Below are 69,936 nucleotides of genomic sequence, written 5' to 3' on the forward strand. Positions count from 1 at the left end.
GGCTAAAGCCTTCCTCCATGGCTAGGTCCAGAAGGCTGATCTCATCAAGCATTGACTCCTCCAGCAAACTGGTGAAAGGATCAGGCAACACAGGGGTGGAGGTGATGTTATTGGTACTGTTCAGAGGTGGTGGGAGAAAGAGTCCAGTAAGGTTTGTGGCTCCAAAGGTAGTGTTGACATTGGAGGAGTTGCTGGAGGCCAGGTTAAGCATGGTGGGCTGTGAAGTGCTGGTAGTATCCAGCTGTGGGTTAAAGAGGGTGGGGAAGTCCTGGCTGCAGCTAGGAAGGGAGGCCTGGTGAAGGCTGACATCTTGGTTGATGAGATTGGAGCGAGAAAGTCCAAAGCTTGTAGTAGAGCCTGACTCGGCCACGGTGCTAGTATTACTAGCACTGCTCGTGTTGGAACCGAGGACGGAGTTCTCTGAGTTGTTAACTTCCATTTCCTGCAAAGATTTTAAATTAGTGCAAGGCCAAATTGTAACCGTGAGACCCTATGGAACCAGGAGAGGGTTAGGTTAAAGCGCATACCTGTAGCTCCATGATGGCCATGATGTCTTGCCACTGTTGCTCCAGATCCAACTGGGGCTCAGGGTGGGGCAACGGGGGAGGAAGAGGAAGCCCCTGGGACGTGGATGGAGCTTCTTCATTGGAGACTGCCACAGTAGTCACAACTGGGGCAGGAAACTGATCAAACAGGACAGACATGAACCTTGAATTCAAGGCCATTCAAATGATTGACATTTTGCCAGAATAGAGAAGAAAAGCAACAACGGAAAAACCTCTCCTAAATGTCAATGAGATCTTGTTTTTGAAGTCGGCTATTCACCTCAGACTCTTCTCCAAATGGGAAGGTGGCTTCTAGGAGCCGCAGGCATTCTTGCAGGGACAGGGAGGTCTGAGTGCCAAGGCCTGGGAGCTGGGGGAAGGAGACAGCACAGTACATGGGTCACCGGGCAAGACAATAAACATTCAACTAAGATGGAACAAATCCATTTTAGATTCCGTGCTCAGTAAGAATTTCCATGGCCAAGTAGATTGTGTGTTTAGCCCACTTACATTTAGTCATTTAGCAGACGCTCTTATCCAGAGCGACTTAAAGTAAGTACAGGGACATTCCCCCGAGGCAAGTAGGGTGAAGTGCCTTGCCCAAGGACACAACGCCATTTGGCATGGCCGGGAACCGAACCGGCAACATTCTGATTACTAGCCCAATTCCCTAACCGCTCAGCCACCTGACTCCTTGATTTAGTTGGGGGCCAATACAAATACGTACTTGTTCTGGTATGCTCTCCCCTGTCTCTCCATCCACAGGTGGGGCATCTTGAAGGTTTACTCCATTCCTCCAGCTCTCTTGTAGCTCCGCCCCTTCCTCCTTCTCCGCAGGGCTGGGCTTCTCCTCCTCCTCACTGTCCTTCTGGCGGCTGCTGTAGTTAAACACTTCTCTTCCTGCCCCAAGGTCAATGTCCTGTCGCCACAGGATGTCAATCAAATCAATGTCCTGTAAAAGCAGGAGACAGCAGATCACAGGGATGTTTGGTTAATTTATAAAAGTAGCAATGTTATGCAAACATGGCAACGTATCTAGCATGGTGTTATGTCAGCAAGTGAAAGACTCAGATCATTATATGGCCTGAACAATGACTTAGTGTGCCACATAAGAGCAGTAGTCCTATGACCATCGGGTGAACGAATGCTTTATTTCAACATGTAATGATTTAATCACCCATGTCCATCTGCATCATCAATTAGAACTACACATTTCTGACTAAACCAAGCAGCCTACCTCAACCAGTGCATTTTCACTCACACAGTAAAATTATATTCTACATCACTAAACCTAAGTTCAAGTATTATTCTAATGCAAGCACCGTGCCTAAGCTTGCGCTTGTTTTAAACAAGGCAGATATCAAGGCTCCAAATACCTCTTTGGTGAGGTCATCGTTGCTGTCCCTGTTGCCCTGCTGCTGGCTGTCCTCGGGGGCCACAGCTCCTTGGCTGTCTGCTCCACTAAGGTTGTAAGTTGACTCAGGCGCTCCGCCACCACCTCTCATGGCCGGGGCTTCAGGGTTGTTCACGTCCTCTAGGCCGGCCCCATTGTCTAGGGTGATGCTGGGGCTGGACTGGCTGGCGGCAGACACCACAGTCTCAGGGTCACGGTGCACCAGCCAGGTACTCAGCTCAGTGCTGGGCACCGACAGACGATCTAGCGAGCGCACCTGATTCAGCAGACGGCGGGTGGTAAAGAACTGGTCGAGGTCCACACTCTTGGGATGGATGCCATAGCCGTCCAGCGTGTTGCGGAGGTTGTGGAACTGTGTCTGGGTGTAGGCTGAGCTGGGGCCCAGGATGATCTCTCTCAGTGGGGGCAGCTGATTGCTCAGGTAGGTATCCACGTCCACCCGCACCCCAATGAGACTCAGAAGGATGGTGAACTGAATCAGGCCCTCTGTGAAGTACTTTTTCAGGTAAAGCATTTCTTTACAAAGGAAAAAGTTGAAAGTAAAAAATAAAATAAAAACGGGACTCACTACAGCACAGGACTCAACACTTAATGTAAACTGTGATAAGAAAAATTAAAAGTCAAAAAAAATTCTATAGGAGGATGAGGGACAGATCTTTTCAAGTGTTTAACTTGCTAGGTGTTATCTAGTTTGGACACGAGTCCAATATCAATCAAAAAGCAAATGTGGTCCCCAGTCTTCCTTTTCAGTATGTCCTCCCATACCTACAAGGATGAACAAAGAAGATCAACATTTCCTTAGTCATAAAACTGCAACGGCTAACCTCAAACAGATTGACTGAAAAATTTAGCTCTTCCAATTATAAAAAAAAACAAGAAAGCTTTGCACAAATATTTACATGAATACAATTCAACATACATTTCCCAACACAGTAATCTAACGACCACCCCGACTGAGCTAGCAATCTAGAAAGCTAGTAGACTACTGTACATGTACAGTACCTAGCTAGCCAACTGACCTGAAGATGGGCGTCAGTCACTGATGTAACGTTAACTATGTTTGTTGTAACTGTTCGATAACGAGTTAGTCGGATTTTAAATAAATCACACCATCCAGTGCAAGATCTTTTTCGAAAGGAGACTCTTGTGAAGGTGAACGAGGCGAGGGAGTCTCGGGATCTCCAGCTGTGCTAGTGCTACAGTACTAGCTTGCTAGAAATCGTTGTACCATGTCCATCTATCTTAGGGAAGTGGCCTATATCCCTACCTCAAAGTATTGTGTTGAGTATAGCTCCATTGACAAACCGGCATAACTATAAATGGTGATTGTGTCTTATAACTAGCTAAAACATCAGTGGCTGGCTACCGGTATTTTGACGCCCACTGCCAGTGTGTGTTGACAGCGTTCACTTCCGCTCTCGGCTTACAGCAAACTCCCTAGCAACAAGTGGTGCAAAGGTGATTGATAGAATGACGAGCCACTCGCAGCCCTACGATAAGACTATATTACGGGATTCTCATACATTCTGGCCAATGGACAAGAGGGATGTTTAGACCACAGCAACAGGGGAGGGGTTAGCTAAAATACTATCCAGCTAGCTACAATATTATACGTTTTAATGGATTTCGTACACACTGTCATTTTAACGTAACGTTGGGGTTATAACTATCAAAAGCACATTATGCAGACTAGCCATATCAGGCAAATGCAACATCAGATGACTTTGACTGATGGCACAACACAAACACCAGCTCCAGGCTAACTTTGCTATTCTACTGCTACCGATACTGTACCCTGCGAAAAGCCTGTATTTTATACTTACGCGTGAGGTTTTTATTAATGTATCTGTGTGCCCACAAGTCGACCACCTTCTGTAATCATTAGTGAATTCCAGTAGGTTTATCTAAATGTCTTTATAGAATTACCCAATGACATTATCCACCCTCTTTCCTTATTGAATGGCCCACCATGACTTGCAAAATTCCCAACTTGCTAGCTGGAAAGCTACCTACCTAGCAGCGACGCATCTGACACCAAAACACGCTTTCTTACAGAGCATGCGTAGAACATTCTAGGGCGCACTGAAAAAAACAAAAATATCAATGCCGATGCATTTATATTGTAAAAGTCGCAGACTGTGTTTTAATTTACTAGAATATATCGGTGTTAAGAGATTTCAAATATAATTTCATATAAAAAATGCTACAAATAAAATTTTATATGATCAAAATACATACAACAAAGTTGATTAGAATTGTTTACATAAACAAATGTTCCTGTAAGTATTACACAAATATCACAGATTTAAACAGACTGATAAAACTGTCTATTGGGGGGGGGGTAAGTTTCAAGGTAATTTCTAGGGAAACCTTGTATTTTCCCAAAACTCAGTTGAAACACACCTGTTAACTAAAACTTTTATTTTCACACTGAGTGGATGGTTACAGTAAGTGATCTATAAGGGTCCACATGGCTAAATGTTGACTCCCATTAGGTTTACAGGCCGGTCGTTGTAGCGCTTTGAAATGTCCGCTTCAATCTGCAAAGCACACCACAATTGACACAAGTCACAATCCTGTTGTCTATCACTCACAACATATTCCTAAACATTTTAATAGTTCTTATGTACACCCAATCCCATGCCAATTCAACCAACGTCCTGTAAAAGCAGTAGACTCTCAAAAAACCAAAGGTCAAAGGCCACCCTACCAGTTTCTGTAGTTCCTTGGTGCGGGCTGACAGCAAGTCAATGCGGGGTTCCAGTTTAGCCTGCTCCTCCAGGGCTGCTTGCCTCTTCTCAGCCAGTGTGGCCCGTTTCAAGACCAGGATATCAGCCTGTTTAAGCTTCTGCCTCAATACCTCCGAAACTCGTTCCACATACCTTACACACACACACACACACACAAATCAAGTAAGTACTAAATGGCATTGGGGACTGTTAAAGGGGTTGGTTAGCAGAATGAAATGAAGCAGCCTCTAATGCCAATTTATTGTCTTCCATTTATCATGACTACATACCGCGGAGAGGCCTGGATCATGAAGAGGTGCTGCATTCGCAGGGTGGTCAGCCGAGCCAGCAGGTGGCGCACCTCTGCCAGCATCTCCTGGACATGCGTGCGGGTCTGCTCCTGTATGACTGAGGGGGCAATCTGGAACTGGCTCATAGCCACCACATCTGCCTCTTCTCCCATCTCACTTAATCGCTGGGTTAAGAAGACTTCCAGCTGTCAAAACACAAGTTTTATTACCTATAGAATAATGACAACAATACGACAAATCACAATAAACGATAACACTCATATATTATTTTTTTCATGAGCCAGTATTTGCAGACTACAATGCATACTGGACTGCACAGCTGAAAGACTAACTAAATGTATCCAGAGTTTATATACAACACAACATTTTACATTACCTCCATTAGCTCATCTATGAACTGACTGCGGGTCTGAGAAGTCTCTAGTATAGACAAGGCATCACCTCCTCGGGCCACACCCTCAGGGCCTTAACCAGAGACCACCGTTACTAAAGCCAATTACTTTCTTTCCAGTCTATATACTTTTGGATGTTAGGAACCAGCAATACTCACAGTCAGTGCCTGTGTCAACAATTTCTATCTCTATTGGGGCAGTTTCACTTCCTCCCCAATCGATGCCATCACCACCTGTGTCCTAAATGGAAAACAGCTGAACTATAGAGAATACACATTTCCACAGGCGATGTTTACAGCCCCAGGCAGAAATGAAAAACACTAATAATATGACTTCCTCTTAACACTTCTTACCTCAGAGGCAGGTTCCAAGCTAATGCCCCAGTCCACTCCATCCTCAACAGTGACACCAAAACTACCATCCTGTGCTTCTGTCCCTGTTCCACTGCCCAGGTTACCCCAGTCAATCTTAAAAAGACAAATTCCAGCAAACATATTTCATACACACACATCTTTGTCTCTATAAAACACCTCGTCAATGTGACTGTGACACGACAGTGAAAATGATATGCACCAACCATCTCTTCTGTGACTGTATCTGGCGGTGCTTCCTCCATGACAGGCCTCTCGATAACTGTCGGGGACATTCCCGTCCTCCACTCATAGAACGTTGTGTTACCTTTCTGCTGGACATACCTCAGCATGGAGAGGACTTCCTCAGACCTGAGGAGAGGGAATCGACTCTAACCAGGTAATACTTTAGGTATTCAAGTATTCTCCAGCAGAGAGTACAAACATCTCCATTCGAATATCACAGTAAATTATTAAAAATATATATATATCTTGAGCAGATGGGAATGTGATTATGTACACACCATTCACAGACAAAGTTTGTGAAGGCTGTGTAAAGCAGAATTTGCTCCTCAAGCTTTGCTGCGTCCTTCCCCACTTCCCCAAGAATCACTGGGAGATCTTTCACTAGAGCCTGCAGCTCTCTGGCAACGTTCTCCCCCTGGGAGAGAGGAAGAGACACACGAGGCAGAGGCTATCGTGTTAGTTGCAGCACAATGGGCACAGCTAGATCAAGAATCTCAAAAAGTTGCAAGCACGTTGCAATTGTGTACATGCGCTTTCGCTATAACTAGTTAGGTCCGTTAGTATATTTTGTGTGTATTCACCGTGATGCCGTACTGTTTGCAGGCAGAATAAAATCGTTCCCTTAGGTCAGCAGCACCACTCTGACACTCCATCTCTCTTCGGCTGAGATCCTGCTGCAACTGCTGGGCCTTGGCCACCTGCTTCCTCAGCGCAGGGCCCTCATAGCTCACACTGCGACTCAACAAGCTGGCCACCTCCGCTGGATCACACACACAACAGGGAACGGAATCAGTACTGCAGGCGGAAGGCTGCCATGACCAGAGTTCCTCTGACTGACTATTGCACTGTAATCCCAGTCTTGTGTATTAGAAAGGTAGGAAGGCCTTTGTTCAAGCCGATCACGTACAGACCCAGTGCAATTAACTGATTCATCTTGTTATCTAATCCAGTGGCATGTGTGAGTTTCTGGGCTGATTTGAAAGCCTGCTTCCAAAGTGCTTCTCAGGAATTAAGGAATTAATTGAGTGGAAACACAGTTCAGTCTAACTTACCTAAGTAAGCATTGTCTGCCTCATAGAGTGATATAATTTCCTGCCAGTCCTGCAACAATAAAGCAGTACATTTAGATATTTAGCACACACTCATCCAGAGGGACTTACAGTAAGTACAGGGACATTCCCCCGAGGCAAGTAGGGTGAAGTGCCTTGCCCAAGGACGCAACTTCATTTTGCACGGCCAGGAATCAAACCGGCAACCTTATGATTAATAGGCCGATTCCCTAACCGCTCAGTCATCTGACCCCCAGGTGGGTAACAGTAACAAGATAGCAGATACACATTTTTATGTGGAACAGCACTGGTCAGCACATTTGTGTGAGACATGGTATCCTCTCACCTTCATCCTTTGAGATGAATATCTACCGAAGATGTTCTTGGAGGAAGCCTCTGTTCCTCTCAGTATTTCCACTATCCTCAAACAGTGGAAGTAGTGGATGTCTGCAAAAACAATGAGCCAACACACTCAATCTGCAACTATCATGTACTTCATTGTAGCAGAAGCATCGGAGCATGGCGCCAGTAGAGCTTCTTAATCACAAAGTAATAAATGAACATGTAGTACAGAACCACAAGAGCAGTCTAAGGAGTGAGGGACATACAGGAGCCTGACAGCAGCTGTTTGATCTCCTCGTTTTCTGGCATGTCCTGGATGGAAGCGTTGATCTTCTCCCGGATCGACATCACTGCACTCTGCCATTTCAGACTGCAGTGTCGTCTGTCCACTAACCAGTCTGCAAACATAACAGGGTTGAACAATGATGAGGTAAAACTGTATTAATATCAGTAACTACCCTCATGTGTGGTACATAAGTGCATGACGATTGCAGAACCTTACCTACAAGTTTGCTGGTCTGTACATCAATTGGGAGGGTTTTTACATTCTGTGGAAGGCATTGCATTACGTTAACCTTTAATATGCCATATAATATGGTGAAGATTGACGATAAGTTCGTTTATTCACCAAAGCTAGCTAGCTACGTAGATAAATAAATAAAAAACGTGGAATTGACAATGCACAAAGGAGCTGAGCTGCTTTGAGCTGCTTCTCATAACTTCATTGGGCTTCATAATCATTGCAACGTTGTTAAACAGAATCGCTAAGACTACAGTTTATCTAACGTTAGTAGCACTAACCAACTCGGCGTCTGACAGCAGTTGTTTTACAAGCACTACAAATATATCAACAAGTCGGCATTTGTTAGGAAGACATCGGACATCATGTCATACCTCCATTGCCTCTTTAACGGTAAAATAATAGCAGAATTTCTTTATGTTATCATAGATAAATCATAGACACATTTACACACTTCCCGTCCAAAGTAGTATTTACAGGACAGTAGAATCCTGGTCGAATCGACACGTTAGAGGTAAGGCAACCAATAGAGAAACATCATGTTGCTATTCCTCTCGGACTGAAATATATTTAAACCAATAAGAATCTACCATACTGAAGCTTGTTTCTACGTTGTGAGTGTGGATTCGCATTCCACCATCAGAGGGCAGTCCCCTCAAAATCATGAACTGCTTCCAGAACCATGGGATGGATCTTCTTCTGCCCAATGCCACCCAGAGCCATAGAAAAAAAATTATATGGCTCTGATGCCACCTATTTGCATTTTATAAACCCAGTAGACTATACATAGGCTAATTATTTTATTTTATACGGTTATTACGTTTTGTCACCGACTACATTTGGTAAATGATTATACATACAAGACATTACTTCAAATGTTTTGCTTTGCACCTTATTAGGCTTAGGTATTATTGATGAAGTCAAGATTCCAACCCACCCATCCAATTCCATAATCCATTCTAAGCATTAGACCACAAAAAAGTAAATTACTATTTTAAAAGGTGACCCAAGATGTGGACCAATCCTGGATTTGAATGTTATTCTGATTTCCAAATCAGACATGGAAATTTACCCCTGTTTGTAATTCGACCTCTACATTCAAATTACCTATCTGAACACCTTCCTTCTACAGATGACCTTTCAAGAGAAGCTTCAGAACTCCCGGCAAGTTACCATTCGGCCCACACCTTTGTCACAGGATAGGCCTTCACAAATCCTGTTCATTGGTTTGTTTTCACTTTGCAATTATTCGTTTGAACTTTGTACCTCTAAAGTTGATAAAACAGTACTTTAACAGGATAGTCATCTTGTAGTGGATTGGCAGGTTGACAACAGGACTTCAGTCTCTCTTGAAATCACATGGCCTTTACGTGTACTTATACATGGAGTTGGGCGGTCGGTAGGTGTGTTTTATAAGGGTGTGTGTTAGTGTGAGCAAGAGGGTGAAAGAGACGCCAATAGGCAGAGAGAGAGAGAGAGAGAGAGAGAGTGAGAGAGAGAGAGAGAGAGAGAGAGAGAGGGAGAGGGAGAGGGAGAGAGAGAGCGAGAGAGAGAGAGAGAGAGAGAGTGAGTGAGTGAGTGAGTGAGAGAGCAAGAGAGAGAGAGAGAGAGAGAGAGAGAGAGAGAGAGAGAGAGTGAGTGAGTGAGTGAGTGAGTGAGTGAGTGAGAGAACTGCTGCACCTGTGGCATAACAGTGGAATGTCAGCACAATGAAAGACTTCTGAAAAAGGTTAGACAAGGAGTGATAAAGAAAAAGCAAAGGCAACCACGATTAATGCACCTAAGCTCCGATATGGCTGGATATTTTAAGATCTGAAATTGCCCTGCTCTCCAAGATACTGACCACAACTTCATCAAATAGGTGAGCATGAAAAATCTCTATGTCTGAGCATAAGGAAGCTTGTACGGTCTTTCAAACTAACTTTTTATGTTTTTTAAAATGATCATTTCATTTACCCACTATTAATTTTTGGAGTGAAACAGTTTCAATACTGTTGTTGTTGTCTTTAATGTGTGGTTGTTTAAATAGTTAGCTGTAAATGTTCCTTAAGATGGACATTCTGTATAAGCACATGAATGTATGTGTTGCAATTGTTTCTATTTGTAGACCTGTGGATAGATGGTCCAAGGTAAATATAAAACTTTGTATGTGTGTGTTTATAAACAGTAGAATCCCCAAGAGATAGTGAGCAGAATCTGAGCTTAGACATTCTGTTACTCAATACAGCAGCTGAAGGTCTTGTACAAAACTACGTTTAGTGAAAACTTTGTCTGGGACAAAGGTCCTCCACAATCACAAACGTCAAAAGAAACAAGCGTGAAACAATGCATTGAATAGACTGGAAGACCCCATCAGTACATCCCAACCCTACTGTAGGTAATAACCTGAAAGTGTTGTCAGGTGTCTGGCAGTGAAGCTGAAACCTAAGTCTGTTACAACATCCAGCTCAATAATCAAGAAAGGGCAGAGCAGGCACTCGTGGATTCTTCTGTCCCTCATGCCTTGTATCATTGAAAGGCTCTGTAATGCTTAGTTAGTGTTTTTCCAGTGTTTATTGTGAGCACAGTGTTCCGTCTCTGTGAACTATGAGGCTTTGCGGGACTTCTTGCTCAACCACACAAAACAGAACACAAAGTTACTTATTAAGAGTTATGGAGGAGGCTTCCATAACTCGAGTCAAACGATCTCCTCAGTACCAAGTACATGTAGTAACATTCTGTTAAATGACAGTAAATCTAATTTTGAAAGTAATCCTTGATAAAACCCTTCAAATATTGCAGTTCCCTATATCCCAAAATAAGTCTTAATTCATACATCCTTCTAACAATATCACATGTATACAAGCCAGAATATGTGAGGAGTAAAGCTTATGAACTGAAACATGAGTGGTAACTCTTTTAGGGAACACAAAACCATATAAGCTCATATTGGAGTGCAAGTGTATCGATTTCCGGGTGTCCGTACACAAACAGGTCAGAAATAAATGTAATTAAAGTTGGAGAAGCAGAAAGAGTAAAGTACACTGACCATTATGTAAGATATCTGCCATGGTGACAATTTCTTTCAGGACATTATTACATAAGTACCTCAGAGATAAATATAGCATTTCAGTATGAAGTGACTTATCATTTGTTTCCTATGCCAAACACTAAACCACTACAATGTCAGGTGCCTTCAGATTAGGATTTGAAATGTGATTCAACGGTCAAGCAAGGATATGGGCATGGATGCTGGATGGATAATGGTGCAAAATTCACTTACCACCTTACAGTGAGTTTTGTGTTGTTTCTTGTAGTCAACACAATACATGGATCTCAAGATTGTATAAAATAAACAAAGTACGAAGACACCATCATGATGGATTTTAATTGTGAAGCCAGATCAGATAAGCGCGGTGAATCAAAGATTCATAGAAGGAGTATCCACAGAGCCCACCCCTCATGTGGATATACAACTTTATTTTTCAACTATGATGAACCACAGGTGGTGGTTGTAACTGTGACAGGACACATATCAGGCCTCAAAACAGGGTTCAGATAAATGGTCATCTAGCTCATTTACATTTGTCGGACCCCGCAAGTGATCCTGGAAAATCGCATGTTAAATATTTTCTTTGACATCTTTTTGATTATCTGCATTGTTGGGAATGAGCACAGTTCCTATGCTGGCAGTAGAAATGAATGTTCAGAAACAAATTAAAGCTTAACTGGGCACTGTTAATGCAATCTATGTGCATTTATGTATTGATTCAGCTCCCATTGACTGAAATCTCATATGTAACCTATTGTAGACATCCCAAGGAATGGAATCAGTTTTACAGTGCTATGTGACTAAACTCATGTATAGCATTTGTTCTGAACAAATTACGCTGCCCCTGCTGTAAGGAAACAGCTTGCATTCTCATTAGCTGGAAGGCTTTTTTTGAGTTGATATCAGATCACATGGGAGTGACATGGGACACTACTCAGATGCTAATTAATTTATAATCTAAGAGCCTGTATCAGATTTCCTTCTCAATTACTCCTCCTAATCACCTAGATGTAACTGAGATAACAGAAAGCTATCAACTATTGCTGCATGAACCTTGGCGCAAACCACTACAAATACTGTTAAAACTGTGCACTTCTAGTACTTGATTGCTTGCTCCAGTTCTTGTAAGCGCTGTTGTAATCACTACTTGTATGCTTTGGATGAAAGAGTTTGCTAAATGAATAAAAATAACAAAAGAAAATTAAGCAGTAAACACTCAAAGACCAAAGGGAGCTGTGCTAAATATAAAAGACGTGGAAAAAAAATTTGTTCTGGAAACACAATGTAGTTGGTGTTTAGCAATGCAAGCATGGCTATGAGTTATGTGTTATGTGATGCCAGTCTTGTCATCCCAGTCTGCTTGTGTTATTTGACCTCACTGCAGTGAAATTATTTAGCACCACTGTATATTTGAATAGACAGCCACATTGATATGCATCCTATAACTTGTGGTGCATCTTCAAACACACACAAGACTGTTCAGAAACATCAAACACACCTCCTCAGTGCCCAACACTGTCTGGGGTGCATAATATGTACCACAGTGACATTAACAATATGACTGTATCCATGCTTCCCCCCAGGTCTGCCACTAGTCTCTGCGTGTGCCATGGCTGACCCCAGCTGGTGGAGACTGACCTTTACACGCAAGAAGAAGTCAGAGGCCAAGGTCCTATATGAGATCCCAGCAGAGTACGGCAGCAACACTGGGAACAAGGAGCACTCCGGCAATCCTCCTTGCTCAGACCCTATGGACAGCCAGTTCAATGCACGTCTGGAGAAAATAGTGGATAAGTCTGCGACCAAAGGACGGCATGTCAAAGTGTCTCACTCCGGTCGCTTCAAGGAGAAGAAGAAGATCCGTGCCGCGTTGGCCGAGAACCCCGACCTGTTCCCCCAGCATGACCTCAGTGATGAGAACCATATGGCGGAGAAATAAAAATTTAAAACACTTTCACACTAATATACACTTAAGATTTTAACATTTACATACACAGGCAAGCAAGACCCACAACACACACACACAGCCATATTGGCATTCAATATAAACAGAAAAAAGGCACATTATGGCACATTTATGCTGTAACTTTGTAGTTGGTGCCGAAAATGGCTGCCTAGGTAGGCTCTCCTGCCAAAGTAAATTCCTTGTCTGTGCAAACTTTCATGGCGAATAAAAACCCATTCTGATTCTGACATAGTAACCACTGAAATCTTCCTCACACACCTATACAAACAAGTTATCAATTGAGCACCATTGTATAACTTAGTATATTCCACCTTCAGTCAACCTTTTATGAAAATGTGACTTCTGATGAGAAGACATTTGTTAGGCTATAAAGATGTGTGGATAATCAATCCACGGAAGATATTTTTTGTTTATATTCTTCCAGAAAATTTGTATGCATTTAATTCACATAACATGGATTGATGTTGGTTTTAGGAGTTGTTTTTAATAAATGTGAATGATGTCTTGAATCTTAACTCCACTCCTTGCCTATACATCTAAGTGGTGGTGACATAGGAATGTATAAGCAGAGCTCTGGGTAAAGCATTTCACTTGTTGCTTCATTGTGTGTCTGCTGGCAAGACTGAGGTAAGTGAGTCAGTCAGACAGACACATGAGGGTGAATAGATAGATGTTCAGATGTGACAGCAAAAACATGCATGTCAATTTTAACCAAAACTGCACTGTACAATGCAGATATTTAAAGACAAAAAAATATTTTGAAAAGTTCATCTGTGACTGACATCTGCTGGACAGAAAATGTACTGTACCCTTTGGTAACAAATTTAATTTTATATTTGTATAACACAGTCGAGAAAAATAAGAATTATTCTTACACAATAATCACATAGTAGACTAAACAAAAGCATTCACACCACACACAAACAGGATAAACTTGGCACAAACATTACGTTTTATCCATATCCAGGCTGCTGGGTCCTTATATATATCTAAGACTGAAACAACACAGTAGCATCTAGAAATGCACTCCTCCTTCATTTCTATAACTAATACCAATGTTAAAATAGGGGACTTAACTCGCCAGACAATGTACTTTTCATCAAGTATCACAGCAAAGTTCCTGGAGGTTGTCGGAAATGCTTAATCAGTGAATAACCGGTGAGCTGTCAATCATTACCCAACATCCTGCCAGAGAGACTTTGCACTACAAGTCAAGTATACAACACAGCATTTTCCAATTTCTACAACCTTGCATCAAAAGTAAGTACTGAATAGCAAGTTGTTACTTCAGTCAAGCCACATGTCATCCTCCCCTGAACTAACATAAGTATGGAAGCAAATCAGTGACATGTTTTGAATTTTAAAAGGCATTGAATACTTAATATAGAAATTTAAACACCACCGAATTTGTTGTTTTTTAATTCACCTCTTTGAAATAAATTCATATTTCTGGTCGAATTTTATCAATTCAAAACATTATGTCACTGATTTGCTTCTGTAAGCTCTGCCATTAATTTGATTGAACAAGCATCCTTTTAACATTTACACATGGTTTGTTTATATAGACATCCTTAAACATCTTGTCAATCATCAACACACACGCCGTTACTGTTAAGGTGATGACAATGAAAGTGACAGTTTGATAATTCTCAGTCAAGTGGAACTATGCCAGGCCCAATCTCCAGCCTGCTCAGCCATCCAAACTCCCCGATGCAGCGGCCCCTCTCAGGGGGACAGCCGCTGGTACACCCAGCCTCCCTCTGCTGGATGCTGGAACTCCTTCAGGTCAGCCTCTCCATTTTTGGGCTGTGTAAAGACGATGCGATCATGTAGTCTGTTGGTCTGACCCTGCCAGAACTCCATCAAGTCGGGCTTGACAATGTAGCCGCCCCTGAGAGGAGGATGGGAACAGAATAATATAGGTTTCAATTTTATGTTTTGCCAATAAAATAAACACTTCACTTTCAATCTGACCACACCGACGATGTAATACTAACCAATAATCAGGCATAGGGACTTCTGTATCCTTGTACTTTTCCTCTAGTTCAGAATTTTTCTGTCTCAGGTACTGCAAGATTAAACCACAGCAGTTACTGAAAGTGTAATGGACTGTAAGAAATGAGTGAGTAATGTCAGAAAACATAGGTACATGCTTTTCCTACATAGAAAATGTAGGGTAGGACAAGCCAACAAATCTAATCATCTAATCTCGTTTTTTGTGACAACACGAGGAGACATGATGACTGATGCTTACATTTCTATCAGGCACCACCGTGCTCTGCCTGCTTACAACTGCCCCGATCTGGCTGCTCTTGGGACGGGAGTGGAAGTAGTCACAGGAACTCTGGTAGGGGATTCGCTCCACCTTGCCCTCAATACGGATCTACACACACATGATGAGTTAACTCCAGTATAGGCACCTCATCACATGAAGAGCTGAACAGAGGTATTGTACTAAATCTTACTTATAGTAAGGGCACACCTGTCTGTTTAGAGGCTCCCAGTAGAAGACCAGACAAGCATAAGGGTTGCTCTCCTATGGAATAGAAATCAAATTAATTATGATATGGATTAGCATTCCATGTAGAAACATGATTCTCACTTGAATAATAAATGACCGGTTGTATGTTGTGTCAAAAGCTGTGCAAACTCCAGGACATATAAGGTATCCATTTCAATCGATAGCAACAGTTGACTTCCTCTTACAAGCAGCCAATACAGTGGCTGTAATGGAAGAATACTGACCAGCTCTCCACCTTTTCGGCTTTCATAGTTAGAAAAAAAACGGAAGCCTTCATGGCTGTATCCTTTTAGCAGGACCATACGGGCTGAAGGGCGTCCATCTCTTGGTGGAGAAACAGAAAGAATGAAACAAAAGAATGCCAACGAGCAGTGTGTCTGAGATTGGCAATGGGTTGGAGTCCTACTTACTTATTAGCTGTGGCAATACACATTGCATTGGCTTCTAGAACTTCAGGACACTTTGTGGCTTGATCGAACCAATCCCCAAACTGCTTGATAGGGTCCAGTGATGCTAGCTGGTCCTCCTCAAAGCACTGTGGGCCAAGTATATGAAACAATAGCATTTAATTTCACAATGCACTGAAAGGCAAGTTGCCTTTTGGCATTCAGTACTCCATTCACGCATTGTGATGCTGTGTATATATTGTAGCTATGTGATTTAATATTGGATAGCATAATGTAGGCTACTGAATATTTTTATCATACCTCACAAGGTCATTTGGTAAGTTGAGATGCTGATTTTGCATCGTATACAATGTAAAACAGGCACTAGTAGACCTACATCGTGCAAACTGCAAATCCCTGATTGACTAAAAGCAGGCCTTCCTTAAATAAATTACCCATGAGTTTACGTGAGGTGAACCTGCCCGTTAACATGGCAGAGGAGCTTCCAAACTTTGCATTCTTACCTCATCGTCTCCTTTGTATTTTTTCCGCATGTCACTGAGATCCATAGCTGTTGTAGTGCTTGACGATTTTGTGCAATGGGGTCGTTGAAATCTCTTTCGAGGACAAACAGTCAAAGAAGAATGACAGTGAAGATGACTTCGTATTATATTCTTCAACACACTGCAACTGAGAATGCGCCTCATGCTTGTAAAATAACGCTGGAACTGTCATTACGCAGTATCTTACGTAAAATATTACGAAAGACTTTTGCAGTTTTGTAACAGCATAATAAGACAAACAATTAAATGTTTCTACGATTCACATTGCTCTTGTACTTAAAAAATGAACAACAAATTACAATCCTAATAGAGCAAATCCACATTCAGCAGAAAAATATTGATAAAGATGACGTCGGTGATTTTCGATTACATCTTTCGATGATCACCTACACATGCCTTGTTGTATTACTTCCTGTCAAAATGGCAGCGACCTTGTGTGGCAAGTTACTGCAGAGCCGGGGTAACATTTATGTGTTTATTAAACCAATATTGTTATTTATTTGTTAGATTATAAGTAAAGGTGCTGTAGTAGATGGATCACATGCTCGTACTTGGACGCTTCTATTTGTAATTGTGTTCAGATTGCGTTTTCTTGACAGCAGTAGGCAAGGGACATGAGTAAGCTAGGTAGCTAGCTTGCTATCTAGTCAACGGTCGGGCGACGGTGATTTCTTTTGACTGTTTTAACTTTAATCTCTACGTCTGAAACAGGAGACTATTTTGCCATTTAGGGGTGTGGTATCTTATCTTGGAATAATATCAGCCATACCAAATACTATCTATTCATCTGTGCAACGGATGCATACACAATAGCATTGCTAAGGTTTTTGTTATTGTACTTCTTTTATCCTCCAGTACGGCTGCCCCTGACACATAGTGTCCGCCATATGGCCAAGGCAGTCACGCGACACAGGAAGCCTATGCACATTATCAAGCAGAAGCTGTTGGCCCTCACAGAGTACATTCCCCCTAAACCACAAGCTCCCCCAGGGGCATTGACACCACGCGCCAGACCAGTTCAGGAGGTAAGAAGCTTGGAGGCCGGTGATGAATGACATGGTATAATGAGCGATAACTTTTTATTGACTGTCTTGTGGGCTCAGCTGCATGCAAAAGTTATCTTTTAAAGAACAATATGATGAACCTATTCCAGATTTATTCAGACTTTCAATACTTTTTTTTCATCAGGAGAGTGCCCTAGCGTTGATATTGAAGAGGGATGTGAAGACCATGTTCCAAGAGTGTAAGATGATTGCTGTCATACAAGACAACGCTACAAATACAGAAGATATGCTTCTTCTCAAAAAGAGGCTCCACAAGCATGGGATCGCCATCAAATTCATACCTAACCAGGTAAAGAGGTGCCCAGGTTCAAATTCCTCAATTGTATTACTGTTCCGTACTGTTTCAGCACTGACTAGTTTTGGTGTGTTTCACTACAGGTGATGAAGTCTTTTCTCCCAGGAAGCCCTTACAGTAATCTGATGCCACTATTTATTGGTCAGACTGTTTTATTTGTCAGTAAAGAGCCCAAGGTGAAGGAGATGCTTGTCTCTCTAAGGAGCAGTCCACAGATGGTATTGTTAGGTGTGTGTATCTCTCACTATTGTAAAATTAAACCCACTAATGCTATTCCCTGAAGGAACATGTTTTTATTCAAAATCAAGTTCTAACTCTCACCATTCCATTTTACAAACTAACATTCTGTGTTCTATCTCCTCTCCTAATTGCAGGGGCCTGTGTCGACAACACGTTGCTGTCACCACAAGGTTTGCTGATTTACTCCAAGCTGCCTTCAGTGACAGTCATCCAGGGAGAGTTGGTGAGTGGCCTGACCATGCTGACCTCTCAGACGGCCTCCCTGCTACAGCGGCACCCCACCCATCTGTCAGCCCTGCTCCAGCAGTACCTCAAACAGCAGAGTCCAGAAGCAGGTGCAGAGGACACTGCTGTGGAAAGCAGCACCACGAAGGCAGAGGAAGAGACATAGGACATGTGACCCCTATGGGGAGGAAGTTACAGGGGCTGCTGGGGAGGAAAGCAGGAGTGTGATGTCTGGAAGATTCTGGTCTTCTGGTCTCCTGTGTGACATGCAGAGCTTCTGCTTGGGTATGGACAGCTCTACTTGGACTTGTGGAGAAAAAAGAGGAAAAAAACACCTACCAAGTGCAGTTTGTTCATAAATAAACTGTATTGGATATTTTGTTTATTATCTTAACTTAAATGTTGTTGTACGTAACTGTCATAATGGACATAAAAGAAAAATAAATATTCTGTCATGTCTGTTGCTTTGCTGTCATAGGCCTACTCTTGTTTGACCTTCTGCTCTGTTTGGGATTCAGTTTCATATTTTAGGAAAATAAGTAGAAATAGACTTGTATAAAGTAGTGATGCAAAATAGTCATGACAACTAGTGTAGCCCAAATAAACACAAGTGGTTTTAGAGAGCCTGATAAATACTAATCTTGGGATTACAGTATGGTAATCTAGGTCAGTTAGTCTATTACCATTGCTATTCTAGGACTTCGAGTCAAGTCATTCTCTTCATTTTTGTAAATCAATAGGTTTGAAAAACAGTGTGTAGTTTTTCTTTAATTTAGTGCACAAATGACACGAAGCAACCCACAAAAAAGTGCCCACGTCATAATTTCAGCATGTTTTAACGATAGAATAAGTGTATTCTAAATGTATAGCCTATTTAGCTATAGAGTAAAAATCAGTCTTGAATCTGTTAACTGAAAAGATGTAGTATGTATAGATTGACGCACTCTCAGACACGTTTTTAACATGTCTGGAGACACTCATGGTGAGCACATGTAATTCCGATTTAATGCGGATAATGCCCACACCACATTGCGCAGCGGCACAGCTCTCCTCGGATTTACAGGGTACGCATTTGAATCGTTGAAAGACAACCGTGCAGACAAGATAAACAAATTATAGAAACACTTTTTCTTGTTCACCGTCGGATTTATCGTAGTAAACCACACCGGTTTACTGATATGTTGAACTTTTTAAATGGCAAAAAGCGTTTCTTGGACATATCACAGAGGATATGATTATCAAACTATGACAGGACATGAACTTCAGGTAGACAATCTTTCTTTTAATGCATGTAAGTGAATACCCATGATAAAATTAATGGGTGAAATAAATTGGTTGCATTCATTTAGATTCAATAACGTATGATGATTGTATGATGCACTGAGCTCAAATTGAAACAACACACTTGCATGTTTTGCTAAACATAGTTGCAACTACAACTATATGTTTTAATGCCACATTCATCTGTAAATTTGGTACTATAAATGGCTTTGTTTAGAATCTAAGTCAAGGTGTTTGGGGACAGTGATTCATAATGGGCTTTAGATAAGAACCTACAAGTCCTCGTAACCATGGGACCTGTAAAGCGTACATGCGATTGCGCCACCAATCAACAATAATAACAAGTATTTACATCAATTGTGCAGGTCTGGCTTCTTTTCATTAATTGTTTGGTTTCTCATATCACGTCTATAATATCTTGTCATCGGTTGCTATTATTTATATAATCAGGACAATTGAGACTCCTCGTACTGATACTGTCTCCATGTCAGACCATCACTGCAGAAGACGAATGATAGTGGTGATGAGTTGGGGTGAGACCCAAGGGCACGGAGGTTTCTCAAATAAGTACTGAACATTGTAATTATGTGTCATTCTGTATCTACCGGGATATGGTTTATTAAGTCTGGTATGTTTGTTCAAGCTTCCTTCATGAACATCTATTTAAGTTGACTGCCAATGTTCAGTAGGCTTAACAGAGACAATGCCATTGTAAGGGTAAGTTTTAAAACTGTTACAGAGCTTGGACAACTGGACATAGCTTGGTATCCTCTTTACCATGAAATACATTCTCAAGGTGTGGCAAAAATTTCAGATTAGTTTATGCAACCTTTGTTGGCAGCAACAGTTAATTCTGAATGAAGAAGAGAGGTTAACCATCGGTAGTGATCCCTTACCAAGAGTAAGGGATCTCTCTCTGAGGAGGGTAAAAAATATCTACAACACATTGGAACATAAATAATATGCTCATACCGAGATGCATGAACTCATTTTTAGCCATAGGTTGGTTTTAGCGTCCATAATATGTCCTTAATATGTCCACAATACTAGTTTAGTGAGGTTCTCTTTGAGGATTGAAAGATAGATTTATTTGGTTTAGGTCCCTATAAACTATAAAACATGATATTCATATAATTCCTCAATGTGTACAGTAGCCTTTGTCCTATGGTTTACTATAAGCTCATAGCACTTTGTTGCTGGAGCTTCTGTGTTCTATGCCTTGTGATCTTGCAGCTCTATGTTCAAGTGGCAGGCTGCTAAAAAAAGTCCCTGGAAAGCCAATTAGTCCCAGGCTGGTAATCCTCTCCTCTTAGAACCATCCTGGAATAAGTGACAGACTCTGTTCTGATTTGTACATGTCCCCGTTGTTTGTTAAACTGTTGTGGTACAAATATGTAGGCCAAGATCTAACAACAATACCATACTTGTTGTCTGGTACAAACAAAACCTATGGCAACATAAGACTTATTGATATCACTGTAGCCAGACATTTTGAATTTGATATGATATATCTTGCTTTAGAGATAGGGTGAGAAGCTCGGTCATCCGGGAGGGGCCCAGAGTAGAACCGCTGCTCCTCCGCGTCGAGAGGGGCCAGTTGAGGTGGCTCGGGCATCTGATAAGGATGCCTCCTGGACGCCTCCCTGGTGAGGTGTTCTGGGCACGTCCCACTGGGAAGAGGCCCCGGGGAAGACCCAGGACACACTGGAGGGATTATGTCTCTCGGCTGGCCTGGGAACGCCTCGGGGTCCCCCAGGAAGAGCTGGTGGAAGTGGCCGGGGAGAGGGAAGTCTGGGCCTCCCTGCTTAGGTTGCTGCCCCCGCGACCCGACCCCCGGAAAAGCGGCAGATGATGGATGGATGGATATCTTGCTTTATTAATTGTAACAAATATTTAATGGAAGAATGCCCACAAATGTATACAGCTGATTGTGTGGCTGTAGATTGACAGTGTTCTAGTTCCACACTTTAGATCCAAGTAGGAACAGTTTGTAACTAATAACCCAATTTAGTGTCCCTAATTTAGATCCCTCAATGCACTAAAGGTCCACAACAGCAGAATGTTTGGTCTCTCTTGAAGTTTTATATTGAGCAGCTGTCACATAGAGAATGTAAAGATAACAGATTTATTTCATTAAGGACTTACTCTGAAAGCCAAAAAAGGGAATCTGGAAAAGAGATTGTTTTACAGCATATCATCAAAACTTTCCTGGGGGAGTTTCCCTGGAATAATGTTTGGCTTGTCAAAGCTCCCCATGTTTCTGAGGAAAAGATCCAATCTAATCAACCAGGGTCTGGTAGTTGAGATGCCTGGTGAGGACAAGATCGCTCTCAGAGCTCAGGGCTCACCTCGGGTTATTAGGTAACCCGATTTGGATGAGCTCTTTCAAGTCCATTGCTCTGCTTAGGTTAGTACTTTCCCTCTGGTTTTACGGCCATGGGTCTGTCTCTTTGAGGTGACTGAGAGAAAACAGTATGATCCTATTTCCTTAGCTATAATTGACTGTAGCCCAATAATCGCTACCATCATTCTGCCGGAAGTAACCCTCTTGTTGGAATAGGAATTTTCTGGATCTGAGATTTCGGAGGTTTGGATAATTCATCTCAAGCTATCTTTTTAACCTTGTTCCTTTTTGTTGCTCTTTTCCAGATTCACATCAACCTGACATGAAAGGGAGGGCATAGGAGATCACGGTCTTGTCGAGAAAACCACCAATAACAAGTGTCAGGGAAGTGGTCTTTCCAATTCAAAATGGATCCCTACGGGTCCCCCCTCAATCGTAGCCAATCAGTGACGAGTGGCTTGGAGAAGTCCTCTCCCGCATGGAACAAACCCACTCACTCCCGCAGTAGCAGCACTGCCTCCTCCCGCCACTCCCGCCTGATCAGCCAGGTGAGCCAAGTCGCCCGTTTTACACCTCAATAATATGATCGTTTTTTATCACCGCCAAGTGTTGATCATGGTGCTTTCTGGCCCTTAGAATGCCAAAGACTGGGAGGTGATGGATGATCTTCAGCTGGAGATGATAGTGGTTAGCGAGAGCATGCAGGACATGACGACTCCTGGTATCTGTGAGGGCTACCTCCTCAAGAGAAGGAAGTGGCCACTCAAAGGCTGGCACAAGGTCAGAGAACATCCACCTAATTTCTGAATGTGCTGTGTCGTGGTTCAGTATTTGGGAACTAAGCCTAAGGGCACCAAAACCAACACATTGTATGCACTACATGTATGTCACTTTAGGTCAAAGCATCTGTTAAATGAATAAAATGTAACAATGTCACTGGAAGCTAAACGTCAATCTGGCTTTGGTTTCAGAGATACTTTGTGTTGGAAGGGGGCATTCTACGATACTCCAGAACCCAGCAAGAAGTAAGTGTGCTGTCCTCACACAGCAAAGCACTATGCCCTATTTTTGATTGGAAAATGGTGTTGATAATTGAAAACTCTTTCCACAGATCTTAAGGGGAAGAGTCCAGGGCTCGTTAGATGTCAGCCTTGCAGTTATGTCGATAAACAAGAAGTCAAATCGTATCGACTTGGATGCCGGAGATATTCTTTACCACATGAAGGTACAACCTCATTTCACATTTGAATTTTTGACGACCCGTTTCACATTCTCTGTTCAAAAGTGTTGATTGGGGGTGCCCCTGTGAATCACTGGGTAGAACACACACCTTAGGCTCAGGCCTGTCACTATCCAATAAAGAGTAAAACTGCCCCCCAATTTTTTTTTAAAGGTTCAGGCTTGATTCACCAGCTTCATGCATCCTTTTTCTTTCGCCCAGGTAAAGAGCCACGAGCTCTTCTACATCTGGGTGACCAAGCTGAGCGCCCACCGCATGTTCAAGAAGAACGAGGCGGCTCACGTTAACAACGGCTTCCTGCAGGCCCTGTCTCTGGGCACCTCTGGAGATGTTCAACGGAACGGAGACACGGTGAGCAATCTTTTATAGCTAACCCGATGGATATCTGTGAATCAAGCCTGCATGTTTATCAACATTACTCTATCGTAATGAACGTCCATTGTCTTGACATTGTCTTGTATTAACGTGTGGGATTGTCTCGGTGCCAGTCTGTGTACCCACACTACCAGAGCACGGCTGGGTCATACACGGGAGAGGCAGCTGCTCCGTCAGAGGGGCTGCCGTCCGCCAACCCCGGAGTCAACGGCAAGGTGTCTGCCTGGCTGCAGCAAAGCCACGACACAGAAAGTTGTGCTCAAGGTACAACACGAACACGCTATGTATCAAAGAACGAATCGATTTATCTACCATGAATCTGCTTCTTCATGAGTCAAATGTGTGGCTACGTTTCTGGGAAAAGGGTGGTTTTACAAGAACAGATGCAAAGTGTTAGAACTAGTCGATCCTATGCCTAGTTTATCATGGCTTGTTGGCATGGCGAGGGCATTAATGTTGTTCTGTGTGTCCCAGAGCTGAACAACTGTCAGCTGGACCTGTCTGAGCTGAACCGTCTGGTCCAGAGGCTGCACCTTCTGGAGGGCACTCAGGCGCTCAACAACGGAGACCTACAGCGCATCATCAGCATGCAGGTTGGATCCCTCCCAACATATCATTTGATATGGACACATATACTGTAGATTGAAAAAGAAAATTTTGGGGGGGCTATGCCGCAGTGACTGATATTGAGGGGTTTTTTTTAACCCAGAACCTCTCACTTGAGAAGCCCAAGAAGAGCAAGTCGAAGATGTGGGGTAACTCGCGAACGCTGTCGAGAGTGGAGGCCCTGGGGATGGTACGAACGGTCTGTAACCTTAAATGACTTTTCATTTTTAGAGGCTTTTCATGCTAGTTGTGTTTTGGGCAGTAGAGCCAAATAGTTGGGCTTTCGGTATTGACTCATTGAAACGTTCATAACTTTTCCATAGAAACCTGAAATTGAAATAAATGCATTTCACGTGTGTATCCATGACCAGCCTGGTATCAGTAGATTGTGTTGGGTTTGAGCGTTAAACAGCCCCCATTCCTCCAGTAACTTTTAGGCTTCTTTTTAATCCAAAGCCTTTTCGTGGGATTACTAAATCGGTGAGTCAACACTAGACAGAACATGGAACAACTTGACCTCCTTAAGCTCTTCCATGTTGTTCAGTCACATAAAGGGTCAAGTAAACACACAGAACGACTGGGGACAGATCCAGTTTATAAGGCAAACAATTTGTTTCTATATCCCATTACATACGTCCTTTTAAACTGAAGCTTTTTCAGGTTTAGTGAAGTGATCATTGTTCAAAGAAAGATTTGTCAGTGTGACTGAAACGTCAAAGTATTTGACAACCTAGGCTTGGCATGTGCACTCTGAATCCCCATTGCTGCAGTAAGCTTTGAGAGCTTCTCACTAGTGTGTAGAACTAAACAACAGCAAACTGTTCACCATTTTAGCAATCACCAAATCACACAAACAAATGACAAAAACAGAGTGGTTATGGTTGATTCTATGGTTAAACCTTCATCCGTCCTCCATGGTGTAGCTCTCCTCTAGTCACCTGGGAAGTTCCTCCCACCTGGGCGCCTCCGTTCCCTCCATCCCTGACTACGTCTTCTCCCAGCTGGCCCCGCCCACTGTCACTTCCCCCGAGGGCAAGAAGATCCAGCAGGACATCTGCGCTGTGTCCCAACGAGGTCAGAGTCACTGACACACACACACACTCACACACACACACACACAAACACACACACAAACACACACTCACACACACACCCACACACACACACTGACACACTGAAACACACACACACACACTCACACACTGACACACTGACACACTGACACACTCACACACTGACACACTGACACACACACTCACACACTGACACACACACTCACACACTGACACACTGACACACTCACACACACATGTCCTAACCTTCTTCCGTCTCTAATACTCCTTTTCTCTTCACCTCAGTTCATGCCTCCCTCAAGTCAGTGTATGAGGCCCTGGCTCAGGAACGCCAGAGACTGCAGGAAACCTGGGGGGTCCCTGACAACAACCAGCCCACCACTCTGGTCGAGGTGAGTCTAACGTCTGAGAAATGGGTTAGCTAACTCCCTCTCTCTTTCTGTTACCCTCCCTGTCATTTTCTCTTTCTCTTTTAATATTTTTTTATCGCTTTCCCCCGTTTCACCCCCCCCTCCCCCCCTCACTCTCACTTTCACTTTCACTCTCTCTCTCTCTCTCTCTCTCCAGGGAAGGGGCTCTTCCCACCGTCCTCCCTCTGTGGCTGACTCCACGGCGGAGTATTTCGATGCCAGTGATGACGTCTTGTGTGGAAGCTCCTCAGAGTTGTCTGACGAGTCTGGCCTGAGCGACGGCACCACCAGCAACTCTGAACCTGAGGAGGGACATGGTGTGTAGACACACACACATAAACACACACACACACATATGTCATGTTTGCAGTGCAAGATAGCTATAATGCTTACCACTGTCTATCAATAGCTACAGCCACCCGGAAATATCGTGCCAGCATCTCCAAAGCTCCCAACAGCTTTTTCCCAAAGAGCACGGGCCGCCGTACAACCTTGGCTGCCCACTGCCCCGACAATAGCCATGTGGGCTTGATGGCCATCCTCTACAACAACATCGGCAAGGACCTATCCCGAGTGTCCATGCCAGCTGCCCTCAACGAGCCCATTAACCTGCTTCAGAGACTCTGTGAGGAGCTGGAGTACACTGAGCTTCTGGACACTGCCAACAACACCCAGGACCCATACCAGAGGATGGTGAGGCTTTGTTCCTATTGTATTGCATTTGGTGATTATTTCTTTCTTTTTCACAAGACAGAGTAAAAAGGAATTTCTTTTATTCTGAAATACAGACTTTTAAAGCCGCCACATAAACCACAGTCTGTGCCCCATCTGGTTTGAGATAGGATCTGTGAAGGTGAATGTGAATATTCTCTTTGTGCGCAGGTTTACATCGCTGCCTTTGCCATATCTGGCTATGCAACCGCTCACCACCGTAACCGCTACAAGCCCTTCAATCCGGTCCTGGGGGAGACCTACGAGTGTCATAGGGAGGACAAGGGTTTCCGCTACATCAGTGAGCAGGTAAGACAAACTTCCCTGTAGCCACTCAGCAGTGCTGTGCAGTGAACTGGTCAGACTAGAGGTCTGTTGTCTTTGATACTGTGGATGAATCCCCTTTTTTTCCTGTCTTCCCCCAGGTCTGCCACCATCCCCCCATCTCGGCTTGTCATGCTGATTCTGATCATTTTAGCTTCTGGCAAGGTCAGGTGGTTTTCATGTTGAATAAATATTGTAAGTCTGGAAGTTTTGATTTGAGTATTCCTGTGATGAAAGGGAAGTGTCAACTTGGTTCTGGTATGTTTTAACAGTTAAACATGATGTCAGAGTACAGTCCAACACAGACATGTCTCCCTGTCTTGTACAGATCAGAGATGGAAGAACAAATTCTGGGGGAAATCCCTTGAGATCATGCCAACAGGAATGGTGAATCTTACCCTCCCAAAGTGAGTGCCCACACTCCAAAGCTCCCTTCTCCTTCCATATCTTTAAAGTTTGGTTTTCAAATCTCTTACTGCTTTACCTCTAACTATTGGATCAGATTTGGGGACCATTATGAGTGGAATAAAGTGGTTACCTGCATCCACAATGTCCTGAGCCAGCAACGTTACCTCGAGCACTATGGAGAGGTCACCATCCGCAACCTCAAAAGCTCTGCATGCACCTGCAAGATCACCTTTGTCAAGGTGAGCACCCGCCAACGCAGCTAAAAGCAACAAGATTCTAGATTATACACAGAGACATAACACCTTGAGATCTCATTGCCTTTTAAAACATTAAAAATAGGTAATGGCTAACTATGGAAGCATATCAGTGACATAACACCACCAAATCTTTTTCTTTTGAATTCACCTCTTTAAAATTGAAATATATTTAAAAAATAATAACATATTGGCTCGATTGCCTTACCTATCCTTGGTATCCCGAATGTTACAATAATAATTTTTTGGGATCCACATTTTTCAGATATTTTTTGCCTCAATTTATTTTGGCTTGAATTCTTTAGGGCTGAATTAAATGTAAAAAATTGGCCTTGAATTTTGGAGATCTGAACTTCTATGGAAGCAAATCAGTGACATGTTTTGAAATGTCAATTTTTTTCGACTTGGAGCTCAAAAGATTTGGGCAAAACAAATGTGAGCAAAATTATTCAAGCCTAAAACTTCAACTTGACTGCTTTTGTTTGTGTTTTAGTCCCGCTACTGGGGCTCAGAGACAAACAAGAACGAGGTTCAGGGGACCGTCCTTGACCAAAGTGGAAGTGTCATCCACCGGTTTGGTGGTCTGTGGCATGAAGGCATCTTCTGTGACACCTTACCCACTCCACAGTGTATCTGGAAGCCAAGTGAGTATCAAATTATTTAGGACAGTCTCCAATGAGTACTGATGTGCTAGTACTATTGGGATGGTTGAGTGCTCAGGTCACCATGGTGCGTTGCTCATTGGTGTTTTTTCCCTCTGTTCCCCTCCAGATCCCCAACCCAAGGACTCCATCCTGTACTATGGTTTCTCCGCTTTTGCCTTGGAGCTCAATGAGCTCAGCCCAGACCTCAAGCCCCTCCTGCCCCCCACAGACACTCGTCTGCGTCCTGACCAAAGGTGAGTGGCGCCCCCTATGGGCAGAGGAGGGGTCATCGTAGGACAACCACCTATCATAGAGATGTAGCTCATGGCTGTATGTCTTTGTCTATGTTATTGGATGATAAGGATCTTTTTATAGCTTGTTTTGTTTTCCCCTTTGGCCATAGAATGCTGGAGGAGGGACTAGTGGATGAGTCAGACAAAAAGAAAGATGAGGTGGAGGAAACCCAGAGGGAACGCAGGAAACAACAGGCCAAGAAGGGGGAGCACCAACCCCGATTTTTCAAGTAAGTTTCAGGCCCTCTTGTTCTTATCACACATTACAACATACACCGTAAATCAATAGCAAACTGTATGACATCTTGTACGTTAAATGCCTACATTTCTTACTGCAACCTCTCAAAAATGTCTCTCAGATATTCAGAAATGTTGATTGTGATCTAAGTAGACAAAGTTTTACAGACAACATTTAGCTGTTTCGTTATTTTATTGGTTGTTTTCTTATCCTCAGGCCAGCCACAGATTCTTCTGGGAGGGATGTGTGGCTGACCAACGGAACTTACTGGAAGCTCAGAGAGAATCCAGGCTTTGAGAAGATTCCGAACATGGATCTGTGGTGACTTCCGCAGACCGTAGCCCTGGCCTGACAGCATGGCAGAAAAGACACGATACATGGCGGACATTTTGAAAGCATGAATGAACTGCCCTGGAAGGCTCACAGAGTAGGGATGTTGCTGATGTGTTTAACCTTCCTGCCATGTCCTCCACCAAGCTCCCATGACTGGCTCATGGGAAGCAGCATACTAGCAATCCAGACAGACTATTAATCCCAGTAAAGGATTTCTCGCAGTCGTAGTCCAACCTGTTCTGTCAAATAAAACACAAAAAGTCAAATGACTGGTAGGTTTTCTAATTATATCTGTAAAAATATGTTGTCGCTACATGAGCAATTCTATTTCTTATTGTTTGTGTACTTTTGTGTACATGTCAGAGGTAAGCAATGTGAGGTCTCTACTGACCAAGACTAGAAACGACCTCTGCTGGAAGCTATGATTGTTAAGTGTTATTTATGCTGAAATGCTGTATATTCACCCTTGTCTCTTCTACATACTGTATGAGGGCATCTTTTAGAAACCAAATTGTGTTTTATTTTTTGATTCATGCTACTAGGCAATGCTAATATATTATTATTAGCAGGATAAGTGGTTGAAAGTACAGTACTGGTTGTATTCATGTACATGGGTCAAAAGCATAAAGATGCTTTTGATTGATGATTCTAAGTATGGTTGAATTATGGATGAATTATAATGAAGTTAGACATCACAGTGAAAATGTTCATATTATTTCAGTCTTGAGGTTAATAGTTAACAATCATTTAAATAATAATAATTAAAAAAATATATAATTAATATTGAACAGAAATATAAAACCAAACAATCGTGATTTAAGATGATTTAACTTTAATTCATGAATAAAAAAAACAACAGTACAATACACAAGTATACCTTTAATAAATAAATGTTATCCCTCAAAAGTGTTTGCTATTCAAGTCTTTATTACATTAGAATAAATCAAATACATATATATTTCATACAATAGTTAGCATCTCCACAGCATTCCTGAATCATCGCAGTTTAAAACCATTCTCTACACTCAAGACTGATTTGACTGATTTCATGATTAATTTTACACTTTCCAAAATATGCAGGAACAGGGTGTTTCACAGATTGTAGGGCCCAGAGACAGTGCACAGAGAACATCAATGAACATGCTTCGTCATCCGATACCATCGAATCAGACCCAACTCCCCCTTTCATCTCATCATGATCGTGAACTTCTGTGGATGTACCACAACTAACTGCTAAAAAAGTAAAAGATGGCTGTACACTCGAATCCCAGGGATTACTATTCACATATGCCTCCTCAAAAAATGAGTGTGGGTTATGGAGTGTGATACACATGGACTTGCATTGTTATTTTTTGGTTTGAGGTGTTTTCAATGATTTGGGGGAGATGTCCACTAGGGGGCGCCTGCCTGAGGCATCCTCGCTGGTGCTCTCATGGGGAACACTTCCACTAGACAGTCCCTTCAGCGCAGGGTCATAGGCGGAAATCCCAGGGGGGACAGAGGGGACACGACCCGCCCATCCTGGGAAAAATATGGTTGGTCCCCCCCAATTAATCACTGTAAACATAAATATGTAATTTCAATAATATTAATAATACACAATGAAAGCGCTTTGCTGATTATGGACACAATGGCGCTTTTTGTGCTATGTGTTACAGCAGTAATTTTGGTATCCCCCTCAGGAATTGCTCTTGAGAAAATGTCATATAATTGTCCCTTCCAAAGTTGATAGTAGATTTTCGCCACTGCTTCAACCAGACAGTCCTTTCAGCGCAGGGTCAGTGCCAGACACATACTTCAGTCATGGGACATTAGGTGGACAGCATTAAGCATCAGAACATTTCAGAGGCTCACGTTTTTGCAAATGCCTATGTAATGTCATCTCATGAAATAAAAATACAAAACTCCCTTAATTGCACTTAAAAATCTCTTCACAAACAACTGTTTACTTATTAAGATAAATTAAAAAGCATTATTTACTTTTCTGTCTGTTTTGAATGGTAAAAATACAATATTTTGATTATTTAACAATTACTTTTTTATGGCCTCAATGCAACATCTCCATTCAGTCTCCAGTTTAAGATAAACAGCTCCATACTAAATAATTAACATATACTTTAAATAGGCTTTAACATTTTTCTTTCTCAAATATTATTATTATTATTTTTTTAGGCAAATAATTGCAAAATACAGTATAAGCACATGTATGCCTTACTGAACTATGATCAGGTCATAACCAAGTCAAGAGTCCTTTTGCTTATTAACATAACAAATGACTAAATGTAACATCTATTGCTCCAATGTTTGACAGCAAAACAGTGATCACTGTGTCCATCTCTCATTTAAAAAGACACCTTTATTGCTGCTAAGTCCAACGAAGAAGGCTACAATTTCTATTGAGATTTTGTCATAAAAGTTGAATAAAAAACACCATGATGAGGTAAAAATAAAAACATTGTTTTCTGGTAGGGTGTTTCTATACAACTGCATTTTTCAGTTGAAAGGTCAATTGCAACTACCGATTTAGCGAGATATAAAATGTAAAAGGATAGAATTGACAATTCTCCCTCCATTAATGACCTACCTGTACCAGTCATAATCTAATTGTGGTGATGAAACATAAAACTGTCAATTGTCATTTTACATTAGTTGTAATTTGACCCCTGCCACCCATATAGAGGATTGTATTGCTATAAGATTGCTCTGAGTGTCTCCGTGGAAACATATATCTTAGCAAGCAGCTCTAGCTGTAGACACAGACTTGCTCATGTTATTTTTTGTCAAAAGTGTTTTGGTCACTCTTCAGTGGGAGTAGATGTGTTCGATGTGAAACACGTAGCGCTGACTCATACTTCCTTAATGACTCATCAGAACCTTCCTGTGGCTTTACTCATTCATATACACATTGTTCATCGTGGCACTGGATATGTAGCCCATAAAGTGTTGACTGTCTAGACTACTGTCTAATCCTGCCTTCCCTTGGCTGCACGTATGTTACATGGACAAGTAGATAGCCTTGCACTCACCATCGGAGAGACACAGATTCAGAGTCCTCTGAATGAGGGATCGTAGCCCCCAGAGATGTCGGAGGTCATTACCACCCAGTGAGGGTTGGGGCTCTGATCAGCCCCGACTACTGACTTGTTCACCTGTCACCTCAACAAGAAGCTGTGCCTGTGTCACCACATGATGGACCTCACGTCTGGGGGAGGGGTTGGGGGGAGGGGACATTCTGGCTGCTCGACCTATATTCTTGAACCGGGTCGTGGGACTGACAATAACCTGCCGGTCTGCCTCTCGCTTTGGCCAATGACTTGGTAGAGGAAGACGTGGGCATGAACCCGTGCTTGAGGAGGGATTAACACCGGCTCTTGTGACTATGGTCCTGCTAAGCTTTCTTAATCTCTGGCACCAGACACTCTTGGCCCCTGCGCTGCGTTTGTTTGTATTTAGACCTCACCAGGGGGAGCTCTAGTTCAGTTGAAACATGACGGATTAGACAGCAATTAGTCAGCTCTGCTGCAGTAATCACATCTCAAATCCTTGACAACCCTATACACCGGTGATACAGCATTGTGATTGTGTTTGTGTGTGTGTGCGGCAGGATGTTAGAGGCGGTGTGTGTGGGAGTGTGTGACGGGGGAGGATCGGACAGTCCCTTTAGGGGTCTGTCAGCAAGCAGGTGTGCAGACTTGTTTTTTAAATCCAAGTGTTAAAAGGGCTTAAGTCACAGGCCAAGTCTCCAGGGCAGTCTCTCCTGACAGTCAAATCACCTTGGCTATCTGGCCTGCACAAACTTGTGACCTTCAAACTGTCTTACAGACTCAACCAACACCATTTAAATTGGCTTTATTAGGTCTTCTTCTATTTCAGTCTTCCTTTAGAACTGAAGAACCGGCCTGTTCTAGCTTGTGCTATTGTGAAGAAAAAAAAGAAAATTGATGTCAAAGTTCAATCTTATTCTGGCTCTCCTTCTTAGAGATTGGATTGCTGCAGCCAATGGGGCTTCAGTACAGCACTAACTCGGGACCTCATTGGACAGTCTGAGACACGTTGGCAGGTGGGAAGTACCACAGCACAAGTTGGGTGGGAAAGGACACTAGGAAAGGGTATTTTATCTGGGTGGGGCAGGTGAGAAAGTCAGTGAGCGTAGAAGCCGTAGTAACCTGCATCACTGCTGCTGTCCTTCTCAGACACCTCTGCACTGCGAGTGGGCGGGGAGTTCTCTGTGCTGGATGCGTAGGGTGAAACCCGTCTCTTCTTGCTCTCCGCCACTCCCTCGAACAAGCCTGAGTCGGCCGAGTCTACCGATTTGACTGAGGGGGGTTCCATCCATGTGTCCTCCACCCCTGCCTCCTTGGGCTTGTCCTGCAGCTGGGATGGGCGGAGCTGCTCCAGGAGAGACGGGGGGTGGAGCCTGGGGTTCCCTGGGGAGGTAGAGGAGGAGGAGGAGGAGGAGACAGGCCTGAACCAGCCTAGACTGGGGCCAGGTTTACTGGGATGGGGGTGGTTCAGGTACTGGGGGGAGGGTCGGCTAGTGGTCCAGCCTGCAGAGGTGGCCCCCGAGACAGACATGCTGGCGAAGGGGTGGTCTGGGTAGTAACCCAGGGCATGGTGTGCAGAGGTCTGCAGGGGGAACGGTTTGTAGAAGCTGTTGCTGGAGAAATCGCCCTCGTAGGAGTTGAAGTCTAGGCGGCTGGGGGGGGCGCTGCTCTGCTGGGGGGAGAGGTACCAGCGGCTGTGAGGGCTGGACGAAGCGTCCTTGGCCGGCTGGCCCATGCTGCCATGGTGGTCCCGGCCGTACAGGCGGCTCTGGGGCAGGGAGCTCACGTACTGCTCCGAGAGATACCCCTGAGAGCAGCAGGTCCCCGGCAGACACTGCTGGCCTTCGCCCGGGGAGGGGGTGAAGCGCTCCGAGTCGGGAGGAGCGTACAGCCTACAGGCAACGTGAACGAGAGACGGACGTGACAAGAAGAAGCAGAGGTGTTATTTCCTGCCAAAACCTCAGCCACAAAATATCTATCAAAACATCTAGCAGGCCTTTTAAAACTCTATATTTGTCAACACTACACTACCAAAGAAACGTCTCTTATTAGAATGTATTACGATGATATCGGTATGAGTTCAAGGAATCGTTATTTCCCTGAGTCTGGTTCTGCTAAGTTCCTCAGTAGCTCCTCCTTCAAGACTGCTTTGTCTCTGAAAATCAGGGTTTTGCTCTCTCTTCATTTATTCAGTGAATTTTTGGTTTACTTACGTGTCATAATTGTCCCGGAAACCTTTAGCAAAGGGGTTATGGTCTATTTTCAGCTGAGTGATCTGTGTAAGAAATTGCAGGAGACAGGATGAGAGGGGGGGCAAGAATAGGACAGACAGATCGCTAGAGAGAGAGAGAGAGAGAGAGAGAGAGAGAGAGAGAGAGAGAGAGAGAGAGAGAGAGAGAGAGAGAGAGAGAGAGAGAGAGAGAGAGAGAGAGAGAGAGAGAGAGAGAGAGAGAGAGAGAGAGAGAGAGAGAGAGAGAGAGAGAGAGAGAGAGAGAGAGAGAGAGAGAGAGAGAGAGAGAGAGAGAGAGAGAGAGAGAGAGAGAGAGAGAGAGCATATGTGTAGAGGTGTAGGGAAAAGAGTGCGTGTGAGTCTTCCTACACCTCTAGAGAAAGAGAGGCAGAGAGAGACAGAGATCACTGACTGCCTTCAATCATTAATGAGGGTATATGCTATTTATTTTTCTATCATGGGAAACTCTTCGCCCTTGGCATGAATGGGTTTACTTCTATTTCAAGTAAGGGGATAAACATATCTAGCATGCAAAACAGAATTCAATTGCCAGACTTGGTGTACAGTAACTCCAATACACTTTTGAAGCAATTAGACAGGTGGTCAATGTAGGAAACAGGTGGCTTGAGGTGAATAACACAGCCAATGAGCTGTGTCAGGCAAGGCGACTCACGTCTGCGTTCTGATAGGCTGTGACAGCGATGAACTGTGTCTCAGGGAAGATAAAGGTTTGGGCTTTGGCGGTAAGGAAGGGATCCTCGGAGCCATCCTCCTTCACCTCCACTATGTGCAGACAGGGCTGGTACTTATGGAGCGACTGCAGCACTATCATCTGAGAGGAGACATGGCGACAGATGTCATGGAGAGGCACATTGGAAGGGCAATCAGGTTAAGGAAAGCCGAATGACGTCTATACAAAAGTACCTGTGCCACGTTGTTGGAGCTGCCCTTGTTGTTGGTGAGCTTGAGCTTGCCAAACGACACCTCCTGTCTCATCCAGTGGGCTCCTGTGTTGGGGGAATCTGGGTGCATGTACATCCTGTTTCCTGTGTGACAGATTTGGAAGACGGCATCCCCAGCTGTAGTTACAAAACCTCCAGGTTTTCACATTGTATCTGCGCAGTGACCTACTTACCCTATAAACTGTAGTATAGATTGACATAATCACAAATACCACATGTATGTCACCACAGTCACCTCAGAAATGTCATGGAGATTACCACCCAGCCACAAACAATCCCACAAAGTATTAGACAGTTACAAATATTAGTCCATAACCGCTACACTTAAAAAAAAAACGAAACAAAAACAAACCAACAGGTTGACGAGGTAGAACACAAGAACAGGGTGACAACTCAGAGAGGTACCGAATTCAAAAGCAGGGATATAAATACAGGGTTTTACAGAGTTCTGGAATTGATGGTTGGGCTCAGTCTCCTAAAAACCACTCCAGAGGATATAGTGTTGGGTTACACCCTGCTGGGGAGTGAATCAGTGGAGTGGACTAACTCGCTGGATTTTACCTCATGTCAGTGGGAGGCTGCTGTAGCTGAAGCACATTTATCTATCAGGGTGAGGTCAGGGTTAGACGTCTGTCTTCTTCTGTGGTTCCCCTACTGTTCTACAGACGTTCACGCTGGTCTTTTCACATTCTAACGACACGCAAGGGTGCTCCTGCTGAATCTTAATTGATTTAATATTTACTTAACAAGCTATAGCACTACATTATAAACTATTGTTTCTGAGGCACAGCAAGAACATTCCAGATTAAACCTAGATAGGACTGAAAGCCAATGGAAAGACACACAGAACACACTGTTAACACATGAACCTCTGTGCTTTTCTCGTAGCCATGGTGCTGGGTATTGTGGCAACCCAGGGGCGCAGCAAGCCCGGGGTCAGGTGATCGGGGAAGATATGTCCGGGATCCGCCCCCACCAGAGACAACGAGCTACACAGCTGCAGCTCATGAGCAGGAACGAGGATGGCCCCACTAGAAAAGGCGGGCCACCTCTGCCGAAAGGGGGAAAAGGGCTAGAAGTGAGTAGTAGCTAGACCCCAACACACATTACTTAACCGTGACCCTAAACGCTTCTATGTGTCGTTACAGTGAGGAGTGGGGGATCCCGATAGCCCAGGAGACCAGTCCCGACGGTGCCCTCGACCGAGGAAAAACCTAATTTCTTTTTTTGTATTTGTGTTGGCCGGTTCCGAAAATAAACGCCTGCTTTGGGCAGATCACAACCCGTGCTGTGCTTTGCTGTGTGGTCCTAGCTGCGCCCCTTGGGTTGCCACAATATTTAAATAAAAGGTCACAAACAGAAATGTACTAACTAACCTGGCATGTTCCCCTCCGCTTTACCACACTGGACCCACTTGCCTCCCTGGTACCTCCAGTGGTGTTGGTCTGCCAGGATCACATCCACGTACACATTGTACTGGGCTGACGGGTCTAGAGCACTGACGTTGAAGCTCAGGAAGGGGAACATCCTCCTGGAGTATGGAAGAAAAAACAACATCACAATGCAGAACAGCTGTAGTGGTTTTATCAGAAGTGTGCGTGAGGTGAATGGAAAAAATTAGACTAAAACAGAATAGAATCTGCGATTCTGACGGATCGTTCCACGTTTTGACAGCGCGACACTCTTTTTATCGTTGTCATGACTACCGAAAATCGTACCAGTATAAAACCCACACGTATCATCACAATTCATCAATTGTCCAACACGTCCAAGACAAGCTAGACAGGGTGTTTCCCATGTACAGTGGTTTGTGTGTTTGGAATTCGGTTATGTGGTTCAAGGGCTGACTGGGGAGCAGGGTGGGGGCAAGGTGGGGGCAGGGTGGGGGCAGTATGGGGGAAGGGTGGAGGGGATGCAGGGAGCAGCTGAGGTGAATATTTAATGTTGCTGTTAATAAAAGATGTGACAGAAGCCGTTCCTGATTGCTGGAGCTTTACTTGGTGAACTGATTTCGATCACAGGGACCATCGCTGAGGAGAGGTAACGTGGAGGTCAGTGTGTCCCCAGGCAGTACAGCGAGGGAATACAGGATTTGCCCACACACACACACACTGTCAAAACACACTGACACACACATACATACAGACACACTGAAGACAAAAGGGTAGTACGAGGCCAACAGTGCAAAACATTCTGCCACAGGATTACTTTCTGCTGAGTGGCTTCCACTTACTCTATCCTAGATATACTTCACAACATTATACAACCCCTTACCCTCTCAGCCCTGACACTGTATACATACAGTTTCGTCTCTATGACAGTACAGTTAGATGCCTTGATTTACACTCACAATAACAGGTTAGGGCTGTCTGGAATCAACTCCTATAATGGGTGTTGCAAAATCGACATGGAGCATTTGACATTTGGCTGCTGTTTTGGATTCCCCAGTACCTGGGGCTGTGGCACAGCCATGGACATGCACGCTCTCATTGATAGACTGCTTTTTGTGGGGCTGTGTGTGTGGCCTATAACCTACAAAAGCTGTGGCATAAAGTCTGTGACATTTTGTTGAAAAATACTTTTTTTTGTTATTTCTTATCCCAAACAGACTTTTTGCTCATTTTTTCCTCAAAGGTTTTCATCACAGACTATATTTCATTCCCAAAGTGTATCCAGTGCCTCTAGCTGAGTGTTATATCATGGTTACTGACAAGAAAAAAAAGGAAAGCATTTTGCAGCACAGTGTCGTTGAAGGACTGTTTCAGAGACACAACAGCTCCACTTTACAGCTCAACATTCAGCTCATCTAAATTCAGACTGTCAACCCTCAAGCTGTTTCATCATTTAGCAGTGTAAAACAAGTGAGGTGTGTAAAAAGAGATATTTGTTTGTGATAACTGTTATGAGTGGGCTTGTTGAGTAGGACATTCCTTCTGCAAAACACTTTTCCAGCATATGCATTTGGATGACTGTCCTGTATGTATTAAGTATGGTAAGTCAGCCACAAAACATGCAAGCCAGAACTCCGCTCTGTGGTATTCCTGAGCAGCTTGGTTAGAGCAGGTGTGTGGTTCCCTCCTTTATGCAACTGTTAATATAACTGAAAACAGAAACTGGTGGTAGGGTTGCTTGGCTTTTGAGTGGATACCCCCGCAATGACAGAAAATAGGAAAACAGATAATGTCATTTTTCCTCCGCTGATATTGTTTGACTTATTTAGAACTGTGCCCTTTTATAGGAAATCAGAACTTGACAGGGGGAAGCCAACGAACGCACCGCAGAGAGGTGTATTTGCATGTGGGGGTGGTTCTGGGGCTTTCATTGAGGTCACAAACTAAGGACTGGAAACTTGTCTCCAAGCTGCAGCAGAATAGAGTATGAAGGCCCAGGTATAAGTAGCAGCGCCATATCGTGCCATGCTCTGTGGGACTTCATTGCAGTGTTCAGTCATTGCTATAGTCTGCCACTCTCTCTGGCAAATTTGATGTCAAATCATTGACGCAAATCAGAGACCACAGTGTAAAGTGACGTTAAGAAATCAGACCAAAACAATCTGAAAAGGCGAGAGGAGAGAGAGAATGATGGACATAAAACAGATGAGAGAGAGATAGAGGGTGGGAGAGAGAGAGAGGGAGAGAGAGAGAGGGGGAGAGAGAGAGATAGAGGGTGGGAGAGAAAGAGAGAGAGGGAGAGAGAGGGGGAGAGAGAGAGAGAGAGAGAGAGAGAGAGAGAGAGAGAGAGAGCGAGAGAGAGAGAGAGAGAGAGAGAGAGAGAAGAGAGAGAGAGAGAGAGAGAGAGAGAGAGAGAGAGAGAGAGAGAGAGAGAGAGAGAGAGAGAGAGAGAGAGGGGTTGTCCTAGGGAGCTGAAGCAGAAGTTGGAGAGTGACTGGATAGTCACAGGGGAGAAGACTTTTCTACTCGGGTGCATCCACTGATTCACATGGACAGGAGTTCAGGTCCAGTTTATGTCACCACACGTACAGTACGTTTGATCATCTGTGATGAAAACATGCCGGTCCACAGCTGCTGATGGATACAAGCATACTTTCACACTGTTTCAGACACATGCAGTAATATTGTATTTATGTTTTTTTATTATTTTTTTAATAAGTCAAGCAATGCATTTTATGCGGTTTGTGTGAGGTTAATCAGTAATAAAACATATTGAGTTTTAATGTATAAATAAAATTTATTGGCTCAACTTTTTCAATGTGAAAAAAAAACGCAAGAATCTATATATATGCCTGCCTGCCTCCTTTACTGTGACATGGTCACCTCAAGCATGCACACTATCAGAGTGAAGAGGGTGGGAACATATACCCTGCATGTGAATAGGAAGTTGTTGGTTTAGCTACTTCAGAGGACACTTTCTGCAAGGCTCTGCATACTCGATGCACACATAAACAGCTGAACAGGAAGTGACAAGTCATTTAGACAAACCTTGAAATAGTCCTGTTTGTCTGCTTCAAGGAGAGAGAGTGAGAGAGAGAGAGAGAGAGAGAGAGAGAGAGAGAGAGAGAGAGAGAGAGAGAGAGAGAGAGAGAGAGAGAGAGAGAGAGAGAGAAAGTGAGAGTGTGTGAGAGTGAGAGTGTGTGAGAGTGAGAGTGAGATAGTGTGTGTGTGTGTGAGAGAGAGAGAGAGAGAGAGAGAGAGAGAGAGAGAGGGAGAGAGAGAGAGAGAGAGAGAGGGAGAGAGAGAGAGAGAGAGAAAAGGAAGGGTATCCATAAAAGGTCATCTACAAGGACCTGCAGAAAGTCAAATCTTTTCCATAGCTGGATGTACTTTAACATACTTACGTACAAATATTTTTAAATTACTTTAAGTTTGATTGCAATTATGTCTCTACATATAATATGACCATACATGTTGTACAGTCCAGTGAACATTTTCATTTTACAACTGGACTCTGCAGATATGAAGTACGTAAATGTTTCACAATGTTTCTCAAAAGTGCATGTTTATTTATTTTTCATAAAAAATACTGTAAACTAAAAATTGTTTTATAAGTTCTGTTGGGCGTTCGACTACTTATCTATCACATTCAGTAGATTAACATTGTTCACAACAATTCACCCAACCAGAAAGACAGTTCTCAGGTGCAAGTTACCATGATTCCTTTGAGTCAAGTTATCTGCTCATAACTCTTTCTTTGTATGGTAGAATCAGAAATAACTTAGTGAGTCATATCTCCTTCTGTGAAAGCATCCTGTTGTGGAAAATACAATCTATCTAGAAACAATGCACTCTTTTAACTTAAGTTACATCCAGGACTACACATTTTGATGACCACAATTTTCGGTTAAATACAATAAATTGTATTTGCATGGCCATTTTGCCGAGGGATTCACATATGCCCATATAACTGCACCTGAACCAACCTAAACCTATAAAAGAAGACAAGGAAAACTGGGAATGGAAGAAGGAAGGAGCCTTGGGATGAGCAATTCAGTGGGAGATCCCTTTCCTCCAGACATGTTGCTAACACTGAAAATATTTGCCAAACCCTATTGCTAAGATCTATCTAGCATGCTCAATAAGTGTAAATAAATAGTGTAGCCAAAGATATACCAGACAACGAATGTACAGTAAAACTTACTGTATCACGAGATTCATGGGAGTTGCACTGAGCCTGCCCAGGCAAGAGTCACACAGACAGTAAGAGATGGTCGAAGACCAATGTATCATGAATTGGGCCAAACTATCTTAGAGGGGAAAACTTGAAAAGAGAGCAGGAGGACCTGGCCCTAGCCTAGGGATTGCTGCACATTTCAAAGGCCAAGCTAGGAACCTGACCAAACTTCTGAGAGATCTTGGCTTGCTGTGCTCTTCGTGCAGCAGAAAAAGAGAAGAGGGTGAAGAAATAAAAAAAAATAAAAAAAACTTGCCTGACTTCCTGGACTTCAAAGGTGCCTCTTCCTCTGTTTGGGCATCTGAAGCCTCAGTGGTTCGATCGGTCCTTCTCTCTCAACCCCCCTCCCCCCATCTCTCTTTCTCTCCCTCCTCTATTTCTACCTACCATGGTTTTGAATAGCATTACAGACCCCAATGGTTGAGCAACTTTTTCTGAAATTCTGTCATAAAAAAGGAATAAAAAAAGTAGTTTTTTCTGTTTTTCTTTTTTGGTCAAACATGATCAGAGCGTGGTATTGAAAGGAGAGAAGATGCATGCTATTCTTTGGTGGGAAATTAGAACAAGCTTGGCGTTTTCTATTAGGCCTTGCTTTTCTTTCCATAACAATTATTTTAAACCCCATACAATACAGAGACAGAGAGTAATCCTATTGACATGGCCTGAATCTTTTAAGAATATTAAGGTTAATAATAAGGTTTCGTAGTTTTGCCCTGCATAAAAGATTGACAAGTCATACTTTACGTGACATGTGGTACTTTGGCACCTCAGCAAACATGCAGAAGTGCCATTTATCATTTGTCATGTTTTATTAATCATTATTATGATTTTTAACTCTGTTTGTGTGTTTATGTGCTTGAGTACAATGATGTACAATATTTGTATGTGTTGCATTGGCATGTGTGTTTGTGTGTGTGCAAGTGTGCACAGTAAATGCGTGCATGTGTTTATGCCTGTGTGTAAAAAGGACGTAAAAAGGAATGAAGAGTGGTAAAGTACAGTATATGTATTGCAAGTCTATGTGTATTAGGAGGAAACTGGCTATGTATCACAGAAGTTATCAAATATACACACCTACATATTTATTTAACCTTAACAAACTCTTAACAGTAAATTCTCAAACTTGTGTGCAGGATTTAATAAGGCCACGTGCACAGACAGAATTCATAGAATTCTGAAGAACTTTCTTCGTCTTCAGAGGGAAGAGGGAATACGGAATACAAAGTAGCTCACAAAAGCAGCAAAGTACATTACTGACTCTCACTGATGTTCAGACAACTGTACAGACTTGCCATACAATAAGTGCCCAACAGGTGCTACAACAACTTCACCGCTGCTAAATCCCAGAAGATTTTTAATATATTTTCTTTTATAAGCAAAATACAAAGTACTGTTTTCAGAACATGTAAAATCACATTACTGTCTTGATCTAATCATATTACTGATGTGCTTTAATCCTTAAAAACCTTACATATGTTTAACATACGTCTATTCAAATCAGGTCTACCTTCAACTGTATAACGGCCAAACTAAATGATTATACACATTTAATTAATCTAAATTGGTGCCTTTCCTACATCAGTGTAGTACAAGCGTTTAGAAAATTGATCACACATAACAATAATACAATTAGATTTTAAAGTATGCCCATTTCATCTATTTCAAAATCCAAATATTGAGAAACTTACGCCCTGAAACCGTATGTCAAGATGTATCGCATATTAGTAAATTAATCATCTTCGACATGACTGGGTCTTGATGCTCGGTGACCTATCAGACAGCCCCAGAAGCTATTTCTTCCCTCTGTGTAGGCTACGGCGGTGGAGTGGAAGACGCTCGTGTTCGCTGCTTTGCCGTTGTGATACCCTTCGCATGCACTTAAGGGTCAGACCGAGGTGACATAATGTTGTCCAGCAACAGTATTTCCATGATTTTATAACGGTAATGTTAATGAATGTCTCATTTTGTAAACAAATAGGCTAAGTATATTTTTAAAAAGGCTTTGACTTTTTTTTTGTTGCTCTTAAGTGCGTTAATTAGGCCTACTTGGCGGTTATTTTATCTATGTAGAGGAGATGAGATAACAGCATTGACTTTCTGCATTGTCATTCTGGAGTGTCACTCTATATTTGAAGCTTTGTTTTTTTTAAGCAGCTGCTCACTTTCCCGTTTCCAAGTTGTCTATATGGAAAAGTCACTCTTGGTGCATGACTAACCTACACAAAAAACACACATATTTGTTTTATATCCAATTAATTTCACTTAATTGATAAAAGATGACAAAATAGACAAACGTCTTAATAGCGCGCCAAACATAGCCTATTGATCACGTGCACAACAATGTTTTCCCGTGGGTCAGACGGGTCTGAAGTTGAACGCATAATAGAGACATTTAGAAAGAAATTGTTCACTCACCGTCCTTGTTTCGTAATGATCATTTCGGTCTGGTACTTGTGGAACTTTGCCCACAATGGATAGTTATTGAGGAGAGCCTGAGTCTTCCCACACACCTGTAGACCAGGTAACGGGTACAGCGGTGCGCGAGGGTACCCATGCTGAAAAGGGGCAGCGTAACTTTCCGGAGAGGCAGGGTAAACTTCTTTGCTTGTCGCCGAAAAATTCTCCGCTCCAGCCTGTATGTAACTCTGTCCAGTACCAGATCTAGTTGACGATCTCGCACTGCTGAAGGGACAGCTATTGAGGGGAGTTGGTGAGTAAAACCTCCCGGTTTGCGCTCCGAAACCAGCGACAGTTTGGTCGGAGTGGTATGGCAGAGCCAAAGTGTCCTGTCCGTTTTGAACCGAATCTTGGTAGTAAAATCTTGTGTCCTGAATCCCCATTTTAAACTCGGCTAAGTCCTTGTTACGATGAAAATGATTGTTGATATCGGTGTCTTTTCCAAAAGTTTGCGTATCAGTCCCATTCAACATACTGAGTTATAGATTGCCACCTATGCCGCCCATTTGCAGCGCCCGTCTAAGCTTATGTGCAATGTCATAGGTTCACCGTGCCCCTTTCACGTCCACTTGAATAAGAGCGCTTTCAATATTTTATTTAGCCTGTGCGCACAAATGCAGTTGGCTACACCACAATAGGCTGTAAACTGTTTTTATCGTGCACTATCGCGGTTTCTTCTTTAGTAAATTAACTATTGTAAAGTTGTCAAACCAATATAGACGTAGCCTATATTTAAACTATCCTAAACAAACTAAATCGTCGGCAGTTAATTTTCCTAGGCTAAAGGGCTACTGTTAAACAAATCAAAGATAAATTATTTCATCTTTGTCCTAATAAGAGGAAAGTAGCCTAATTTCAGTTTTGACGGGAGTCACCGTCTGTGAGTCAAACACATGTCCAGCTTTCTAACCTATGATATATACATTTTGCGACTGGTAATTTTTTGGAGGTGGGTCTGATGCCAAGACTGGACGTGATAGGCTAGAAATATGAAACAGCCTTCCCCCATTTCCTGAAGACCTGGCTCCTGCGCTCATATTTGAACTTCGCATGGCTACTAATTTGTAAGAAGATGATTGTGCGACATTGATCATATAATTTTTTTTACATCATCAACATTTTCTTGGACATATTGAGTTTGTAGTTAGTAGATCTGATTGGTACTTTTAGATAATTATTAGCAAAATACAGTGACTTAATTAAGATGCCTAATTTTGATAATGACACGTTTTCAACATTGTGTCCGTTTTATTTGTGTTTTTCCTATGAAGGCCATATGCCCTATTTGGAAAATGTCTCCCCTGATTTCGTAATCCTTTGTTTATAGTAGCCTATTTCGTTCATCGCGAATATTTCTTTATATAAATACACGGTAGTCTATTAAGTTTTATTGTCATGTAGGGCCTATGGTTAAAAGACAAAGAATATAATTTAGTTGAATACTTTAATTTAGCAGTACTTGGAAGCTTTGACATTTGTTAATGCATAGTCGGATAGTTGGACGCATTTGCAGTTTTGTTTTATTTCTTTAAAACGACTTTCTTAAACAACAACATTATCTTTTTGAAACGTTTCTCCAGCAAATGAAATGACTATAAAACAAGGATTAAACAAACTTTCCAGTGCATCGCGTTTGATAGTCACACCATCAAATATTCGTGTGTGACGAATTTATTTCAGTCTCGTAGGCTTTTTTTTAAAAACCAAGGATGTTTTCTCGGTACTGTTTTTAAAATGTTTAATTTATCATAGGATATCATAGGAAAATTGAGTCTGCTTGTCAGCCTCTTTCACCTTTTCGTCACACATGACTATCGATTTGTACTTTTTCTAAATGATCAACAACGGAACAGAACGTCCTATTACTGTTTTAGATAACCGACACGAGATTCCATTTGAGTTCAAACTTTGCACTTGAAATGTTTGAATTGTAATGATGCTTGAAAGAATATATTGAAGTCTGTCGTTCTCGTCATTCAGTGGAAAGAATGCAACCTTCAGGGACACGTGTTTGCTCTGGAACAGAGTCTAGCATATCACAGAGTAGGGCATAAGATGAAATAGAGACTGAAAGATGACTGGCTGGCTCTTGCAGCCACAGTCTCATCTCTCTTTAAGGCCTCTGCGGTCACCAAACACCAACACAACATGACTTTTGTAAAATACTTGGAGCACACATCTTTACTATAAACACAGAAGAAACATAACTCAGAGGTTATTAACACATACTCACAGACACACAGTCAAATGTACACAAACATGCACGCATGCACACACACAACACGCACACACACACACACACACACCACACCAACACTCATGCTACAGAAATCCCCCCAGTGCAGGTATGACACAACTATCCCTCACCACACTGTCATTGCTCTAATCCCACTTCCTGTGTCTCTCCTAGCAAGGTGAGCTCACAAGGGCACACGCTGAAGTCATTGGTGTTGACACGAATGGCGAGAGGGCCACAGTCTGAGCGACACGGTGGCCAGGTCAGGCAGGCGTATCCATGAGCCCAAGGGCCCAGAGACACCGTGTCTTCCCCAACGCTCGCCTGTGACACTGCTTCAGGTCAGTGCCCCAGGGCATCACCTTGTGAACACAATCAGCTTTCATTTTCTCCTCTAACAATTACAAACAAGCGGGCCCCGTGTTACGTTCATCATCATCCCACCCTGAGCAAAAAGAGGTACTACAAGAGTCAGCGTGAGCAAAAGTCCCTGACCATACATGTTATTGTTAAGATGAGTCCATTTAGAGTAGCGTCATTAGGTCAACAATGTTCCGCATATAGTATTGCAGAAGAACACCATTTTTAAAAATCCAATAAATTAATAACTCACAAAATTAAGGTAGACTACTAGTTTGTAAAATTGTACAATAAATGCTTCATACTTGTGTGGCATTCATATGGATGATCCCAGTGATCATTTAAAACGTTCATCCATCACATAAAGTACATTCCTGACAGTGTATGTGACATTTATATTCTCTACTTCTTATAAAGGTTTCACACTTCACCAAAGACTTGGTTTGTAGCTGGCCCATACATGGTATGGGAGGGGGGGAGGAGGGGGGGGGGAGGGGGGGAGGGGAGTCGTCACCCCCCCCCCCCCCCCCCCCCCCCTCGAAACCTGAGCAGACAGTATGTTGTCAGGACTCCGGACTACATGGTGCACTAGGACAATCTATACTCCATCATTCATGCTTCTCAGTTAAGATCTGTTTCCAAAATATTTCATGTAAATATAGTTTATGCAGCTACCGTGTAAACTCTCATTTTCCGTCCACAGTAATGAAGTGATTGTTGACCCTGTGTTTCATGTGAGCTTTCTCTGGTGAGTGCATAACCCCTGGTCATAAATACCAGAGTCTTCACACTGATCCGATGTGGGTGGCCAAGCCAGACTTGACACTCAGGGTCAGGACACAAATCAATATATCAGAACGAAAATGAATCATAGCCTAAAGAGACTTCCTAGGGCTTCATGAGACTAGGGTGACAAACAGTATCCCACTCTAAATGTAATATTATGTGTATGACTGTGACTATAAGGAATTTAGACGATTTAGAATTTAATTTAAAATACCCAACTCACTATAATGTTGTTTTCATTAAACTCACAGGTTGTCACTGGTCAGGAGGTTTCTAACTATAATGTTTCTTTAATATCATGGGGCATCGCAACAGGCCCCTTCCTTCTCTAAGCAGGGGCCCTGGCATGTGTTTCCGTGGCAGCTGTGTGGATGTGATGAAGTCTGTGTTTTGTGTTTGGGTGTGTTTCTGCTGGTGAAGCAGTGTGGGGCGCAGGTGTTGGGGAGCTGTGAAGGCAGAAGTGGGCGCTCCTTGTAATCACTGTGTAAATGGTCCTGATTAGAGAAACTTAGCAGCAGCACATGCCTCCCAACCAGCTCCTGGTGAACGCCTTCATGTCTGGAGTAAACTGCGGCACTGGGTCCTAATTAACGGAACATATGTTTATTTAAATCTCGACCAGGGGTGTGTGAAAGGAGGTTTCAGAAGGCACCACCTACAGAGGTTGTGAAAACAGAGGGAGGTGGAATTAAGTGTGGATGGGGCGAGGGGGTGAGGGGGTGAGGGAACGAGAGTGCGAGACTTCACTGCGAATGGGAGAAGAGCGGGAGTGAGAAAGGAGAAGGTAGCACTTAGTGCTTGGCGGAATTCGCACCTGATATCACATGAACTCCCGGAGAAGTGCAAATGTATTCTGCTGCAACCCTAGAAACAAACAAGCTGCTACTTCCTTCGTTTATAATTAGCTGGTAATAAGGGCTGGTTGGTTTCTGCCCTGTAAGAGATCTCCAGTCATGGCTATAACAGACTAGCAGCTTCACATAGTGTGCCATGACCTAAGATACAGATGCTGCTTGGACATCAAGATTTGTTTTCTTTCTTGAAGCATTCTTGGCGCAATGCTGGGGATAAGACTATTTACATAGTCTTCCAAATGGTCTATGGTATTAATATTCTATAGCAATTCCAAGGATGTATGAACATGGACAGGCCTTTGATATCTCAGACATCATCATGTCTTGCTGGGTAACGTCTCACTCGTAAACTCGATACTCTAAAAAGACACGGGTGATTCCTCTGTGTTAATTTGGCGTAAACAGGAAATGACACGGACTGTGAAATCACTGCGTTTGAATGACCCATCGACGTTTCCCATCCCCGAGACCTCGTGTAGTAGAAGGGTCCGTTTTGTGAGGGCCAGTGGGCCAGTGTACATTCTTTGTTCAGCCTCTGAACCTTGACTAACCCCCATAAACACCCCGTCTCTGGGTAAGCCTCAGGCATCACCCAGCACCTTCTCAAACACGCAGGGCGACCCTCACACGGCAAGGCGCCACACGTGACCTCTCAGTCCGCAAACGTTACAGTAACCGCGAGACAGACGTTGTCAAAAGCCGCTCTCATATCAGCCTCTCAGACATCTCCTGCTCGTGGATGATTGAAGGGCGCCAAGGTCTGCTCAAGCTGGATCCCTCAGTGTGAGATACGATGGAGTCCTGTCAACATTGGTTCTATGTCCTAATTGAGGGTCATAGTCATTGTGACGCAATCAGTGTTCTGCTACACAGTTGTTTATGTTTTGGACCTCATTCAGTTCCCCAGGAAGCAGGATTGACTTATCCATCACAGTCTAGATCTTAGAAATTCCTTTTAAGGCTTTGCACCTGTAAAACCATGGGGGTACTTACTCCTACAGGCCTTAGGCCCTTAGGACTTGGAGCACCACTGTAACATGAGCAAGTCTCATCTCTAAATGCCAAGGGATTGTATCCCACCTTAAAGGACAGGGAGGGGACAGACTCTGCTCTACATCTCAGGTCCCAGGGTCCATGGGAGGTCCTGAACATGAACATGCCACACAGCAATCTGTATGGCCCTCAGACAGAACAGAGCCGGCTAGTGACAGGACGAGGCAGCTGTGCACTCTGCCGCATTCCTCTGGCCTGCTCCTCCGGCAGAGAGCCACCCCCCCCAACCCAAAACACCGGCAGGCTCCCCTTACAGGACCCCTGTGCCGCCTCACCCCCGCCCCCCACCCCCATCCAATGCCACCCTCCCCCCCAGACAGACCCCCCCCCCATCTTAGCCGGCATCCTCCCGCCAGGTCCCCTGCTGTATTAAGAAATCATCACCCCCTGTCATGGTCACCCCACCCCTCAATCTGGATGATTCCAGGGTCAGTCAAATGAGGCTTCTCATTTGCTTTGTAGCTGAACGTTTATGTTACAAACGTGTTTATGTTTAGACGTGAGCGTTGGTGGATGTGGACAAAGACCGACGCTGACCTGATACCAAGTTGTGTTACTCGCCCCTGTTACAGTTTCAGTGGGAGCAAAATCATGAATGAGGGAAAGTATTGGCTGCTGGCTGGTTGCCCGGGAAAATGTACTTGGCATGATGTCAAGCCACAGCTCTGTAAGTGCGCTTTGACATGAATAAATCAAACTGAGACCCAATTTATCTGCGCCTTGTGCAGTCAAACAAAACATCTTGAGGAGCACATGGGGGTCTAACCTGACAGGGCTGCAGGGAGAAGGAAGAGGAACGTCATGACGATGTGATACGGAGCTTTTCCTGAGCATTTTAGAGATGATCAAACACAGCTCTGGAGAAGTGTGTGGTTTTGGAGTTTATTGTTATACTTGTATTACTTGAATCATTCCCTCTTTAGCGAGTTCAACGTTTGCTTTACACATTAGGCTTTGCACACAAGGCTTTTACACATGATTCATAATGTCTTGAGTGTTGAAAACTGAATCTTTTTCTTTGTAATTAAATTAAAGTTCATGCCCTCTGTTTCTCTTCAAGTCCTCCAGCATTCAGTGTGCCGTGCCCTCTTGCCCCCTCACTTCTCCCTCGGCACCAGAGTCTGCTAAGAAAAGCCAGCCGTGTTAGTCACTTAACTTGATTCGTTTTTCAGTAAGTTCACAGCGAGTTCAAGACAGCTTTGATTAGAGAGCACAAAGGAAACAACATGTTTAACGTTTTGAAGCACACAAACATGCAGACGAGATGAGCTGTTCATTTCATGACGTTCTCAACGAGTCCCTCATAATGATACAGGGAATATGTGTGTGCATTCATACTGAGTAATAAAGTTGATTTAACCTTCAGTGATAGCCAAGCAATGAGAGTTACATTGCTGTCAAATGTCCAGCTGTATATTTCGAATATCTCTAATGTGTCATTATTGTGTTATAAATCCCAGAGGACAAACGTTCCGATGCTGCTGGTTCAGCTGAAGAATTCAAAGAGCTCAATGTTCCGCTTCTAGACAAAGGCGCTGTCTGTTCACTCAATAATTCATCATCCCTCATCTTGCCCTGCACTTTCAGACAGTTCACTGGTTTCACCAACATCAGCTTCCTCCGCTTGGCTGCTTGTCACATAATATGGACACTTGAGACCCTGTCATCAAGTGAAATATATTAAATGTCAAAAAATATATTATCAGGTGCGGTGTGTCTGTTATAAACATGAAAACATGACACCAACATATGTTTTATTAAAGTATTGGCATTTCAACCGCTTGCAGAAACTGAACAATCTATGAACAGTAAGAATTCGACTCACATGAGTGCAGAAAATCATCAGCCATTGAATAAAGCCCAGTCAACCTGAATATCAAGCACAGCGTGCTGGTTACAGGTCATCGGACTTCCACCCATCGCTCCTCCACCCACCCATTCCTGGTGACACACTTGGCACCCTGTCCTGGTCCTGACTGCCCCCTCTGCCTGTCAGCCCAGCCCAGACAGCCCTGCTACAGGCCAGTATATTTAGTCCCTGTCCCGGTAGGATCACTGTGGGACAGGAGCCTGGGTAGAGCGATGCCTACAGGGTTCCAGGGAGGGAGAGAACTCTCCAGATCCTGTGATCCCATGATACCATGCTCTCTCCTCTCTCTCCTCTCATTACCTTTCCCCTTGAGTGTGGTGGATGGCACAGGTCCAGTTTTCAGTGGTAGGGCTGCTCACACAGGGAGCTGGGAGGCTGGGTTGTCAGGGACGACAGTGGTCAAAGGTCAGGAGGGGTGAAGAGAGTCAGGTTATCACAGAACCGTACAGGGGGGCTCTCCTAAACTTTATCACAGAACTGTACAGGGGACTGGGAAAAGACAGACTAGGCAGTTATGCTGTGATTAAAGTCTGCACGTTAACATGCACTTTAATAGTAGATGTTTTTCCGAAAATGTGGAACCTAGTTCTGTGACTAATACATAAAGAAGTTTGGATAAAAAATGTACTCAGCTATCATATTACCGGTAACTACAAACTGCAAAAATTCAGTTACAGCACGGGTAAGCCCATGCTCAGTTGGAAACCCTCTAAGAGCATGTACAGGAAGATCACTTTTGAAGGATATTAGTTCTGAACATTGTATTAAAATAATCTTCCCCCTTTCTCCATAACCTGCTACAGCTCGCCTGTGCTTCAGGGCCTAATTTTACAATCATTGTAATAATGTTATGATTGATTGAATGATTGGCAGTTGGAGACATGAGTAATGAATGACTTGAGCTGGAGATGGGCGAACAAACAGAGTGATGGACGCACCACTCTGGCTGTGCAGCCAAGGAGAGTCCAGCGGGGTTAGGGCACGAAGAGCCCAAACTGTGGCGTCGGTGCCTGAGTTCATACGTGAGTGTGTGTGGGTGCATGTGCGCGAGAGTCTGTGCTTGTGTTGTGCTGTTCGGCCTCTGCTCAGTCCTCATGCCTCTGGACTGGGGGCAAGTGTGTGTGGTGTTTTCAGGGGGGGGGGGGAGGGGGGAGCTCTGTTTGCGAGGCCTTTGAGTGACAGGCAGCAGAGGGGGCTCTGCTGGGGGGCGGTCAAGCACAGCCAGTGAAGGGTGTGTGTGTGTGTGTGTGTGAGGGAAGGGTGGGGGTGGGGGTCTAGGTAGGCGGTATGGGTCTCGGTGGCTTTAAGCGGCGTTCCAACTGCCAACAGCCTGCCAACCAGAGGTCTTGCCCACCTCCCACGCCTCTGATCCATCTGGCTCAATCAGTCGGCCGCTATCTGTATCAATCATTAGAATCATTTATTTTTAGTGCGATATGGCCCCTCGCCCCTGCCCCCTGCCCTCCTGCCCCCTGTGGGCCCCTCTGGCTTACAGGCCCTCACTAATGAGCGTCAATCCTTGGGCTCTGGCACTTTTACTGCAGACACCTCCTCTGACATACGCAGGGCTGCAGTCAACACGCATCATGTGCACTGAAACAACCCGTCACTGTGCCCCTGACGCGCGTCCCGGGCCTCTCGAAGTTCGCCGCTGCAAACCCCCTTGTTCTTTTGTTTGTGACGTCTTTTCCAGATACTGGGACACGATCGATGCCTGGAGAAAACAACACGTTGAGAGTCCTCCCAGTGAGGAGCCTGCAGTCAAGACACGCCATTCTGTCCATCTGTTCCGCTGTGGCCTGTGGTCAGCAGCGTGCCTGCTTGTTGTACTGTGTGTATTGATAATGATTGGTGTTTGGGGTCAGGCTACGGTCACCACTCAGCCCAGGCTCCCTCCCCTATGGCCTGTCAGACCGGGGGACGAGCCTCCACGCGTTCACCCTGTGGGTCAAAGGGCTTCACTGTGTTGTTGGCTGCACACAAGCACTTTTGACAGTTCAGCTCGTCAGGTCACGACAGTGTTAAACACAGAGGAAGCCGTATTGACGTGTGTTTGTGTGTTTGTACCGTGTGTTGTCTACGTGGGTATGCGTGTGAGCGGGTCCTGTGTCTGGGCTACCGCGGCGTCCGGCTGGGATCGTTTCGTCCTGTGTAACCCTCCGTGTTCTTGTAGTTCTCGGGACGGCGCTGGCGTTTTCTGGTAGGGGCGCGTCACAGTGCTATTCTGGCCGCCCGGCGTGACAGCCGGCCAGCAACAGCACGCTGGGGGGAGGAATGCCGTCCGGAGGCTGCTGATCCTGTCGGAGGAAGTAGAGAGGGGCTCTCCTGTTTCACGGGCCTTTGTGGGGAGGGAGGGAGGTGGGGGTGGGTCGGGGGGAGGCGATAGGTGGAGATGGGGACCGTGTCCCCTAGGGTACAGTAGATACGCTGGTGGCTGAAAGAGAGACAGCGAGAGAGGAAAGAGAGAGACAGGAAGAGGGGTGGCTAAAAGTATTTGGGTTTGGTGCCAGTCGAGCCAGAGCTCTGGCATGTTGCATTCCGGGAGATCAACACCACGGTGTTTCCTTTCACCCCCACCTCAACCCACCCCCGTGCCCCCTCCCTATCCCCTCGCCCCCACCCCTCCACCAAAACCCCCACCCAGTCCCCCACACCTTCCCCTCCACCCCCTCTCTAGCCCCCCCAGTCTCTTTTAAATCTCCCCACTGTGACCCCCCCCCCCCCCCCTACATACACCCTTGCTAAGGAGCTGCGCCACCCAGCTGTGTGGCGCTGTCCTGCACTCGTTCAGCCTGACCCTTAGCCTTGAAAGGGTCTCAGAGGTGTGGAAGACTTCCTGTCTGGTCCCATGTAGACGCACACTCCACTGTCCCACAAGACCTTCAAAACCTAGTGATTGGGGGCAGGTGGGGGGTGGGGAGGGTTCATATAGTGTTGGTTCTGCCTCCTGTCACTGGGCCCCCTCCCCCCACAAATTCCCCCTTAGGCACCATAGATACACCCCCCACCCCCTCATAAGGACCAGTATATGTCATACGGCGAACACATTTCAGATTGGGGACTTGAAATCTTCACATGGATCACAGCCAGATCTGTTTTTCATTTAATTCCACCGAGCATCGTCTTACAAACGAGATTATATCAAAACAAATGATTCTCAATGTGCTAAAATACTGAAAATCCTCTGTTCATAAATAACAGTAAACATCAGTGGCAAGTTATCCGTTGGCATGCAGTCTTAAGACTCACACAAGGTGGGCAGGCTACTGACATATATACATATATATGACATATATATTAAATATATATTTTTAGCCTCAGACTTTTGCCCCATTTCACACAAACACAGATATAGCCCAGTTGAGTGTATGACATAGGTTGCAAAAAAAGGTGAGCTGTTTTGTATCATTTCTATTTATGACATTTATAAGGCACAGATGGACTGTGACCATAAAATGTTTCGCAGACCTATGCTCTTTCTATTGGGGCTCTAATAGAAAACAAATGGAGCATAAAATGATTTGTAAGTTGCAGTTATGTTTTATAAACTGATTTACATGCTTGGATGTCCCCAAAAAATAAATACATTTGTATTTATGTTTAGGATTGATGTTTACACACACAATTGTCACTGTATGTCCAAAAAAGTGATCGTACACAAAGTTTATTTTTAAGAATCTCTACTGTATGTGTGTGTTAATGAATGTGTGTGTGTGTGTGTGTGTGTGTGTATCCATGGCTGTGCTTGTCTGTCGGTTCAGGTTAGCTTGATGCTGATTGGTCAGACCTTGGGGGTCTGCAGGCCTGCAGGCGGGGCTCATCAGCAGCATTAGGCCCCAGTGCATGATGGGAGCTGACCCCTGGCAGAGCAGGCCGTGTGGCCGGTGTGGGTCTCGCCCAGGCTCGGCTCACTTCCTGCCAGGAGCACCAACACCCTGGCACCACTCAATCTCCTGTCCATCCTCGTTGGAGAGGACAGAGAGGATGCTTTGGGTCATTTGTCCTGGGCCTCATCATGGGTGCTGCCATGACACCGGCCTGTCTGTCTGAGTAACTGGACGCTGGCCAGATGAACATGACGAGGGAAGGAGGGAGGAAAACTATTCCGAGGTGAACTGTTTCCGCCTTGAGGAATAATCTGAAAACGCAGTCTCTGATATGTGATTTGAAGGTTATCAAAATGCCTGTAACATACTGTATACCAATCCAAAACCTAAAGTACAATATGTCTGAAGCACATTATCCCTTAAAATGTCTAAATCAAATTCTCGACTTTACATGAGGAGAATTGGACTTCCAGAACGTGATGGTTGTTTATGTGTGGAGCTGTACGGAGCCCCATCGAGTTCACTTGTGTTATGGACAACAACCTCAGCAGGGGCACCTGGGGAGGAATGGTGGGGGGTGTGGGCACCAATAGGAGATGACCCATGCTATAGAACAACAATGAAAAACGCCATGCTTTTGGAGCCTTGAAAATATGAAGTGACAAAGGGTGCCCTTTGTGTGGGAATTGACGTGGTGCAAGGCTGACACCGTGCCCCCTCCAGGGGTTAACCTTCCAGTCAGGATCAAATGCTAAAACTAGGTCAGAGGGAAGAGAGGGAGGGAGGGAGGAGGGAGGGATGGAGGATGGGAGGGAGGGGAGGGAGGAGGGATGGAGGGAGGGAGGGAGGGAGGGAGGGATGGAGGATGGGAGGGAGGGAGGGAGGGAGGGAGGGAGGGATGGAGGGAGGGAGGGAGGGAGGGAGGGAGGGAGGGAGGGATGGAGGGAGGGAGGGAGGGAGGGAGGGAGGGATGGATGGATGGAGGGAGGGATGGAGGGATGGAGGGAGGGAGGGAGGGAGGATGGGAGGGAGGGAGGGAGGGAGGGATGGATGGATGGATGGATGGATGGATGGAGGGATGGATGGATGGATGGAGGGAGGGAGGGAGGGAGGGAGGGATGGAGGGAGGGAGGGATGAAGGGAGGGAGGGAGGGAGGGAGGGAGGGAGGGAGGGATGGAGGGAGGGAGGGAGGGAGAGAGAGAGAGAGAGAGAGAGAGGGGGAGGGAGAGAGAGAGAGGGAGAGAGAGAGAGAGGGAGAGAGAGGGAGAGGGAGAGGGAGAGAGAGGGAGAGAGAGACAGAGAGAGAGAGAGAGGGAGAGAGAAAGGTGGAGGGAGGGAGAGAGCGAGAGACATAGAGAAAGCCATGGAGTAACTTAATCAAGATGAACCAGCAGGGACAGATGGACCAGACAGGCAGACGGGCCAATCCCATGCCTCTTCCCATGCCTTCCAGCGTTTCCACACAAACCATCCTAGCAGATGAACACCAACCAGACAGTGATGGAACCATGCTGCTGCCCTTACATGGGCATCTTTGGCCTGGTCGGCTCTGCCCAGGCACCACTGGTTGCCACAGCTGGTATACTCCATACAAGTAACAAAGGGCAACTGACCTTGACAACTGGAGCTCACTGGCTGTTGTAGTAACACCAAGATTCCACAGTGCACCTGCACCTGCCAAACCGCTTAGTTCACCAACCGGCTTAAACCTAACACTCCTCCGCCGACCCAAAGTCAACTTCATGGTTCTTTGGTTCTTTTCCTTCAGTGGTAAAGAGAAGAACACAGATCTTCCCCTCCAGAGAGGGAAGGCGAGGGGGGGGGGGGGGGGGGGGGGAGCAGGGGATGGGGGGCAGGTTTTTTTGTCTGCGACCCTCCCCCTGGCCTTTGTTTGTCGCAACCTGACCCTTCCATTTAATTAATTAAAATTAGCATCCGTCCCCGTAGCATTGACTTGTTACGTCAGTTACAATCAACTTTTGTATCAGCGGGCCCTGCGGATGCCGGCCTTAACGAGGCCCAAGATCCTAATTAGGCTTTGGAGGGGGGGAAGGAGGAGGGGGAGGTAGGGTGGGGGGTCGAGGGGGGGCAGAAAGGGCCCTGCTGGGCCAAGTGAATCCCTGGGGGGACGAGGATATTTATACACCAAGCACCTAGCTAGAGATGAGAGGGGAGTGGAGGATGGCAGCCCCTGGTCTGGTCTGGTCCATCTTTCTCTCTGTCTTCATTTGCTCGCTTCTCTCTCTCTTTCTGCCTCTCTCTCTCTTTCTGCCTCTCTTTCTGCCTCTCTCTCTCTTTCTGCCTCTCTTTCTGCCTCTCTCTTTCTGCCTCTCTCTCTCTTTTTCCCTCTTTCTTAGGTCAATCTTTGCCAGCCATCTGGACGAAGATACTACGACAAAGGACACAATGTGACCAAGACAACATTGTAGTATATTCATATTTTTTCGAAAACCGTGTCATCTCGTCTTTGGCATACCAAGACGTTTGCGGGGAATCTTTTTGTGACAAACCGCCTTTCTGGGGTGGGCAGAGACAGTCTGTGCACAGGCTGGTACTGACAGGGTCGGAGGCAACTCGAGCAGACAGGATGTGGGCACAGGGGTGGCAGCAGGCCCTGGATAGACGCGTGTCAGTAAGTTGGGGGGTGATGTGGGGAGACACACATGGGGAGGGAGATGCTGAAACTATGTGAAGGTCCATAGCTTTGGCGATGTGTGCACATGCACGTGTGTGTGTAAGCCACCTGTTTGTCTGTGTGCTTGCTTGTGAGCGTGGGTGTGTGGTTGTGTGTGCATGTGAGTGTTTATAGGTAGGTCTAAATGTGGCTGTGTGGTTGTGCGCGTGTAGGTGTGTGGTTGTGTGTGTGTAGGTGTGTGTGTAGGGGTCTTGACTTCAGCAACCTTCGAGCCAGCGTGGTCAGACATCTGACTAACTGGGTGAGTCAGTCAGTCAGAGGCAGCTATGATAGCAGCAGAACTGTGAACCACCACCATCCACACATTTAGAAGCAGGTGCACACACACACGCACACACACACACACACACACACACACACACAGATACACGTAGATCCAGAGGCAGCCCCCTCACCACGCTGGTGTGTATGACCTTTTGAGAATTTTGTTCTCTCTTTTCCTCTTTAGTCTTTCCGTTTCCTCATTTCTCCCTCCCTCTCTTTCTTTCTTCCTCCCTCTCTTCTCGCTCTCTTTCTCGCGCCGCTCTCTTTTTCTCTCTCGCTCTTTCTTACTTTTGCCGTTCGTCTACAGTATGTTTTAGCCTCGTATTACTAGAACGATCTCTTTCTACATGATCTTGTATATTTGCTCTTCTCTCACTCAGCCCATTAGCTGATTTCAGATGTTTCATATAAGTGTCAACACAATGAACAAAACACATGTAATCATTTGGTTTGAAAAGCTGCTCGTTTGAGTTGAACTTTACTTGTATCATGCCACAAAGTTGGATTAGTAGATACATGTGTCAACATGATAAAACTGTCACTGTGTTTTTGTGCTGGTTAGTAAAAGTAGTGGAGCATATTATGGGATGTCGAGCGAGAGGTTGCTAGGCAGGGAGCCAGATTCCTGTCAGAAGGGGAGAAGGGGGAGGGGGCAATCATCACCCAGAGTGTGAGAGAGAGGACTGGGACCACATGCCTCTATTAAATGTGTCAAAAAAATGTGGTGCTCTCTCCAAGTCATGTCTCTGTCATGCAGACATGACAGCAGCATTGTGGTGATGAGCATCATTTTACAGTCTGGATTTTTGTTGTTATTAAACAAATTCGAATAATCTTACCGCAAACAATTACACCCCCTACCCCTTTCAGAAAAGTGGGTTAATCGTTTGATGGGAGAAAAAAAATAATGAAGTGAAACAACAGACAGAGAACTCAGAGACAGAAAAAGAAAAGTGACACAAATAAATCTGCAGCAACACGAGATCTAAAAGTAAGAGAGCCAATACACTAGTAACTGCTATTGCTGTTATGGTGGCGTGCTTGTGTGCATGTGTAAGTGAATGAGAAAGTGGTGTTTACGCATGTGCCTGTGTGTGTGTGTGTGTGTGTGTGTGCGTGTGTTTTCGAATGTGTCACCCTCATGTCTGTGAGGAGGACAGCTCGAGCCACCGTTCGTCAGCCAGCTTTCTCAATATAAGCGCTCTAATTGCTCAGAAAATGATAGCCAACGATGATTGCACTTGACATGGGCTGACATTACAGTGGTCCTGTGACGCCTCATATGCCCCTGCCTCTCCCCCCCCACACCTCTCTGATGGTGTGCCATCCCTGTTGACCGGAGCCATGCCCCCAGTGACCGCCTGGTGCCCTCTGCTTGTTGAAGCTGTCGAGTATAGAGATGTCCCAAAGTTCAATCTTGTCATGCTTTGGCATCGCTTTCTGCCACCCCCCATCCATCAGACGAGCTGTTTGTGAACCAGGATGTGTGTGCCTGGGCACCCTCCCCCCCAACCCCCACCTCAACCCTCAACTTTCCTCCGCCGCCTTCCCCTCTATCCCCCTCCCTTCCCCCTGTCTCCCCGCCCCCTCTGTTGTCTGTGCTGTGACTACGGCATTGTTGTCTGGCCTGTTTTTGCATATCTGAGGCTTTCTGTGTGAACTGTGGATGCTTGTGGGATCTGTTTATCTATGCCTACGTGAGGGCGCCCTGCATCAGGCTGTGTTTACATTGCGCTTACTTGGTGTTTCATGTGTGTATGTGAACCTGCGTTTGTGAATGTACTTGAGTGTGTGTGTGTCCGTGTGGACCTGTGTGTGTTTGTGTTTGTAAGTGTTCATGTCTGTGTGTGTGTGTGTGGATGTGTGGATCTGTGTGTGTTTGTGTTTGTAAGTGTTCATGTCTGTGTGCGTGTGTGTGTGGATGTGCGCTAGCGTATGAATCTGTATCGGTCCCTGCGGGCAGGGATATGTCACCCCTTTGTCTCGTCAGTGTTAATCGGAGCGCGGCCAGCCAGGCGTGGAGCTGTGACAGATCAGCAGACAACCCCTCCCTCCCTCCCTCCCTCCCAACCTCCCAACCTCCCTCCCTCTCTCCCAACCTCCCAACCTCCCTCCCTCCCTCCCTCCCAACCTCCCTCCCTCCCTCCCTCCCAACCTCCCTCCCTCCCTCCCTCCCAACCTCCCTCCCTCCCTCCCTCCCTCCCAACCTCCCTCCCTCCCAACCTCCCAACCTCCCTCCCTCCCTCCCTCCCTCCCTCCCTCCCTCCCAACCTCCCTCCCTCCCTCCCTCCCTCCCTCCCTCCCAACCTCCCTCCCTCCCAACCTCCCAACCTCCCTCCCTCCCAACCTCCCTCCCTCCCTCCCTCCCAACCTCCCTCCCTCCCTCCCTCCCTCCCTCCCTCCCTCCCAACCTCCCTCCCTCCCTCCCTCCCTCCCAACCTCCCTCCCTCCCAACCTCCCAACCTCCCTCCCTCCCTCCCTCCCTCCCTCCCAACCTCCCTCCCTCCCTCCCAACCTCCCTCCCTCCCAACCTCCCAACCTCCCAACCTCCCTCCCTCTCTCCCAACCTCCCAACCTCCCTCCCTCCCTCCCAACCTCCCAACCTCCCTCCCTCTCTCCCAACCTCCCAACCTCCCTCCCTCTCTCCCAACCTCCCAACATCCCTCCCTCCCTCCCAACCTCCCAACCTCCCTCCCTCCCTCCCAACCTCCCAACCTCCCTCCCTCTCTCCCAACCTCCCAACCTCCCTCCCTCTCTCCCAACCTCCCTCCCAACCTCCCTCCCAACCTCCCAACCTCCCTCCCAACCTCCCATCCAACCTCCCTCCCTCCCAACCTCCCAACCTCCCTCCCAACCTCCCTCCCTCCCAACCTCCCTCCCTCCCTCCCAACCTCCCAACCTCCCTCCCTCTCTCCCAACCTCCCAACCTCCCTCCCTCTCTCCCAACCTCCCTCCCAACCTCCCTCCCAACCTCCCAACCTCCCTCCCAACCTCCCATCCAACCTCCCTCCCTCCCAACCTCCCAACCTCCCTCCCAACCTCCCTCCCTCTCAACCTCCCTCCCTCCCAACCTCCCTCCCAACCTCCCTCCCTGCCAGCCCAGCGCTCTAATATCCCTTCCCGACCAGGCATCACCCCTGGCATATGCAATCTTAATATAATTTCAGGTCAGAATCTGTCCGTCCTGGGCAATTGCATGGGCTACGAAGCAGCACCATGCGAAGGCGCTGGCCAGCGGGCACTGCCAGGGTGCTGGGGAGCAGTGGTGGTGATGGCTGGGCTAACGAGGCACCTTTCTCTGGTATTAGTCACCGCTGGGAGCCATGGTGTCACGGTAAAGCTCAGTTTCCTCTGTCACGTGGGGTCAACTCTTCCATTCAGGTTTGTGTGACAGGGACAGATCGATGGTTCATGGGTTATATGGGTCATAGGTTACGTGGTTCTGTGACAGGTATGGTTTCCTGGCATTGCTGTCACAGTGTTTCACCAACCCACAACTTCAGCTTGTTGTTTTAACTGAGGTAAAAGCCTCAGTCAAGACAATTAGCCTACTCAATAATAATGTGGTTTTCTGCATCAAGCGGTGTGGTTTACTCCTATTTAGAGGTCAAGTCACCACATACACTACATGATAACTGTATAATTAAGGTATGATAGTGCACCACACAGGCAAAAAACATTTAGAACAATGAAAAATTCAGAAATAATAGCTCAGCTTGACTGTGTGTTGTATTTTGACCTATACGTAGTCTCCAGCAGACAGGCAGAGAGCTGGCCTGCCCACAGCTGCTGCAGCAGATCCTTTTTAGACTGTATGTTTGAGCCTACAGATCATCGTCAGATGACTGGTTTAACGGAAGGCCGGTGACTCAAATGGTTGACTCTGTGTTTCCAGGCCGGGGAGAGACCACCAACTTGCTGTGCGTAGGAGCCCCCTGCTGTGCGTAGGAGCCCCCTGCTGTGCGTAGGAGCCCCCTGTTGTGCGTAGGAGCCCCCTGCTGTGCGTAGGAGCCCCCTGCTGTGCGTAGGAGCCCCCTGCTGTGCGTAGGAGCCCCCTGCTGTGCGTAGGAGCCCCCTGCTGTGCGTAGGAGCCCCCTGCTGTGCGTAGGAGCCCCTTGCTGTGCGTAGGAGCCCCCTGCTGTGCGTAGTTTCTACAGTATTCAGCGTTAGTAATCTTCTGAATAACATAGTACATAGTACATAACATAGTATAACTATTCAGATGTTGACATACACAGTGCAGTCTGTTTTTTCAAACATTGACTGTAATTTTACTGTTTTACATTTTACTGTAATGAAACCTATTATAATAACTTTGCGGCCCTCCTGTATAAATATATATGTATATATATATATATATTTTTTTAAACCTTCATAAAACCAGTCAATATGTCCTCTATAATTGTTATTAAAAGCCTCTGAAGGTGAAGCTAGAGGTCAATACGTTACAGGTGTGACTGAATGGACGACTTCTAATGCCCCCCCCCTCCAAGTCAGTGTGTACATCTGTGTGTGTGTGTATGGTGGATGTGTATTTGTGTGGGTATTTAAGTGTGTGGGGTTACACGTGTGTTTTTGTGTGGGTAGGTGTGCGTGTGTGTCAGTGTGTGTGTGTCTGTTTGTGTGGTTATGTGTGTGTGTCTTGGTATGTGTGTGTGTGTGAGTATGTGTGTGTGTAAAAATGTGACCGTGTGTGTATCTGTGTGTTGTTGCTTTTTTTACCAGAGGGTTTGCCAGGGCCCAGGTCTGTCTGTGTCGTGGCCTGAGCAGCAACAGCCACGGTGATGGTGGTGGTTGTGGTTTTGGGGGATGCATGATGTGTTGTGACAGCGGGAGTCAGTGCTGGCGGGCGGTGACCGCGTGGCACCATATTGCCAGGCTCCCTGAGGAAGGGGGATCAGCACGCCAGCCTAGCCAGGAAGTGCTAATAGGCGCAACACGTCTTGCTTTCGCACATTAGGGCGAGCGAAGGGTGACAGATCGGAGCTGTGATACTGCCGAGTGTAAAAAGGGCGACGCCACCCATTTGCCATGCGGCGCCGGCTAATGATGAGTACTGAAGCCGAGCAGCGTCTCTCCACCAATCACAGAGCGGATGTGTTCTCAGGAAAGACGTGTCCTTGTGTCTCCGTTGTCACGGTGATGTGGCGGACACATCACCGTGGCCCCGCTGTTTGTTTACTCACATACTGTTTCTGACAATAAAGTTACAACTGTTAATATAGGGCTAACACCCTGAAAATATGGTGTTTATATTCTCACCAGAACAAGTGAGGTCAAGTACCTTCCCTTTCCCCCGGGGTACAACGCTAGTGAAATATCAGCTGGTTCAACCCAAAGCTCACTGCTTTAACCAGTTACATTTTTACAGTGGGGTTTGGCAATCCAAAGAATGATGTCATACAACTGCCAGCACTGCCTGTTAACTGTTCATTTCTATACTATTAATCATCCTTCTCAGTCTGTGGTTGGAACATTCTGATGTTTCAGTATTGTAGCATGGTTGGAATCAGAAGAATCTCTCAAGTTGTCCTTAAATTTGTCAGTGTAAAGCTGAACAACACCAAACCTTGTAATTGTCATAATAAATTATTTTGCATCAGTGTTACCAGTCTATGCATGGGAACTGACTAGTAGATGCACAATGTTTTGTATAAAAACATAAAATGATGCTGTGAATACATTGCAGTGGGATATAGCTTTACCGAGATTCCCAGTCTTTTTAAATATTTCATGTTGAAATCCTCAGAATGACAAACATTGCACTGGGGCCTAATGCAAAATTAGAAAATGTACATGAAAATGAAATTAATGATTCATGGGGAGAGAGCAGCCTCACCTCTCTGTCAACTGTGCTCACTCACCAGAGCTAAGAAGAATCCCTGGCTCTCTGAGGCTCCGAGAAGGGCAGTTGGACCTGGATCCCAACGTGCTGCAACACTGACGCACACACAGAGAGACAGACTAGGTTGACAGTTTCAAACAGGGGGACAGACAGACAGATTCGAATCAAAATATATATTTTTTACGTCCATGCACTGACTCACAGACAGACCTATAAGTATGGAAAATGGATCTATGTCTTTAATTTGCAATACTGGGTTTTCTTCAGTCATAGGAGAGCGACGTCCTCTGGGTGTGAGGTGGGGAATGAGCATGAACTCTGGAACGTCCACTCATGTGTGTGCCTGCCAGCCACAGTCCCTACTCACGGTAATAGTACGTTGGTCTCTCTTCCTTTACTCCAGTTTTTGTTCCCGTATAGAAAACCCAACTGATAAACCCAACTGATAAACCCAACTGATAAACACAACTGATAAACCCAACTGATAAACCCAACTGATAAACACAACTGATAAACCCAACTGATAAACCCAACTGATAAACCCAACTGATAAACACAACTGATAAACCCAACTGATAAACCCAACTGATAAACCCAACTGATAAACCCAACTGAGAAACCCAACTGATAAACCCAACTGTCCTCACTGGGAAACTGGCATTCCTGCCCTGCCGCTGATTTGGACTAGAACTTGTCTCTGTCCTGCGCCCTCCCCCCCCCCCCCCCCCCCCCCCCCGCATATGTCCAATACTCTGACAGGCCTTGGGCCATACTGAGCCTGCTGAAGCCCAGTTGTGTGAGGGAGCGAGAGCCTGGCCCGTCATCAATAGGAGTGAGTTACACAGGTCGGGAGTTCAAACGCAGGTCACAGCGGCATTCCCCACGCCTCTACCCAAGCATGCCTTTGTGTGAGCGCAAGAGAGTGTGTGTGTGTGTGGGTGTGGTTGTGTGTGGGTGTAGGTGTGTGGGGGTGTGTGTCTGTGTAGGTGTTAAGGGATGTACGTACGTGTGTGGGGGTGTGGTTGTGTGTGTGTGTGGGGTGGGGGTGGTTGTGTACATTTTTATATCATCATTTATGAATCGCCTGAGTGTTACTCTGCTCTGCCTTAGCATCCAGGCTTTCAACCTTTCAGCTGGGGAAGGTTACAGTAACATGCAATGACCATGTCTGGTGAGGCCAAAAACCTTTAATAGGTTGTACTGATAGTCCTGAAGTCCTTCTTGTACATTTTGTACTACAACTACTTTAACATTAGCAGACAAGATTTGTATAGTAAAATTAGATGGTGAGAAATATTATTGATAATCATAGCGTGACTACAAACTCAAGATAATTCCAGCCACAATTGTGTGACTCCCTTTGTTGACTTCATACTAACATGCTCCCAGGACTTTAACCCTGTATTGAATAATTTCTCTGACAAAGATAGTAATCCATTCAGTAACTCGTTGAATGAGTCCAGACTGCATGTCAATGTTACTACTATTGGTACTCACAGGGGGCAGGTCAATAGGCTGTGGCTGTAGCTTGACTGGATGCTGGACTGATTGTGTGATATGTTTTATATGGTCTGGTTGGCCACCTAGTGGGCTGAGTCGAAGGTTCTTTGCTGATTTGCTGTGTGTGAAAACAGGAAGATAACCATTGGACATAATCAATACCCTAACTAGCTGACAATAAGATAATAAGTTACTAATAGAAAAAACTGTTCTATGTATTATGATGCCAACATGTCATAGTAAACTGTTTCTCGATGGACCCTTGTTTCCATGAAACCATGGACCAGTCCTTCTCAGCAGTACTGGTCCCAGCCGTCATGTGCCGTGTAGAGGTTCTTCTGCAGCTGACGGCAGAATGATGGTTGCCGTCGGCTCCGGTGTGATGTAGGCTGAAGAGGAGCTGAACAGCTCAGCTTCTGCATGGCCCCATTCTTTTGAACTGTTCTTTTTTTTGCCTCAGATATGAATGTATGATAGAAATCATAGACATTGACTTTTATATGATGTATATAAACAGACACATCATGTGGCCAAACTGTATTTACTGTCATGTACTATTTGTTTATTTTATTTGGGAGTCAGATGGCTGAGCAGTTAGGGAGTCTGGCTATTAATCAGAAGTTTGTTGGTTCGATTCCTGGCCGTGGAAAATGACGTTGTGTCCTTGGGCAAGGCACTTTACCCTACTTGCCTTGGGGAGAATGTCCCTGTACTTACTGTAAGTCGCTCTGGATCAGAGCGTCTGCTAAATGACTAAATGTAAATGTAAATTTGACAAGCAATGTCCAAGTTCCATGTGTTCCATGTGTTCCATGTGTTCCATGTGTGGATTATCTTATCTTGTTACCCAAGAGGCCTCTTTGAAAAAGGACTGTTTGATAAAAATGTATACATCAATAATAAAACATTGATGCAATGTAGGTTATTTTATCAGTTAAACATACACAATAAGAAGAACACATGCACTTCATGACAGGCGGCACATAGTCAGTGTGTCAGTTCTTCTTTAATCTGACTACTGTGTACGGTAGTGAACTTGTTAACCACAAGACAAACATTCACAGGTTTTTACTCTCAAGCTAAACACTCTCACGCTTTTGTTGTTCAAAAGAAATTGTTTTTAAAGCAAGCCCCCACCTAACCACAGTCCCTTTTGAGCACAAACAGTATATATTTGTGAACTTAAACTTACTGTCATGACTGCAGAATAAAATATGCTTTCAGAGCTAAAGCCTAGGCCAGAAAACTGTATTGTAACTTTTATATTTTTGATAATATAGTATTATGTTAGTTGAATTATTAACCAATACAGACTAACAAAAAAGTATTAAGGACAAATTATAAGTCAACTATCAGTATTTTCTTATGTGAGATATTGATTTATGGAATCAAACAATTGTACAAACTCAATATCTGTCTAACATATTAATTGTTACACAAATATAATAGTATAAAAATTATAAACGTTTTGGATTGCAATTATTGCAGTGTCAAATGTTGTCCTCTTCATGAATCAATCATGGGAAAATAACAAACAAAACAACAAAATGCAGGGCTGACTCTCAGAGTTGGAAAGCAGTGTTGGAAAATATATATGTTACATATATATATATATACACAGTATATATCTGTTGCATATGAACACATATGCAACACTTTTATTATGGTATGTGTGGTACCATGGGATGTATGCGTTGCAACTTCTGTGCTTAGCTATGCGTGTTTGTGGGGTTTTTTCTGTCTGAGGACCGGATGGGTGGGTTGTGTGAGTATGTAAGTTCCTGAGGTATGGTTCGAGGTTAGCGGCAGAGAACTTATGCTGTAGGAAGTGAGGTTTTGGTACAGGAGCTGAGTGGGGAAATTCTGCAGAAATGACATTGTGTAGTAGAGGGTAAACAACTAATGAAATACTCATGTGAATCCATGACTAATATTCTTCAACCGATTTATTATTTATTTATATTTAGTCATTTCTTCCATTTCCTCCCTAAAGGCTACACCTTGCATGTGATTGGGTTTTCGTCAACAATTAAGTTTACAGTATCCTTCACAGACATTATTTACACTGAGGATTGACATGGCAAAAACAAGTGCATCAAGTTTTTAAAAACAACAAAAAAAACACTTAAAACCTTAAAAAGTGCACAGACCTAAGCGAGTATATATTCAGCGTGGCAGAAGTCTTGATCCCATGTCTGTCTGGTGGGCCAGGCAGTCTTCAGAGCTCTCAGCTGGGTTTGGAGTCTGGAGCCGTCAGCATGATGATGAGCTCTGACAGTCTGTAGTCATCACTGGGACTGGGACCGATTACTGATGATCCTGCTCCTCCAACACACACACACACACACACACAGCAGCACACACACACACACCTCATATTTCAAATCACACCTTTTTTTGTGCCTGTCTCTGCGTGTGTGGCTTACAAGCCCATCAATGCAATGCGTGATACATAACTTTCGCTCATCTCAAAAGAATATGTAATGTCATCTGTCCACTGGCTGTGTGGATAGCCTCATTGCCATGTTGTACATAGAACAGAATTTTGTATTTGAAAAGTTCTACTGTAAAGGCCAGAATGTTACAGTATTCATGGCTTGGACATTACTCAGAAGCTTATTATGGAGCAATAAATAGGACACATTTCTGAACTTAACGATCACTTACAGTAAGTGTGGGGATTACCTATTGTTGAAATGGTAAAGATTGTGGACAGGTGTCATGGATGATAAAACAAAGACAGACAGCTCCACAGCTCGTGCCTGTTGTCGGTTTAGTTTCTGCAAAAGCATTTCATTCGTTGTCTGAGCTTCAAGGGTGGTGCGTTAGAACCAACACAGAGTGGATGGTGTTGGAGATGATGTATGTGTGAAACTGTAAAAGATGTACAATATTTTCTAGAGAGAACTTCCTCTAATGACAGACCACAAATAAAAAAAACACCAGTTAGTTCAGTGCAAGTTCCAGTTTAATTTTTATTTTTCTTTATATTTACAGAAAGCAAAAACAATTCACATCCTGTACAACTGTGTCATTGACAGCCATAAGTGCTGTCTCAAAATACCTTGGTTGTTATTTTACTTAATTTTTCTGTAGACCGAGGAGCCATATTCACAAGTTACTTGTTATACCCGAGTTACTTGGTGTAAAAACTGAGGATGGTGCTGTTATCACATTAGAGAAATCACAAAACAAGTAGAGATGGACGAGACAGTGTAGTCAGCGTCTGTGTTTTACTATGCCATTTATTTCTGACAGTATAAAAAAGAGATCAAAGAAAATCAAACACTGTAATAAACACTCTTCAAATAACTCCTGAGTCTGCATGTGGCCAAAACACTGACAACCTACTGGATTGTATATTTATATCAGTCTGTGTATCACAGAACTGCTGGAGAGGCTGATAAACACTGCAGCTGCACCCACCGGTTCATAACCTCTTCAACACTTCCTAAGTGGCACGAAAACTATCATACAGGCCTCTGTCTTCATACGCATGTGAACATGAAATGCTGAATCGGTGTGTACTCATTATCACGAGAGACATGTGTTTCATGTCGAACCTATTAGTCTTTGGTCATGAACAGGTTGTGACTGCTCCTCCGTGAAAAGTTATCAAAAGATGCACAGACCAACATTGGTGAACTCTTATAGCATATGTCATGTCTATAGTCGTTATCACAGCATGTAGGAGTCGGGTAGGTGCATGTAGCAAACCATTAGCGAAACGTGTTTGTACTGTAATAATAATGCAAGTGCTCAAATCATTTACCTTCTTGTGCTACAGTACTTTCCTTCTTTGGTACTTTACAAAATTGTCCAGAAAGTATTTAACGCCTAATAACATCTTATTGTAGGATCTTAGTCTTTTAATCAAGATCAATCAATATGGATATATTGTACCACTTATTACCAATAGGTTGGAAAGATAGGGAAATGCAGGTTAATACTGATCCTGTATATATGACAAACATTTTGTTTTCCTCTGGAATTGGATAATATACAATATTGAAAACAGATCAAATTTACATTCTTGAGTACACATTGGTATTAGACTAACAAGCTTGAAAATGAAAGTCTGCACACCACTTTTACACAAATGTCCTAGGAACAGACATACAATCTAGAATTCTGGTCATTTTAAAGCCCACAGGATTGTGATGTGGAAATGGTCAGCCCCGAACAGCGTTCATTATATAATTTATAGTCTAATTGCTCTGAAATCTCTTCATTTCTTGACTACCACATAAATGCACCATAGGACATTGGGGATCATTTAAATACATGAAATCTGAATGTGTTGCAAGAATCACTCTGTGATCTATGCATTAATTATGTGAAAGTTATGTATATGGGTGTGAAATTCAGTGTCAGCCCAAATACTAATCACATATACAGTATACAGTGTGTTCATTTAGACAAGGACCTGTTTTTATTCTTTTGGATAGAGGTGAGTATTCATAGAAAATGCTAGAGGGCTTTCTCTCAGGTACTGAAAGTGAAGGCAGGACAGATCATGAGGAAGACTATGAGACTCCCAGTTTCATTATTACCAAGGTGTTTGTTCTGTCAAAACACAACACACAAACCCCCCCTGTTTTCCTGTCAAATCCTGCAATCACTTCATGTAAAGCAGTGTGCAAGCTTGTGAAAGTGAAATATTATTAACTTAAGAGATTATGTTTTTTGCAAAAATTCAAAAAATATATCTTAAAGATTTTTTTTGCCTCATTTCATACAGAAATACAATAGAAATATTAAATTATACATGGAAAATATATGGGAAAAGGATAAGGTATACTTATAGGCCTGGCTTAACCTAAAGTGCTAAGATACGTATACATTTCCAAACCGCAAGCATGGAGGTGGTGGATATAAACTCCTTCCTCTAACTGTCAGGTCAGTCCAACATGGATGCCCCGCCCTGCAGGACATTCAGATTCATCAGCCAATCAGCTTGGTCCAATTACAATCACAACAGTGAAATCCTCTGAAACCACTGTGTCCTAACTATAGGAAGCCCCCCAAGCACTTTTCAAGGGAAAAGGGATGGATTCATCAATTCGGGGTCAATCCAATTCATCAATAAGCAATGCGGTTCAGTGTGTATTGCACATGCCCCAAATACTGTACATGGGTTAAAAAGACACATTTGAAAACAGGCTGCTTTAAAGCTAACAGTAATGGTTAAGAGTGATATATCAAAATAGAAGTAAGGTGCCTAAAATCTCCCTGATCTTTCCTCTGTAGTAACTGAAACCTAAAAGCCCTCCTCACATTGCACTCATTTACAGACCACTGTAGACCACAACTTCTGAAACACACAAGGCACCCATCCAAGAAATAGAATGAAATCTCACACAATTAAACATGTTCATTAAAGATAGCACCGGCTGAGAGAGGGTGCAGCCGTGTTGCCGTGGTGATCAGATCTTGCTGTTCTCCAGGTGGGAGTCGATGTGCTTGATGAGAGCGTCGTCAGGGTAACCCACGGGAAAGATCAGCTGACAGAGCGGGCAGCTCCTCATGTCACTCTCCTCTGTCTCCATCCACAGCTTGGGTCAAACCACACACACACACACACACACACAGACAGCAGAC

The 69,936-nt window shown here is 44.5% G+C and overlaps 8 protein-coding genes across 10 annotated transcripts in view; 3 read left to right on the forward strand and 5 right to left on the reverse strand.

Moving 5' to 3' along the window:
- The window catches only part of nfe2l1b (nfe2 like bZIP transcription factor 1b), a 7,158-nt gene extending 3,206 nt beyond the window's left edge, over positions 1–3,952 (reverse strand). Inside the window, exons 1-6 of one of the 3 annotated variants that reach the window (XM_067245014.1) lie at positions 3,783–3,952; positions 1,922–2,475; positions 1,273–1,497; positions 826–915; positions 528–683; positions 1–442 (exon numbers count right to left, since the gene is read on the reverse strand). The exon at positions 1–442 is cut by the window's left edge and continues 3,206 nt beyond it. In XM_067245014.1, coding sequence (XP_067101115.1) covers positions 1–442; positions 528–683; positions 826–915; positions 1,273–1,497; positions 1,922–2,473 — 1,465 coding nt within the window. In that variant the 5' untranslated portion in view covers positions 2,474–2,475; positions 3,783–3,952. Of the gene's footprint in view, positions 443–527; positions 684–825; positions 916–1,272; positions 1,498–1,921; positions 2,725–2,978; positions 3,372–3,782 lie in introns of those variants that run through there. The other 2 variants (XM_067245012.1, XM_067245013.1) reach the window with 2 other exon arrangements.
- A 153-nt stretch (positions 3,953–4,105) lies between these two features.
- On the reverse strand, positions 4,106–8,392 carry cdk5rap3 (CDK5 regulatory subunit associated protein 3). Its single transcript, XM_067244929.1, has 14 exons — positions 8,273–8,392; positions 7,881–7,926; positions 7,645–7,776; positions 7,383–7,483; positions 7,040–7,088; positions 6,569–6,747; positions 6,266–6,402; positions 5,969–6,113; positions 5,745–5,858; positions 5,550–5,631; positions 5,376–5,464; positions 4,979–5,184; positions 4,670–4,841; positions 4,106–4,499 (listed from the first exon to the last, which is right to left on the reverse strand). Exons 1-14 carry the CDS (start codon positions 8,276–8,278, stop codon positions 4,434–4,436), a joined length of 1,524 nt encoding a protein of 507 aa, XP_067101030.1. The 5' UTR covers positions 8,279–8,392; the 3' UTR covers positions 4,106–4,433.
- A 1,166-nt stretch (positions 8,393–9,558) lies between these two features.
- prr15lb (proline rich 15 like b) lies at positions 9,559–13,396 on the forward strand. Its single transcript, XM_067245246.1, has 2 exons — positions 9,559–9,759; positions 12,513–13,396. Exon 2 carries the CDS (start codon positions 12,539–12,541, stop codon positions 12,866–12,868), a length of 330 nt encoding a protein of 109 aa, XP_067101347.1. The 5' UTR covers positions 9,559–9,759; positions 12,513–12,538; the 3' UTR covers positions 12,869–13,396.
- Positions 13,397–13,694: 298 nt separating this feature from the next.
- pnpo (pyridoxamine 5'-phosphate oxidase) lies at positions 13,695–16,509 on the reverse strand. The gene is made up of 7 exons (XM_067244316.1): positions 16,327–16,509; positions 15,827–15,951; positions 15,641–15,740; positions 15,378–15,431; positions 15,150–15,278; positions 14,893–14,963; positions 13,695–14,786 (listed from the first exon to the last, which is right to left on the reverse strand). Exons 1-7 carry the CDS (start codon positions 16,507–16,509, stop codon positions 14,621–14,623), a joined length of 828 nt encoding a protein of 275 aa, XP_067100417.1. The 3' UTR covers positions 13,695–14,620.
- Positions 16,510–16,743: 234 nt separating this feature from the next.
- mrpl10 (mitochondrial ribosomal protein L10) lies at positions 16,744–18,652 on the forward strand. Its single transcript, XM_067245242.1, has 5 exons — positions 16,744–16,825; positions 17,221–17,390; positions 17,554–17,718; positions 17,808–17,952; positions 18,099–18,652. Exons 1-5 carry the CDS (start codon positions 16,744–16,746, stop codon positions 18,353–18,355), a joined length of 819 nt encoding a protein of 272 aa, XP_067101343.1. The 3' UTR covers positions 18,356–18,652.
- A 3,569-nt stretch (positions 18,653–22,221) lies between these two features.
- On the forward strand, positions 22,222–28,715 carry osbpl7 (oxysterol binding protein-like 7). Its single transcript, XM_067244314.1, has 20 exons — positions 22,222–22,362; positions 22,451–22,594; positions 22,786–22,839; positions 22,926–23,039; positions 23,256–23,405; positions 23,564–23,693; positions 23,904–24,022; positions 24,139–24,225; positions 24,959–25,109; positions 25,394–25,500; positions 25,676–25,835; positions 25,928–26,211; positions 26,401–26,538; positions 26,655–26,718; positions 26,882–26,960; positions 27,056–27,200; positions 27,709–27,859; positions 27,987–28,113; positions 28,263–28,382; positions 28,607–28,715. Exons 1-20 carry the CDS (start codon positions 22,222–22,224, stop codon positions 28,713–28,715), a joined length of 2,574 nt encoding a protein of 857 aa, XP_067100415.1.
- A 915-nt stretch (positions 28,716–29,630) lies between these two features.
- tbx21 (T-box transcription factor 21) lies at positions 29,631–43,550 on the reverse strand. Its single transcript, XM_067245425.1, is given in 6 exon segments — positions 29,631–33,659; positions 33,981–34,042; positions 34,671–34,829; positions 34,922–35,043; positions 36,336–36,490; positions 43,003–43,550. Coding segments are annotated over 6 exon segments (1,842 nt in total). The 3' UTR covers positions 29,631–32,863.
- Positions 43,551–69,761: 26,211 nt separating this feature from the next.
- The window catches only part of tbkbp1 (TBK1 binding protein 1), a 13,953-nt gene continuing 13,778 nt past the window's right edge, over positions 69,762–69,936 (reverse strand). Inside the window, 1 exon segment of the mRNA XM_067245435.1 lies at positions 69,762–69,890. Coding sequence (XP_067101536.1) covers positions 69,762–69,890 — 129 coding nt within the window.

Source organism: Osmerus mordax, chromosome 10, assembly GCF_038355195.1.
Source record: "Osmerus mordax isolate fOsmMor3 chromosome 10, fOsmMor3.pri, whole genome shotgun sequence".
Lineage (NCBI taxonomy): Eukaryota > Metazoa > Chordata > Actinopteri > Osmeriformes > Osmeridae > Osmerus > Osmerus mordax.

Excerpts from the sequence above, each read along its gene's own strand:
- cdk5rap3 (XM_067244929.1), bottom strand. Across the intron at positions 6,748-7,039 it reads GGCAGACAATGCTTACTTAG|CGGAGGTGGCCAGCTTGTTG; the intron begins GTAAGTTAGACT and ends TGTGTGATCCAG. Across the intron at positions 5,859-5,968 it reads ATACAGTCACAGAAGAGATG|ATTGACTGGGGTAACCTGGG; the intron begins GTTGGTGCATAT and ends TGTCTTTTTAAG.
- prr15lb (XM_067245246.1), top strand. The coding sequence starts at position 12,539 with ATGGCTGACCCCAGCTGGTGGAGACTGACCTTTACACGCAAGAAGAAG.
- pnpo (XM_067244316.1), bottom strand. The coding sequence starts at position 16,509 with ATGAGGCGCATTCTCAGTTGCAGTGTGTTGAAGAATATAATACGAAGT. Across the intron at positions 15,741-15,826 it reads TGTATTGCCACAGCTAATAA|AGATGGACGCCCTTCAGCCC; the intron begins GTAAGTAGGACT and ends TTCTCCACCAAG. Across the intron at positions 14,787-14,892 it reads GTCCCTATGCCTGATTATTG|GGGCGGCTACATTGTCAAGC; the intron begins GTTAGTATTACA and ends TCCTCCTCTCAG.
- mrpl10 (XM_067245242.1), top strand. The coding sequence starts at position 16,744 with ATGATCACCTACACATGCCTTGTTGTATTACTTCCTGTCAAAATGGCA. Across the intron at positions 17,391-17,553 it reads GCGCCAGACCAGTTCAGGAG|GAGAGTGCCCTAGCGTTGAT; the intron begins GTAAGAAGCTTG and ends TTTTTTCATCAG. Across the intron at positions 17,719-17,807 it reads TCAAATTCATACCTAACCAG|GTGATGAAGTCTTTTCTCCC; the intron begins GTAAAGAGGTGC and ends GTTTCACTACAG.
- osbpl7 (XM_067244314.1), top strand. The coding sequence starts at position 22,222 with ATGGATCCCTACGGGTCCCCCCTCAATCGTAGCCAATCAGTGACGAGT. Across the intron at positions 25,110-25,393 it reads CTGCGCTGTGTCCCAACGAG|TTCATGCCTCCCTCAAGTCA; the intron begins GTCAGAGTCACT and ends TCTTCACCTCAG. Across the intron at positions 25,501-25,675 it reads AGCCCACCACTCTGGTCGAG|GGAAGGGGCTCTTCCCACCG; the intron begins GTGAGTCTAACG and ends CTCTCTCTCCAG.